The following is a 72,089-nucleotide window of genomic DNA, read 5'->3' as shown; positions in this document are numbered from 1 at the left end:
CGGCCGAGTTGGACGACTCGTCAATCTGCGGGGCACATTTCATCCTAGAGAACTTCTATATGTATAAACAATGGAAGGAGGGCTTCATCAAAATGTCTCTTTTCGAAGTGGATTCTGTTCCTACCAACAGCGTGGCTGATATCACAAACAGCCAGAAGCATCAGTAGAGACCACATTATCAGGGCGTCACCATTTAAGTGTAAGAGCTAGTTTGCTACCTCTATGCTAATGTTAGCTAGCTGTAGAGCTACTGCATTTAGCTCACATCTTCCATCTAAATAGCACTGATTAACCTAACGCTAAAGTAACCATATTAACATGTCTGCCAGCTGTTGGTAGCTAACTGCTGGTGCTGTCATACTATAGATAGTATAAGCCTATAGGAAAAGAGTAGTTTTCGTCGTGACGGAGGTCAATGTTTCTATATAGAGCCCTGTGGCTGGGGCCGAAACTGCGTGTGTGTGTCTATGTGTGTTGATGACTGGCAAAACAGACATGCTTCAGCCATGTATTTGATCGTGGATCTGGTGGCATTTCAGAGGGAGGAGACAGGTTTTCTTTAGAGGGGTGGATTGTGGATTGTGCTCAATTGGAAAGTTTTATTTCTGGGGCTTGCCTCATGAGTTGTGTTTTGGAAGCCGCTGGCTGTCTGCACTTGGGTTTTCTGTGTGTGTGTGGATGGCTCGTTGGATGGTGTCTGTGGCGCCGGGAGAGTTTTCTATAGAGCCTGCCTGCAGGCAAAATTCAAATGCGAAGCTTTGGTCATGGTTCTGATCGGGGATCTAGGGTCATTTTGGAGAAGTCCCGGAGACAGGCTTTCTTTGGAGGGGAGGTAGATTTTGTTTATGTACTGCCATATATCAATAACATAGTTTGTCACTGGTATGGGCTAGTAAATATCCGAAAGCTAGCCAGGTAGACAGTTATAGCTGCAAGCTAAAACCGGGGAGAGAGCGAGGAGAGAATTCACTTTGTTTAATCTGCATACGTTTTTCCGCATGTAATTGATTCAATTAGATTTTTATTCTATAAAGATTGTAAATGTGTCAATATGCTGTGAATGTTGCAGAAAAATCCTCACGAGCCACTTTCCATACTATAACGTGAAGTACAACTTGGTGCGCACCAGTTTATGTACAGTAGGTTACAGTAGGCTCACTGTCAGTCATCAAAATTATGATCTTGGGTTCGGGCCTTTCCGGCAGACTTCATGGTTTTTATATGCAGCATCAACTACATAAATATGTGATTATTATCTGCTACCTTGGCTTGGGATGAAAAGTCTACATTTTTGGCTTATAAGAGCTATAAGCTAGCCAGCTATAAGATTTCAATTCGGCACATCTGAGAGTCAAGACCACAAGATGTAAGTGATCAAACCCCAGAGCAGTAAAACCTAAAGTTATTTTTACGTGTACTGCATCATCATGCGCAACAAGTCAATTTGATGGAAGCACACCTCTGGTGGGAAAATGCGCATCTTGTTTTTAAGCAGATTTTATATTCGCATGAGAATCTGTTCATCAATTGGATTGAAACCTAGCTAATTGCTCCCCCATCTGTCCTTGTTAACTACAGTGAGCTTTACAGTATACACCCAGAGTTGTAAGTCACTAGTTAATTAATGACAGTTTTGGAAAGGTTGAATAAGGACAGAAATGTAGATGATACCTATAATATCGAAGGATAATTATGAATTAAAGAACAAAAATCGAAATAAAATACTGCACAGCATTGTGGAATCCAATGACAGTCAGCAAAAATGAAATGATTATGTGATGGGTTATAGAATAGATTATAGAGATGAACCATTGAGTGTTGAGGGGGGAAAGGAGAGAGAACCCTTCAAGGCCACATTGATAGGTTTTCTAAAGCTGCGCTGTGACACACTGTGATCCTGCTACACGAGGCAGCTTGTTAAGGAGGGCCACGGGGGCCACAAAGACTTAATGAAGCACAGCCGGCCAAACAAAAGAGTTAGGAATAAAGGATCATTGTTAACAGGAGCTGTTAAGGTGTCTGCGTCCTCACAGACACTGAAGTAGATGAGTCCTCACAAACACGTGTGTGTGTGTGTTCATGCGTGTTTGAGAGGCAGAGAGAGAGAGAGAGAGAGTAGCGGGGGAATATCTGTTTGTGTGATGAGGTGTAAACACTAACCCGTATAGGCAAGGTTTCCTGTGATGCTGTGATGCACTTGCACAGAGGGGGAATGGGAGTTGCACAGTCAAGAAGACACAGCCTACTCCCCCGCTATCCCTGGCCTACCCCCCTCCCACACACACACACACACACCCCATCTCCACATCCCTACGACTTGTCAGTGGTTCTCCCAGAGAGGGGCACCCCTGAGCTTTAAGCTGCTTTGCCTGCCTGTTATCCTGTTGTGACCATCCCATAATCTCCCAGGAGCTGTGCCCATAGCCGTTGATGCTGTGGCCAATCCTGTTTGCTCGAGGAAACCCATTAATGCCTGGGCGAACTCTCAGCTGCCTTGGTGACATACACTCCTTAGGGAGTTTCGGAATACATCTTGGCCCCTAAATCAGTAAGGCAAGGCAGAGAGCCAGGCCTCCTTTGTCCTAATTCTGCCACTGATAGTCAGTGATGACCCATCCTCCCCTTGAAAACACATATTATACGTTTAGTAGATGAATGAAGGGTTCGAATTCCTGCACAAAGCATGGGCGGTTTCTGGTTTCTCTTTGTGACCTGCTGTACGGATGAAAACACTAGTACTGTAGTGGGGATCTGGATGGAATATATGGATATAAAGGTCCAAGAAGTTGAGTTAATGGGAGGAACATTCTTCTGGGCAGGTCCAGATCGCCGTAGACACACTTTAGTGTTTGACACCTACACTGGAGGGACACCAACATGGCCACAGCTCATTGCAAAGCCCATTTAGCCTGTAGACTCATGCAACTCCAAAGATCTTGCAGGAAGAGTTAATGACGACCTTAATAGGATACCTCTGGAGACCCCAAACCCCTACAGTATTTCTAAACTGAACAAAAATATAAATGCAACATGCAACCATTTCAAAGATTTTACAGAGTTACAGTTCATATAAGGAAATCTGTCAATTGAAATAAATTCATTAGCCCTAATCTATGGATTTCCCATGACTGGGCAGGGGTGCAGCCATGGGTGGGCCTTGGAGGGTATAGGCGCACACACTTGGCAGCCAGGCCCACCTACTAGGTCCTGGGCTGGCGTGGTTACACGTGGTCTGCGGTTGTGAGGCTAGTTGGACGTACTGCCAAATTATCTAAAACAAGAAATGAACATTAAATTCTCTGGCAACAGCTCTGGTGTAGATTACTGCAGTCAGCATGCCAATTGCACGCTCCCTCAAAACTTGAGAAATCTGTAGCATTGTGTTGTGTGACAAAACTACACATTTTAAAGTGGCCTTTTAATGTCCCCAGGACAAGGTGCACCTGTGTAATGATCATGTTGTTTAATCTTCTTTTTGATATGACACACCTGTCAGGTGGATGTATTATCTTGGCAAAGGAGAAATGCTCACTAACAGGGATGTGAACAAACTTGTACACACAACTTGATAGAAAAATTAACATTTCTGGGATCTTTTATTTCAGTTCATAAAACATGGGACCAAGACTTTACATGTTGCGCTTCTAGTTTTGTTCTGTGTAGAAGGCAATGGCAGAAGTTATCTTCCTTACGATGGAGATGGCTGTGTACTGTATATTTTTGGGGTATTTGTTTTAGCCGAAGTACACACACGCAGACACGTAATCATTGTTGAATGAGTGCAGGAGTGCTCCGTTTGTTGGTTAGGGTTTATGGAGGGGACACCCAAGGGATGGACAGCTGTAGTGTAGATAATAATCAACCACCAGAGAGAAAAGTCCAGGACCAAACAGACTGAACAAATAACAGTAGCACCTCTCTGGGCCTCTAGGGAAATGTACCGGCATCTGGGAGGTAACCCACAGATGAGGGAAATGTTAATTAAAGCTTATGGAGTAAAATCCATGACATATGGTTGATTAGTGGGCCTGAGATTTAAATCAGTCTGTTCCACTGTTGCCTAGCAGTTAATGCTTTTCCATTCTCCCCCATGTTTCACAGTTTCTGCGACCTCAGGCAAAACCTGCAAAACATACATGTTTCACAGTCAGCTGTTTGTCAGTTTATACATTCACTGAATGCCTTGAGCTAGCCTGTGTTATGCATATATACTATTTAACTAGCAGTTTGGAAAGAAAACACTGATTTCTATTGATCAATTGCAATGTCAATAAAGTTGTAATGCTATATCAGGGTTGTTTTGTGCCAAACATTATCTCTGTCTTCGTGAATCAATAGCCCTGCCTTCACTTCTTAATAAACGTCAGGTACTGTTGTAAACAAAACAAAAAACACCATCCCCTCTCTTCTTTCATTTCCTTTCTGCCTTGTATCTCTCCATCTGAAGTGGTCCTGATATATCCTGCTGTTGTTTGTCAGGGCTTAAATCAGTGCTGTGGCTTTTTTTTTGGGGGGGGCAGCCCAAAAGTTGGATTTGTTTTGACTGGGGTCTTTGGTGAACGGTGATGGGTTTAAGGATGGGGGGAGGGGTGCACGCCCACACACATGCACACACATACCTTCCACACACACACACACGGTGTTATGTTACAGTTAATTGGGAGGCAGTGTTGATGAGTCTGTCTGCTCGCTGGGGCCCTTATCTCTCCACCAGGCCCTTCCGGTGGCGGTGGAAGATTGGAGTAGGGCAGAAGCAGAAGCAGAAATGGGCTCTGGTGGCTGGCCGGCAGGCTGGCTGGCTGAGTGGCAGGGTGATTGACTGGAGTGACTTGGGAGCTCAGTGTTACCGCAATGCCTCCCCATCCTGCCTAAGAGGCCCATCTGCTGCAGAAAAGGCAGATCCATAGATAGATGGATAGAGGGATGGATGGAAAGAGGGATGGAGGGATGAAATTGTGCTTCAGGCTGAGATTATCTGGAAACTATCAACAGTGTGGGGCAAGTGTTTGTGGCTTCTTCCTTTTGCATGTTTGTTTATTTATTTTATGTACTTTGAATGTACTACAGCATTGTACTACTACAATATATTATTGTACTAAATCACCCCGTTGGAAAAGTAAGAATCAATATATCAAAAATATGTGTAAAAAAAACTAAGCAGCTCTGTTGAATAGTTCAGCTTTGTCTCGGTTTCAGCACCAAGACAGCAGGGTAGATAGCTTCCTGTGTCCAGTGCAGAGGTTTGCGTCTATTTGACTGAAACTGAAGTGATACATAAGAGCATAGTATAACAACCTTGAACAAACCTATCTCTGCTGAACACTTGATTAGATATAGTATCGATCTAAGGACCCCAAGGGGTATCAAATGAATTATTTGCCATGAAACCTGTGGCATTTGACAGAACTGTCTTCTGACTGGTAATAAGGTCATTTTGTCCACTAGATCTTTGTAAGCTATCACAAGAAAGACCCAATCACAGGGGAATAGAATATTTGCTATTGGTGGCAGGATACCATGAACATGTTAGATATACTGTACTTCCTCATGCCTTTTATTATTATGGTCACAGGAGAATCTAACACTAACTTCATATGACTACAGTTTATACCAGCGCTTCTGTGGAAGTAAGTAAGTCACATGTACTGTAAGGTTATTGCTCTTGATAATATCATCCTTTTATTGCCGAGAAAGAAGAAAACACCTCTCTATTTAAAGGTCCAATGCAGATGTTTTTATCTCAATATCAAATCATTTCCGGGTAACAATTAAGTACCTAACTATGATTGTTTTCTATTAAAATTGTCAAAAAGAAAGAAAAAATAGCTTCAACTGGCAGCTTCGTTAAATAGTACCCACAAAACACCAGTCTCAACGTCAACAGTGACGAGGCGACTCCAGGATGCTGGCCTTCTAGGCAGAGTTGCAAAGAAAAAGCCATATCTCAGACTGGCCAATAAAAATAAAAATATTAAGATGGGCAAAAGAATACAGACTCCGGACAGAGGAACTCTGCCTGGAAGGCCAGCATCCCGGAGTCGCCTCTTCACTGTTGATGTTGAGACTGGTGTTTTGCAGGTACTATTTAATAAAGCTGCCAGTTGAGGACTTGTGAGATGTCTGTATCTCAGACTAGACAATCTAATGTACTTGTCCTCTTGCTCAGTTGTGCACCGGGGCCTTCCACTCCTCTTTCTATTCTGGTTAGTGCCAGTTTGAGCTGTTCTGTGAAGGGAGTAGTACACAGCGTTCCAGATCTTCAGTTTCTTGGCAATTCCTTGCATAGAATAGCCTTAATTCCTCAGAACAATAATAGATTGACGAGTTTCAGAAGAAAGTTATTTGTTTCTGGCCATTTTGAGCCTGTAATCGAATCCACAAATGCTGATGCTCCAGATACTCAACTAGTCTAAAGAAGGCCAGTTTTATTGCTTCTTTAATAAGCACAACAGTTTTCAGCTGTGCCAACATAATTGCAGAAGGGTTTTCTAATGATCTTTATGTTATTCCATAAAAAATCAGCCATTTCCAGCTACAATGGTCATTTACAACATTAGCAATGTCTACACTGTATTTCTGATCAATTTGATGTTATTTTAATGGACAAAAAAGTTGGTTTATTTCAACAACAAGGACATTTCTAAGTGACCCCAAACTTTTGAACGGTAGTGTATATATGTTTGGACTGCACTGGTCCTTTGAAGTGTGTTTTACAGAACAGCACAAGCTGCATAGTAATAAACATGATTTGTATTTGCGCACCAAGGGCCATAATTTCAACATCGATGTCGAATACCACAATGTCATCAAATTAAATGCTTATGTGGCCCTTGGTGCATGCACACACGCGCACACGCGCGCACACACACACACACACACACACACACACACACACACACACACACACACACACACACACACACACACACACACACACACACACACACACACACACACACACAATGACACTCCATGTGAATAACACCATAACCCTGCCCATAAAGCCAAAGCCAACCCCCTCTGCTCTGCTCCCTCTCATTATGGTTTTCCAACCTGTGCAGAGACAGAGAGAGAGGACATAGAGATCAGCCTGAGAAATGGGGTCACTGTCCTCCTTGACTTAGTGGACACTGTGGAGGAAAGTCATACTGGGCCTCACTGCTGTCACATACACACCGACACACGCGCCGTGAATTTATACATGCACGCACACATGCAAAGTCGAACACACACATACAGTATATGTACACATGCACATACACACATGCACACATGCAATCCTCTGCCTCACACACATCATCTCACCAGGCCTGGACTCTAACGAGTGTGTTCAGTGGCTGAGTCCTGCCAGGCAGGCTGACTGCTGCGGTCCTCTCACCCAGACCTCACACCTCACACCTCCAACAGCCCCTCAAGCCAGTCCATGTCACATCAGGTCCTGTGTCACTCACACAGACGATGCTGGATACACACACACACACACACACACACACACACACACACACACACACACACACACACACACACACACACACACAGGAGAGGATTCCTGAAAACACACACACATATTCACACGTGCACAAGAGCTGACTTTCACAGAATGTACTATATATGTACTATTCTGGTACACACATGTATGCATGCATGCACTCACGCACGCACGCGCACACACACACACACACACACTTAGCGAGTGCATTAGCTGTGTGAGTCATCGCGGCAGAGGAAGCAATCACTTCCAGTGAAATAGAAAGGTCACGATGATGAGGGGACTCCACCTTGCTGATGGAGAGAGGAGCAATACCCACAGCACACAATATCTCCCATTACTCCACATACTGTTCATGTATCCCATTCACACAGAGTTTATTAAAGGTCGGCACGCACTGACGATATATATTTAAATCATGGGCATATATGATTTAAAAGACATTCTTCAAAATCCTATTAAACAATACAGTTCAAATATGTGTGCCTAGCCTACAAGTGATTCATGCAAGGAAATACTATTCAGAAATTGAGGGAGCAAGAGTGATTCTTTCTTAGATGAAAAACAGAGATTTGTGGCCCAAAGAGTGTTTAGAGTTTGAGTGGAAATGGGTGCCACTTGGACTCATTTGAAATTGGTAGTTTTGTCTGCCAAAAGTTGTTCAACACGTTGGGTATTTATCCATCACATTCAAAAACAATCAGCTCGAGCATGGAGGTAGGAGTTTTGGTTGTGTGTGTGGGATTTGCTTCTGTATGTCCCTGTCACTACCGCATATGAGTGGGTTGATTTGCTACTACATTCATTCTAATAACTTGTCTATAGACCACACATAGTTTTCATCAGTGCTGATGGACAGAGACAGTGCATTCGGAAAGTATTCAGACCTCTTGACTTTTTCCAAATGCTGTTATGTTACAGCCTTATTCTAAAATGGATTAAATAAAAAACAATCCTCAGCCATCTACACACAATACCCCACAGTGGCAAAAGTTTGGACAGACATTTTTGCAAATGTATTGAATTTAAAAACAGAAATACCTTATTTACATAAATATAGACCCTTTGCTAGGAGACTTGAAATTGAGCTCAGGTGCAATTCCTTTTCCATTAACCAACTGAGCCACAAATAGTCAGCAGAACCCAGAAGATGAGGCAGACACAGCAGTACTTAAGACGGTGTATTTAATAAAGTAAAAAGGAGAAGTCCTTAAATACAAAAATGGCAAATCCAAAAGGTGGTAGGAATAGCACAAAAAGCCTCAAGAGATACTCAAAAACAAAAACAGAATTCCACAAGAGCATCCACCGGAATCGACAAGAAAACACAGAACACTAGGGCTGGGTGCTAACATACAAACACAGAGCACAGAACTGAGGGAAACTAAGGGTTTAAATACAATCAGGGGAAAACGAGGTACAGGTGCAAATAATAATGGGGAACAAGGGAAAAAACATAAGGTCAAAAGCACAATGGGGGCATCTAGTGACCAAAACCCGGAACAACCCTGGCCAAATCCTGACAGAATCTCCCCCCTAGGAACGGCTCCTGACGTTCCTACCAGCTCTCTCAGGGTGGAGGGCCCTGAACTGACGAATGAGGTCAGGGTCCAGGATGTCTTTGGCAGGAACCCAGGAGCGCTCCTCGGGACCGTAGCCTTCCCAGTCCACCAGATACTGCCAGGACCGCTGCACCCGGCGGGAATCCAGTATCCGATGGACGGTATAAGCCGGCTGGCCTCCAATGACACGAGGCGGAGGGGGGGGGGTCTGTCTGCCGGGACAAGGGGAGAAAAAACAACAGGTTTTAACAATGAAATGTGAAATGTGGGATTAATCTTAAGGGATCTGGGTAAGTGTAGGCGATAAGAAACTGGGTTAACTCTCCTGGCAACCTTGAAGGGACCGATGTATTTTGGGACAGCTTGCGAGACTCCACCTGTAGAGGTAAGTCTCTTGTGGAGAGCCAGACTCTCTGGCCGGGGCGCAGGGTAGGCCCGGGACGGCGACGTCTGTTGGCTTGTTGTTGGTACCTCTGTGAGGAACGCATAAGATTAAGACGGGTCTTCCTCCACATAAGCCGACAGCGTCTGACGAACTTCAAGGCTGAAGGCACTCTGACTTCTGCCTCCTGGTCCGGGGAACAATGGAGGAGCATAGCCAAACTGACACTCGTGCGGGGACATACCAGTGGAGGAGGAGCGCAAGGTGTTGTGCGCGTATTCGGCCCAAACAATAAAGGATGACCATGTGGACGGGTTGTCACGAGTCATACATCGGAGGGTGGTTTCCAGCTCTTGATTCATCCTCTCTGTTTGGCCGTTGGACTCCGGATGGTACCCTGAAGATAGACTGGCAGAAGCCCCATGAGTTGGCAGAAGGCCTTCCAAAACCTTGAGGCGAACTGGGGACCTCTGTCAGAAACCATATCTTGAGGAATGCCGAAGACTCGGAACACATGATTAATTACCAACTCAGCCGTTTCCTTGGCAGAAGGTAACTTAGTCAGAGGGACGAACCTGGCCGCCTTTGAAAACCTGTCGATTATGACTAGGATAGTAGTATTGCCATGGGATGGAGGAAGTCCAGTAATAAAGTCCAATGAGATATGGGACCAGGGTCTGTGGGGAACAGGTAAAGGGTGAAGGAGTCCTTGAGGGCGGAGGTGAGAAGATTTGCCCTGGCAGCACACGGGACAGGCATTGACGAAAGTGGCAACGTCTTCTCTTATGGTAGGCCACCAGAACTTACGCTGGATGAACTCCAAGGTGCGACCTACGCCCGGATGACAGGTGAGGCGAGAGGAGTGCCCCCACAGAAGGACCTGAGTCCTCACTGCCTTGGGGACAAACAACCGATTGGCAGGACCTCCTTTCGGGTCCGGTTCGCTAGCTTGAGCACGTCTCACGGTATCCTCAACTTGCCATGAGATCGGAGCCACAATCTTAGCAGCAGGAAGGACAGGCATGTCCGTGTCATCTCGAATGGCAGGAGCGTAGACTCGGGACAGGGCATCCGGTTTGAGATTCTTCGACCCGGGCCGATAGGTGAGGATAAACTGGAATCGATTGAAGAAAAGAGACCATCTAGCTTGTCTAGAGTTCAACCGCTTCGCCTGCTGGATATACTCCAGATTTTTGTGGTCCGTAAGCACTTGAAACGGGTGAGAAGCCCCCTCGAGCCAGTGTCTCCATTCCTTCAATGCCATCTTAACCGCTAGGAGTTCACGATCCCCCACATCGTAGTTCCTCTCAGTCGGGGTAAGCCGGTGTGAGAAGAAAGCGCACGGATGAAGCTTCTTGTCTTCACCCCTCTGAGACAGGACAGCTCCAACACCAACCTCTGATGCGTCTACCTCCACCACAAATGGTTCATCCGTAGTCGGTAGTATCAGGATGGGAGCAGAGAGAACGCGCTGCTTGAGTCCTTGGAAGGCCATCTCAGCTTCTCTTCCCCACAAAAACCTTGCATTGCCACCCTTGGTTAAAGCTGAGAGAGGGCTGCCACCAAGCTGAAGTTCTTGATGAACTTGCGGTAAAAGTTTGTGAAGCCCAGGAAACGCTGAACTTCCTTAACGGATTTGGGGGTGGGCCAATCCGCTGCCGCCCTACCTTCCTGGGGTCCATTTGGACTCGACCGGGTTCCACTACAAATCCCAGGAATTGTACTCGGGATGAATGGAATTCACATTTTCCGGCTTAACGTACAGATGGCTGTCCAGGAGGCGTTTGAGTACTTGTCTGACATGCTTAGTGTGTTCTTGAAGGGAGCTCGAAAAGATGAGGATGTCATCCAAGTAAACGAACACAAATATGTTAAGCATATCCCTAAGCACATCGTTTATGAGCGCTTGGAACACCGCTGGGCGTTGGTCAGGCCGAAGGGCATCACCAAGTATTCATAGTGACCAGTAGGCGTGTTGAAAGCGGTCTTCCACTCGTCACCAGGTCTGATCCGCACAAGATGGTATGCGTTCCGCAGGTCAAGCAAGTGAAAACAACTGCTTCCTGGAGCAGCTCGAAGGCTGTGGCCATAAGGGGTAGCGGGTAACGGTTACGGACGGTTATGGCATTGAGTCCCCGGTAGTCGATGCAAGGACGTAATCCACCGTCTTTCTTGGCCACAAAGAAAAACCCTGCTCCCGCCGGGAGGTGGATGGACGCATGAGGCCTGCTTCCAGAGCGTCCTTGATGTAGGTATCCATAGCAGCTCGTTCGGGTGGAGATAGGGAAAAGATCCGACCCCTGGGGGGCAAGTGCCCGGAAACAGGTCGATGGGGCAATCGTAAGGTCTATGGGGTGGTAGCATGGTGGCCCTCTGTTTGCTAAACACCAGTTTGAGGTCATGGTAACACTCGGGAACTCGGGTCAGGTCGATGGATTCTAAAGACTCGGGAGTAGAACTCGGGAATTCTGGAAAATACAAGTAGCTTGGCACGTAGGACCCCACTGCTTGATAGTGCCCACAGACCAGTCGATGTGAGGGTTATGGCTGTGAAGCCAGGGGTATCCAAGGACGAGAGGGAACTCGGAACAGGAGATCAAATGAAAGTTCATCAATTCCTGGTGTTGTGAAACTGAAAGTCGCAAGGAGGTAGTGACATGAGTAACAAGTCCAGATCCCAAAGGGCTTCCATCCAACGTATTGACCCTCATGGGTTCACTTAGAGGTTCAGAGGGAACGCCATTCTCCTTCGCCCAGATACCATCCATGAAGTTACCTGCGGCTCCAGAGTCTACCAAGGCTTGAAGGTGAAGCTTGTGGTTGTCCCAGGAGAGGGTGACTGGAATGAGCAGACGGGAGTTGGACGGATGGGAGGAGGTTATGTTTCCGTTACAGTTCCCCCGGTCTGTACGGGACAGAGCGTTTCCCTGGAGCCCGGGACACGTGGAACGGAAATGGCCCGGTTTGCCGCAATATAGACAGCGTCGCTCCTCATCCGGCGGTCTCTCTCAGCCTGGGAGATGCGTCCAATCTGCATGGGTTCCGATGGAGCCAGCGAGGATAAAGGTGGGGACTCGGAGCTGGGACTGATAGGGGCTAGAGGTCTACGGTTGAGTTCTCTCTCTCTCAGACGCTGGTCAATGCGTGAGGCCAACTTGATCAGGGACTCGAGATTGTCCGGTGGTTCCCGAGTGGCCAGTTCATCTTGGATAGTGTCGGAAAGGCCTTTCAGAAAGCACACCGTGAGCGCCTCGTTGTTCCAGCCACTCGCTGCTGCCACCGTGCGGAACTGGATGGCATAGTCCGTCACGCTGCGCCAACCTTGGTGGAGAGTCAGGAGCTGTTTGGCTGAGTCAGAACCACTGCTTGGGCCTTGAAACACTCGTTTGAATTCCTCAGCAAAGGCAGAGTAGCTGGCACAGCAGGAACTATGGGCATCCCACACAGCAGTAGCCCAGGCCAGGGCTTTTTCCGACAGCAGGGTGATGATATAAGCGATCTTAGACCGGTCGGTGGGAAACGACGAGGGTTGTAGCTCAAAGGAGAGAGAACATTGGGTGAGAAACCCTTTACAAGTACTTGGATCAACTGAGAACCGTTGGGGAGGTGGAAGACGAGGTTCAGCCAGGGGGTTAACTGCCATGGGTACGTGAATCTGAGGTACTGGGACGGGAACTGTTGCCGGGGTAAGACGATCAGATATTTGCTTAATGGAAGTCAGCATCTCCGACAGAAGATGAGAATGTCTAGCCATTAAGGCCTCTTGCTGAACCAGGGCGGCTTCGTGGCGTTGGACAGTCTCCTGGTGGTGGGACAGCATGGCAAAAAGGTCCTGGGAACTGGCTGCCTCTGGGTTCATTTTTGGCTCTGCGTTTCTGTCAGGACCCGGTTACGAACCTGGGTCTCCGGAGTGAGAAACAGTCACTTAACCAACTGAGCCACGAATAGTCAGCAGAACCCAGAAGATGAGGCAGACACAGCAGTACTTAAGACGGTGTATTTAATAAAGTAAAAAGGAGAAGTCCTTAAATACAAAAATGGCAAATCCAAAAGGTGGTAGGAATAGCACAAAAAAGCCTCAAGAGATACTCAAAAACAACACAAAAACTGGATGTATGCAGGAACAAATGGCTAAAAATGCAGACTGACTGAGCAGAGGTTATGATCTGGCAGCATGGAAATGGCAGGGCTGAATATTTGTAGAGGTCTTTGATTATGGAACAGGTTGCAGCTGGTGGGGATCTGCTCTGACTCCAGCACACCTGTCTCCGCCCACAAAATCACACACACCCACACACAGAGAGAAAGAGGGAAAGAGCACTGGGGGAGTGGCGGCAGGTTAGGGAGACACAGGATGAGCAGTAGAGGGCGTGGCAGGCGCAGATGTAACAGAGCAAAAACCAAGCCATGAGGATGAAGGAATTGTCCATAGAGTACCGAGACAGGATTGTGTTGAGGCACAGATCTGGGTGAAGGGTCCCAAATTTTGCAGCATTAATGTCCCTCAGGAATACAGTAGAACTCCATCATTCTTAGATGGTAGAAGTCTGGAATTACCAAGACTCTTCCTAGAGCTGGCGGCCCGGCCAAACTCAGCAATCGAGGGGGAAAGGCCTTGGTCAGGGAGGTGACAAAGAGCCCGATGGTCACTCTGACAGAGCTCCAGAGTTAATCTGTGGATATGGGAAAACCTTCCAGAAGGACAACCATCTCACCAATCAGGCCTTTATGGTAGAGTGGCCAGACAGAAGCCACTACTCAGTAAAAGACACATGACAGCCCGCTTGGAGTTTGCCAAAAGGCACCTAAAGGACTCTCAGACCATGAGAAACAAGATTCTCTGGTCTGAAGAAACCAAGATTGAACTCTTTGGCCTGCATGCCAAGCGTCACGTCTGGAGGAAACCTGGCACCATCCCTACGGTGAAGCATGGTGGTGGCAGCATCATGCTGTGGGGATGTTTTTCAGCAGCAGGGATTGGGAGACTAGTCAGGATCAAGGCAAAGATGAATGGAGCAAAGTACAGAGAGATCCTTCAGGAACAACTGCACCAGAGCACTCAGGACCTCAGACTGGGGTGAAGGTTCACCTTCCAACAGGACAAAAACCCTAAGCACACAGCCAAGACAATGCAGGAATGGCTTCAGGAAAAGTCTCTGAATGCCCTTGATCGAACATCTCTGCAGAGACCGGAAAATAGCTGTGCAGCGACGCTCCCCATCCAAACTGACAGAGCATGAGAGGATCTGCAGAGAAGAATGGGAGAAACTCCTTAAACACAGGTGTGCCAAGCTTGTAGCGTCATACCTAAGACGACTCGAGGTTGTAATCACTGCCAAAGGTGCTTCAAAAAAAATACTGAGTAAAGGGTCTGAATACTTATGTTAATGTGATATTTCAGTTATTTGTTTTGAATACATTTGCTAAAATTTCTCAACCTGTTTTAACTTTGTCATTATGGGTTATTGGGTGTATATTGATGAGGGACATTTTTGAATGAGGCTGTAATGTAACAAAATGTGGAAAAAGTGAAGGGGTCTGAATATTTTCCGAATACACTGTACATCATCCCAAATTGTAGGCGATGTTAGTTCACATTGATGAGTGGAAGAGAAGCCAACCAAAAATAAGGTGACATCTCTGGTTCTCTTCATTTTAACATGTTACACATGTTCCAGATTTTTGGGGGCTCTTCTGGGATAACTAATGTGGCAAAATGTTGTCTAAAGAGGGAGTTGTTTTTGTCAATACGAGCACTGACCATGAAGACAAAGTTACACCATCATATATTTATCTTGGTGGATAAAGGTGAAGCAGGTTGATGTTAACTCCTGCTAACAAATTACGTGCTTGATTAAAATATGCTGTCAACGAGGAAAAACATTCTATTTACCAACTACGGTGTTCAGGTAATTAGTCAGATGCACCTACGATCTGATGTTTCATGAATTCCTAATGTGCTTAACAGAACTTAACGCCATCGAAGGCACGGAGAACAATTGCGTAAATTTGTGGCATGTCAATCACAATGGTAAGATTTCAGTGGCTGTTATATGAGTATTCAATCTCTGGAGTACCTTGCAGGTTTACAGTGCAATCTCCATCACAGGCAATTATAAGGGAGTGAGAGCAATTGTATATTTTATATGTTCGTCTTTGCGTTTTTTCTCCCTCTTGTTCAATATGTTCTAATTGAAACTGTGAAAGAGACGGTAAGGCGAGAAGGGGAGGAAATGGGAGGGAGAGGCTTATGTGATTTTCCAATAGAGTTTTAATAGCACTAGAATTACAGTCCAGAGTTAAAGGAAAATCGATCCCTATGCCTAGAACAGTGACATTGCCCAATAGTAGTTGGCCTATCATTTTACAAACATCCTAACACAGGAATTCTAACTGAACATTCTTCAACCTAATGGATTATTTGAGTCTTAGTTCACTCAGTAGCATTGTGCATCAGCTACTAATGAATACAGATGGATTTGGACAAGCACTAAAGGACATAAAATGGTACCAATGCACTTTAACGTTCCCAAGGTATCACTTTTGGCATAATATTAACAGCAAACAAGGCTTAATTCATGTAACCAAGGCTGGAGCATAATGGTTGCCACAGGTGGGAATATGCTAATATACATTTAGCACAGGGAGGTCAAGGAGGCCCGGAGACCTCCACCCACGCTCTTGCTAATGGCTAACGTAGTGTGGCTGGCTCGTCAGGAGCGTGTCATTTGTAACACGGAGTGGGCGCAACGCTGGGCCAGGGCTCCCCTTGCTGCTGGGCCACAGAGAGATTAGTTCCTCCCAGGAAGGAGGCTTCAGGGGATCCATAATGCCTCAGCAGATTGTTCTGGGCTGACCTTTCAACCATTCTGTTTAATTTGGAGATTAGCAGCCGAGAGCTGTGGATTAACGAAATTAAAGAGAACAACACAGGGAGAGGGGGAGGGGAGAGAGCATGGAAATGTAAAAGAAACATAGTGAGAAAGAAATATGCTCCAAACAATGGGGGGAAATAGATTGAATTGTTAAATCCTGAGTGTGACTCATAATACAAATTGTACAAATAAAAAAGGAGATATATGTTGTCTCTATATTGTTACCTACTTATTACATAGTAGCTAAAGCCCCAACCCAGAAATGTGTGCTTCTGTTATGCATGCTTGTATATTTGTACAAGGGGTAGCACAACAGAATGTAATTTCGAGATTGTCTCATTTTCTCTACAGAACGACTGATGTCATCTGTATGGTTGCAGGCCACTGGGAGACAAACAATGTTGTCGCTCTTTAGCTGCCAGAGATAATTGTCAAACTCACACCGCTCACAGCTCCATTAGAAATATGTACCACCGGAGCAATTCAAACCAAAATAAATCTCCGGCACATTGTGTTCCAGGAAACTGCTTAAAATACGTCTCGGTCTCAAATGAGGCCTCCCTCTGATGGACATATTTGTCCTTGGAAAGGCTGCCTAAGCCTTTAAATATAACAGTTACTTAAGCACAGCAGCTAGTGGGCATGAGATAGCACCTGCAAGTGATGGAATAATGTGTCATTGTTGGTTTTCAAGGAAATGCACATTCTGGACATTAGATCCAACCTGAAGTATATGTGGGGTCCAGCAGGGATCCATTCTTGGCCCCTTGTTTTCTCTTTGTACAGCATTTATTTGGTCAGGCCAGGGTGTGACATGGGGTTTTTTGTGGTGTGTTTTGTCTTGGGGGTGTCTAGCATAGTCTATGGCTGCCTGAGGCGGTTCTCAATCAGAGGCAGGTGATTATCGTTGTCTCTGATTGGGAACCATATTTAGGCAGCCATATTCTTTGAGTGTTTTGTGGGTGATTGTTCCTGTCTCTGTGGTTATTGTCTCCAGATAGGCTGTATAGGTTTTCACACATTTATTGTTTTGTTATTTAATGTCTAGTTCCTTTTATTAAAGAACATGAATAACCACCACGCTGCATTTTGGTCCGCTTCTCCTTCGACAGACGAGAATCGTTACAGCAGTATAGCTTCCACCTCTGTCACAACTGGAACCTTCCAACGTTGACAAGATGGATGCTAATTTTAGCCATCCTTCTCAAGTCACGGAGAGCACAGTGACAAAAGCACGCAGAGAGAGTACAGCCATCTCTCTCTCCCCTCGTCCTCCCTTCCAGTCCACTCCTCTTCCATCAGCTAATTGCAGTAATTAATTTGCATTGCCTGCAGACAATGGGAGCTCCAGCAGCTAGGCACTGGCCAGGTTATCACTTAAGTGTGAAATCAATTTACAGCTGTATGATGGAGAGAGGAAAAGAGCAGGAAGGGAATCTCAAAGTAGGATGGATCGAGATTGTCGATCCTTTTAAACAGTGGACTCTGACTGAATCGATACTTGTGGTATGAAGAAGTTTTGGACTAATCATGTTTTCTAACAGACATGGCTGTAACTGCATGTGAGGACACTGAGGTCCGGTTTAATTTGAAAAAATGTATAATAATAAAAATATATATGTTGTACACAATTAAGAAAATCAATTCCAGCCCAACATCTAAATATTGTTCCCAACAATGATCAAAGCTCAGAATGCTTCTGATTGAGTTTCATCGTGCCTGCCTCTTTGAGAAATGAGTTGAATCATGAATAGGGGTTTATTCGTTATATTTGCATGCGTTCCTCAGATTTGCCTCCTAAGTATATATATACTTCCTCCTGCAATGCATGCAATGCATGTAGGAGGAAGTAGAGACAGAGAGAGAAAGGAAGCAAGCAGAGAGAGAGAATTTAATACAGTGGTTACCAAACTTGGGGTCGGGCCCCATGTGGGGTCCCCTGAGAAAATCTGTACTAATCTTATCAAACAAGTTAGGAACCTTAAAAAATAAAATATGTTGCAAAAGAAACATCTCCACATAGCCTATCTTCCCTATAGGCCTACTTTAAAATGCTATCAAAATGCAAACAATACATTTCTAAAAATTATATACGTTTTCGCTTCGTCACTGATGCTATGTGTCAGTGTGAATCTCATATTTCCCCCCTTTCAGGGGTATACCATTACAATGGTATAGCTAATAGGCTATGTGTTTGTAGATCGACTGAGGTGAATGAATCTACACTCTTACAAAAAAGGGTTCTTCATCTGTCCCCATAGGAGAACTATTTTTGGTTCTAGGTAGAACCCTGTGGGAAAGGGTTATACATGGAACCCAGAAGAGTTTTACCTGGAACCAAAATGGGTTCTTCAAAGGGTTCTCCTATGGTGACAGCAGAAGAATCCTTTTAGGTTCTAGATAGCACCTTTTTTCTAAGAGTGTACAGCAGCCGCGGTGATAATGTCTGGGGTCATTTTGGCTTGTTTTTGCTGTCCTTCAAATAGCATTTTAATGATTTTTTTTATTGTATAGAAATGCACTAAATCAACTCTACTCCCTTCCGGACCTCACGAAAACTCAAACCCTGGTTGTGGCCCTGGAGACAGATTATTGGGAAGTGAAAATGGTTGATGATTGAGTGAACCTGACAGACTTCCTGAAAACATGCGAAAATGTTGCATTGCATACAGATGTAGTGTCCTAATTTGATCACCTTTTGCAAGAGAACTTACCTGCAATGCAAGAAATATAAACCCTGTAGTGTGTTTGACGTTTAAAAAGGCTTCTGAAGTATGTCATTTCCACTTTGAAATTTCCGACTTGATTTTCTCTTATAAAAAAATGTAACAACCCCCACAAAAATGTCCACTATTTATAATCCGCATAATAATTCACATTATTTTCTTGCTCTACCAAACTTGCTCATTAATATCCTACATATGTAGATGTGCAAAAAAATGTTACTAGTTCTGATGAAAGCCTAACTACATGAAACTACATGCCAAACACTGGAAAAAGACAACGCAGAAAGAAAGACAAAAGTCCACTGGTTCTCTCACTTCTATACGCTTTATTGCTTCTCCCCTGCCAAACCAAGCCTGCTACATTTAGGTCTGTCACCACAACACAATGTAAACATATGAGACTGACGTTGACTGCGTCCCTGTTTCCCTCCTGGCAAAGCTCCACTTTAAAGGTCAGGGTTCTCTAGTCACTGAAAGACTGATGGGAGGTGAAGATTCAGGAGCTATACTGCAGGTGCTTGTCACATCCACACAGCAACACACACCTGATGCCCCCTCTACTAAAGTCTACCTTTGTGTCGTATTGTACTTCTTTAGTGTAGACTGCAACAACACTGCATGGTCCTGTGTGTTATTTCAGAAGTAACTTTCGGGGTATCCATGTACCACTTCAAACGAGTGAATGGGGAATGGCAAAAATAAGTGCTACTGTAGATTTCATGAGCGCCAACTAATCCGCTGTGTTAGCTCCATAACAGAGATACGCTTTGTGCATATTTTGTAGAACAACCCAGTCCAGTCGACCTATTGTCACCTGCTTCTCCACAGCCTCTCTTCAAAGATACACTTTCACATTCACCTCCCTGAACCTCTGTCCAATCAGGCGAGAGATCTCCTAGTGTACAAAAGCATTTGCCTCGTGAGACAGAGATCAACCAACCACCATCTACCATCGCAATGAGATCAGAGTCTCGTCTCCTCTCTTTTCCTCTATTTACCCTGTCTTTCACAGAGGGAGGCTCTGGCTGACTCACAGTCAACTCCAGCAGCGTCGTTCGGTTTGGTTCAGGTCATGTATCTCCCCATACAGCGAGAGAGGAGAGTGACAGGAACCCAGAATAGAAAGGCCACCCGGAGAAGCTGTTGTCAATTGGGCAGAAAATAGGAGATGACAGGCAGTCTGGCCTGCATGCTGAAATAGATCAACTTGCCTTCGTCCCTTTCTCCCCAATGGCTCTTAATGGCATTATTACCTCTCTGATGCTCTGTGGCAAAATGGCTCATTCAGTGCGGAAATGCTGTTCCATGTTACAGGCTACAGGGCTTAGGATTTTCTCGTATTCTTCACTGGGATTGGTTTGACAAGTAGAAAACCAGGCAAGGCAGGTGTTTTTGGAGAGATACTGGACTGATTCGTTTCCTCTTTTCTGCTCCCCCCCTAAAAAAAAATGTAATGTTGTATAGGCATTTGTTGATTCCGCCTTTTGTTAGATAGGAGAAAGCATGATAAAATGTTTGAAAATTGAGACACACAGCTCCACTGAAAGAGTATTGGACAAGCTGAACCGAACACCCATCAAACCTGCAGCGGAACACACAAGTAAGACAACACGTGCCAATATGTGAGTGTACAGTAAATTTGTGATCTTCACATCCTTTTTCCTACTACTCTAAATATTCTCTTTAAAGCAAACAAGGTTAAAGCAAAGCCTCAGGTCCAACCGCACATATTACCCATGCTGTTGTCCCTCTGTAAAATACTGATACGTTTTGGGGTTTGGAGGGGAGAGAGAGAGAGAGCTCACTCGGTGGACTTCAAAGTGAGGGGAACCTCAGAGGCCAGGAGCTACAGTGTTGCGGCCCTGGATTCGATGGTCTCAAACAGGTCCTCAGGACCCATTGAGAGAGGAAGTGGGGTCTTATGGAGCAGGAAACACACAGCGGTTAGTGTGGACAGATGTCTAACCTGCTGGGTAGGAAAGGAGAGTTAAAGCGTAACTCTCCGACGGGGGAATAATTCAGCAGAGATCAAAGACTATTGGGATGCCTGGAAACCCGGCATGGGAGTTGCCATATATTTAAATTGACATTACATTTACATTTTCGGGACGATTTGCCATGTTGCTGTGTGCTACACGGCTTCCACATATGAGGGGTCACACACCTGATACGGTAGGTGTTAGTGTGGGTGTGAGTTGAAGTAGTTGACTATCTAGCCATGGTTCTACCGCTTGAATTACGAAGTACATATCAATCTCAATGACTGAACGAATCAATCGCATTGTATTTGCATAGTACTTTTTACAAATACATTTGAGACAAAGTGCTTATCAGCAACCCAGGCCAATCCCCCCTGAATCTAGATAGAACGTACAGTTGTAACTATGTATATAGGAACTGTTACCTTACCAGTATATCTGAGTGAGCATAGCCCTACATTTAGCATAGTTGGCAGGATTAGATAGGTATATGTATTAGTCCCCTGGATATACAGTGCCTTCAGAAAGTATTCACACCCCTTGAATGTTTCCACATTTTGTTCTGTTACAGGCTGAATTTAAAATGGATAACATTTAGAGTTTTGTCACTGGCCTACACACAATTCCCCACAATGCCAAGGTGGAATTATGTTTTTCAACATTTGTACTAATTAAAAATGAAAAGTTGAAATGTCTTTAGTCAATAAGTATTCAACTCTGTTGTTATGGCAAGCCAAAATAAGTTCAAGAGTAAAAATGTGCTTAATAAGTTACATAATAAGTTGCATGGACTCACTCTGTGTTCAATAATAGTGTTTAACATGATGTTTGAATGAGTACCTCATCTCTGTACCCAACACATACAATTATCTTTAAGGTACCTCAGTCGAGCAGTGAATTTCAAACACAGATTCAACCACAAAGACCAGGGAGCTTTTCCAATGCCTTGCAAAAAAAGGCACATTTATGTAGATGGGTTCAAAAAAAATTAAAGTAGAGCATGGTGAATTTATTAATTATAAATTTGGATGGTGTATCAATAGACCCAGTCACTGCAACAAGGCTCTAAATTAATACTGCAAAAAAAATGTGTCAAAGAAATTAACTTTAATACAGTGTTATGTTTGGGGTAAATCGAATACAACACATTACTGAGTACCACTCTACATATGTTCAAGCATAGTGGTGGCTGCATCATGTTATGGGTATGATTGTAATCATTAAGGACTGGGGAGTTTTTCAGGATAAAGAAATGGAATGGAGCTAAGCACAGTCAAAATCTTAGGGGAAAACCCGGTTTAGTCTGCTTTCCACCAGACACTGGGAGATGAATTCATCTTTCAGCAGGACAGTAACCTAAAATACAAGGCCAAATCTTGTGTTTTAGGTTGCCTGAGTGGCCGAGTTACAGTTTTGTAACTCGTTGCCTGAGTGGCCGAGTTATAGTTTTGTAACTCGTTGCCTGAGTGGCCGAGTTATAGTTTTGTAACTCGTTGCCTGAGTGGCCGAGTTACAGTTTTGTAACCCGTTGCCTGAGTGGCCGAGTTATAGTTTTGTAACCCGTTGCCTGAGTGGCCGAGTTATAGTTTTGTAACTCGTTGCCTGAGTGGCCGAGTTACAGTTTTGTAACCCGTTGCCTGAGTAGCCGAGTTACAGTTTTGTAACCCGTTGCCTGAGTGGCCGAGTTATAGTTTTGTAACCCGTTGCCTGAGTGGCCGAGTTACAGTTTTGTAACCCGTTGCCTGAGTGGCCGAGTTACAGTTTTGTAACCCGTTGCCTGAGTAGCCGAGTTACAGTTTTGTAACCCGTTGCCTGAGTGGCCGAGTTATAGTTTTGTAACTCGTTGCCTGAGTGGCCGAGTTACAGTTTTGTAACTCGTTGCCTGAGTGGCCGAGTTATAGTTTTGTAACTCGTTGCCTGAGTGGCCGAGTTACAGTTTTGTAACCCGTTGCCTGAGTAGCCGAGTTACAGTTTTGACTTAAATGTACTTTGAAATCCATGGCAAGACCTGAAAGTGGTTGTCTAGCAATGGTCAACAACCAATATGACAGAGATTGAAGAATATTTAAAAGAATAAATGGGCAAATGTTGCACAATCCAGGTGTGGAAAGCTCTTAGAGACTTACCCAGAAAGACTCACAGCTGTAATTGCTGCCAAAGGTGCTCCTTCAAATTATTGACAAATTATTGTAAGCTAGCTCCTCATTATGTAAATTAGATATTTCTGTATTTAATTTTCAATCAATGTGCTACAATTTCTAAAACATGTTTTCACTCTGTCATTATGGGGGTATTGTGTGTAGATGGGTGAGGGGAAAAATATATTTCATTCATTGTGAATTTAAGCTGTAACACAACTAAATGTGAAATAAGTCATAGGGTATGAGTACTTTCTGAAGGCACTGTAGCATGTTGAGTGAATAGGCCTTATATTGTATTCAGGGAGAAAGGACATGGCTCACTCCCCTAAATCCATTGTGACAACCATAAAAACGTGATTTAGAGGCCGAGCCGAATCCCAAATTATTTAGCTCATTACGTCAAAAGTGTAACAGAGTCGGGATATGAAATGTTGGACAATTGATTTTCTCTTTTTGCTGCAGAAGATTCCCATGAATACCACAGCATTATGCAATGAGAACGCAATACATCTCCTCAATATCATAGTCCACTGGCATTAGAGAACAGTATAATGTTAGTCTGTAGTAAAGAAGAGTTATATAGGTTGTCCTCGAGAAAGAGAGAGAAAGACAGAGAGAGAGAGAGATGATACTGTAGCTAAAGATATGAATATAGTATACGTACGTATCTATGAGGCTCTGCTATGCTCCAGTCTGCCTGGTTTCTCCCATCATGCACCATGAGTTTTTCTTGCAAGCTGCCACTTCCTGTTATAGGTCTGTGATCAAGTGGGCAGGTCAGACTGGTGCTGTGTCTGCTTGAGTGGAGTCTCTCTCTTTCTCTCTCTCTCTCTCTCTCTCCCTCTTGCTGTCTCTCTCTTTCTTTTTTCTTTCTCCTCGCCCTGTTCCCTTCCTCTCTATATGTCTCCTCTCCCCCGATTCTCTCTGCCTTCCTTTCCCTCTCCCTCCCCTCCCCTCTCTCTAAAAGGCAGTCTTATCCAGTCATCTCTCTGCCCCCTCTGAACCTCCCACTGATCAATACATTTCCCTTGACTGACAGAAGGGAGCCATCGCTCTGTGGCACACTGCAAAGCAAAACAACACAATTCCCTCATCTCTCTCTCTCTCTCTCTCTCTCTCTCTCTCTCTCTCTCTCTCTCTCTCTCTCTCTCTCTCTCTCTCTCTCTCTCTCTCTCTCTCTCTCTCTCTCTCTCTCTCTCTCTCTCTCTCTCTCTCTCTCTCTCTCTCTCTCTCTCTCTCTCTCTCTCTCTCTCTCTCTCTCTCTCTCTCTCTCTCTCTCTCTCTCTCTCTCTCTCTCTCTCTCTCTCTCTCTCTCTCTCTCTCTCCTGTCTTCTATTGACACATTGGGTCTAGCAGCTAGCTGAACCCGACACTGCAATTGCAATGATAAGTTGTTGTCCAGTGCTGAAATGTTATCCTCAGGTTGTCTGGGGATCTGAAAATCGTGTTAGTCCTCTGAGCTAAAGCCCAGGCATTGTCTCGGGGATACCATCAAGACTGATAGAGACGATTAGAAATACAGCCACCCACTCAAAGAAAAATGTATGGAGTATTTTTCAATAAGGCTAGTGACAACTTTTCTGCAGACAGGTTGATTTACCCTTTGTGTGTTTTGCTCATGGCAGTTCCACAATATATGGTCGAGGTTGATGTATATCTCTATAATTACCTCAAGCTATAACGCTCGTCAAAGGCTTCGCTGCCTGGGCTGTAGCTCCAGCTGTTTATCGGCTCGATTTTCTCTATGCGGTTTTGTATTTTCCTCTTTCATTTTCCCGCTTCCTCCGTTTTCCTTGGGGGTCTCCCATGGCTTGTTAAATCACAACATGTCACACGGCTTGATTGCAACAGTCAAGCTTTAAAGTATGACACCGGTGGGTGTGCTTTAAAGTCGGTAAATTATATTAGCCCCATAAAACAAGATAAGCTATCACAGGTTCCACGATGAACTGAAATAATAAAGGTGCGGGTTTCGTTTGGCCCGTAAAGCTCCAATAAGCCCGTTTTGAAGACAGGGAGATAGAGACGGAGATAGAAGCAAAGGATGTAAAACCAGGGTTATTGAGTGCGGCTGGGTTGGGGTTGTACTCTCTTGTGGAGATATGTTTGTTTTTTTGGAGGTGGGGGGGTAAAAGAAACTGATGTTGTGCTGTTGTACATGGAACTGAATTGCATGCCACTCGAAATCAAGGTAAATCTGGGTTCAAGATTTCTTATGCCTCAGTACTTAGCAAGGAGTACAGTATATTGTAAGCTTGTATGTTAGTGAACAGTGGAGATAGTAAATAATGGATGTTCTGCATCACTGTTTCCATCGAGTTTAAGGCTCAACTGACTGAACAACGGAGACAAAATGCAATATGAACGCTTATTAAAATAGTTTGGGTAGTGGCCTCATCGCCAAGGAATGATCCTCAGAGCCAGATGCTGTCATCGCAGGTAGCCCTATGCGGAGCAGCTGGCATCAACCCCCATCGCTGGGTATTGAAGCTCATTGTTGAAAAATGTATAATCTTGGATATTAGAAGCAAGTCTTGGGCCTTATCAAACAAACAATTTCAATTATACTAAAATTGTTATTGGTCAATTGTTGTATCATGATGTTTAAATGTATCCTAAATATAAATAGAATCGCCATGGCAACAAAATAGTTATGGTTATCAGATCAACACTGTTGCTATTGTCAACCAAACATTCTAAATTCAATCATTCTACCAACTTTGCTTTGGTTTATTTTATGTTTTTATGATTTAGAATTCCCATGATAATGAAAAAGAGTGAAATGAATGAATGTCCTCTATGCATAATATAAAATCAGTTTTACAATGAACCCTGTGTCAAAATTCTATTAAATTTAACACAGAAATATACCAATCACCCAGATGTTGTGATCTCTGCGCTTCGTTTTAGAAGTATTAGTATCTAACATTTCACACACATACACACACCCTCACTTTATGGCATTTTCTAAGGACCTGGGTCAACTGACCATCTCCGAGACCCCGGCCTCAACCTGTCATGATCATCTTCCTGTTTGATCGTTCCTCTACAGAACACTTCAGGGTGCCATGGAAACAGTGGTAGGCAGCATTTAATGAACAATGGCCCAGGCAGGGGCCTGAGTGACGGAGGGCAAGGGGAGGGGAAGGGAGCTCTACAGGGAGAGTACAACTGTAACTACCAGGCCTGGGTTTGTTTGTCGCCCCGGGCGTGTCTCCTACAACAGCCCCCCCACCCCCACCCCCCCACTGCTTGTGCTGCTGGTATAAATTATTGAGGAAGCTGCCGGATGGTACACTGTGTGTCTCCTATGTTATAGCACTTCACCTCAAGACTCAGAGTCAAGACCTGTGACATGAGAGGGTGTGAAGGTAGGGGGAAGACCACTTTTTAAGTATGTTTCATTTAGGAGGTGTTTGAGGGTGAGCTACTGTGTCCACTTTGGTGCCCCGTCCACTCCATTACCACTAGGTGGTCAAATGATTGACATGCCATGGACACGTGAGGTGAACTAAGAGTGTCAGGGATCTCGTCCTCCTCTTCTGAGGAGGAGTAGCGAGAAGGATCGGAGGACCAAAACGCAGCGTGGTAAGTGTCCATAATTTAATAAAGAAAAAATGAACACTGAACAAAAACAATAAACAACAAACAAACAGTCCCGTAAGGTGAATGACAAAACACTAAACAGGAAATAAACACCCACGAAACCCAGGTGGATAAAGGCTACCTAAGTATGATTCTCAATCAGAGACAACTAACGACACCTGCCTCTGATTGAGGACCATACTAGGCCGAACACAAAAACCAACATAGAAAAACAAACAGACTGCCCACCCCAACTCACGCCCTCACCATACTAAAACAAAGACAAAACAAAGGAACTAAGGTCAGAACGTGACAAAGAGTAGCATGGGTAACAGTAACAATGAACTGGGGATTTTCTACTCATAACTAATAACCACAGTTTATGCAATGATAGGAGTGTTAAATACACGGATCAAAAATCCAAATGCAAAATGCAACAATTTCAAAGATTTTACTGAGTTTCAATTCATATAAAGAAATCAGTCAATTGAAATTGTTACGCCCTGACCTTAGAGTCCTTTTTATTCTCTATTTAGGTTAGGTCAGGGTGTGACTAGGGTGGGTAGTCTAGTTTTTTTTTTCATTTCTATGTTGGCCTGCTATGGTTCCCAATCAGAGGCAGCTGTCTACCGTTGTCTCTGACTGGGGATCATATTTAGGCAGCCTTTTCCCACTGGGTTTTTGTGGTATCTTGTTTTTGTGTAGTGCCTATGAACACTGCATTTACTTCACGTTTCGTTTGTTCGGTATTGTTTTTGGTGAGTTTGATTTATTAAAACATGTGGAACTCTATGCACGATGCGCCTGGTCCAGTTATTCTAACAACGATCGTGACTGAAATAAATAAATTAGGCCCTTTCAATGGATTTCACATGACTGGGAATATAGATATATATCTGTTGGTCAGAGATACCTTTAGAAAAAAGTAGGGGTGTGGATCAGAAAACCAGTCAGTGTCTGTTGAAACCACTATATGCCTCATGCAGCATGACACATCTCCTTCTCATAGAGTTGATCAGGCTGTTGATTGTGGCCTTTGGAATGTTGTCCCACTCCTCTTCAATGGCTGTGCGAAGTTGCTGGATATTGGTGGGAACTGGAACACGCTGTCGTACACGTCAATCCAGAGCATCACAAACATGCTCAATGGGTGACATGTCTGGTGAGTATGCAGGTCATGAAAGAACTGGGACATTTTCAGCATCCAGGAACTGTGTACAGGTCCTTACAACATGGGGCCGTGCATTATCATGCTGAAACATGAGGTGATGGTGGAGGATGAATGGCACGACGATGGTCCTCAGGATCTCGTCACGATATCTCTGTGAATTCGATTGCCATTGATAAAACGCAATTGGGTTTGTTTTCTTTAACGTATTCCTGACCATACCATAACCCTACCGGCACCATGGGGCACTCTGTTCACAACATTGACATCAGCTAACCACTCGCCCACATGATGCCATCTTCCCAGTACAGTTGAAACCTGGATTCATCCATGAAGAGCATTTGCCCACTGAAGAGCATTTGCCCAGTGAAGTTGGTAACGATGCCGAACTGCAGTCAGGTCAACGAGCACGCAGTTGAGCTTCCCTGAGCTACCCTGAGACGGTTTTTGACCGTTTGTGCAGAAATTATTCGGTTGTGCAAATGCACAGTTCCATCAGCTGTCCGGGTGGCTGGTCTCAGACGATCCCGCAGGTGAAGAAGCTGTTGTGAGGCTGGTTGGACTGCCAAATTCTCTCAAATTATTTTATGGTAGAGAAATTAACATTCAGGTCACTGGCAAAAGCTCTGGTGAACATTCCTCCAGTCAGCATGTCAAATGCATGCTCTCTCAAAACTTGAGACATCTGTGGCATTGTGTTGTGTGACAAAACTATACATTTTGAAGTGGCCTTTTATTGTCCCCAGCACAATTTGCACCTGTGTATTGATCATGCAGTTTAATCAGCTTCTTGATATGCCACCCCTGTCAGGTGGATGGATTATCTTGGCAAAGAAGAAATGCTCACTAACAGGGATGTTAAGACATTTGTGCACAAAATTTGAGAGAAATAAGCTTGTTGTGTATATGGAACATTTCTGGGATCTTTTATTTCAGCTCATGAAACATGGGACCGACACTTTGCATGTTGCATTTATATTTTTGTTCAGTATAGTTATTTAGAATGTTGCTTTATCTAGTGCTTGCAAATCATTAAAGTCATAAATTAGGAAATGTATTATTTAGGGAAGACTTTTCAGTCAGAAACCTGCTTTTTTGAGGATTTATTGTGTGGGACAATTTTTTCAGAGACATTCTAAATATTTAGTATGCGTGAATCACAAATAAGGAGGCAGATTTTAGTCGAAAAGAGAAAGATTAATATGCCTGCCAATCTGAATTAGCTGAAATGAAACGTTTCACACTCAACAACAAAATCTCGTTGTGGTGCAGCCGCCTTACAAATTAAGTTTATTAAGTTGTCTTTGCTTCTTATGTTTTATTCTATCTGATAGCTTTCATTATTAAAATTCGGAAGCTCAGATTCTTGGATTACTCAACTGTATAAAATGACTCTAAATCCATTTTAACAGGAATGTTTTTTGTTAGCTATAGTTATTGGTATGCTTCACATTTATTACCTATCCTTGTTCCTCGGGTTCAATGCTGCGTGTGCGTTGCGCTCCACGCATGAATGCATGCCAGTCATGTTTGAGCTTATATGCTAATTGTTAGGCCTATCAATTCATAATCCCTCACCAGAGGCCGGTATCCAGGTAGCCTGATATGATTTCATTAGTAACCTGCACGTTACCGCCCATCACCTGGACTAATAATCACTGACTGTTTGAACACATCGCCTAACATTATCTTTGCTCACTGAGTCACCAGTCAGGCGAGGCTTGGCAGAGGAGGAGAATAAACATGAATTATGCAAAAGGAAGGCTTATGGCTCATAAGCACCCCATCATTGGCTTTTATCCTTTTGGCCGTAGTAGTGTGCATGGCATACACTCTAAAAAGAAAAGGTTCCTGGGGTATCCTTTCGGGGTTCTTCAAATTGAAACTATGGGGGACCCCTTTATATGATCTTCAAAGAACCTTTTAATGGATCCTCTAAGAACCTTTTGAAGAACCCTATGGGGTTACATTTTTTAACTACCCCCCTCCTCTATTATGATTGTTAATAACAATATGCATAACAATTACACAATATTTTAGTTGTCAGTGTTTATTTAAGCCATAAGGCCCTGTACTACACTCTGAAACGGTTCCTGGAGTATCCTTTAGAGGCTCTTCAAATTGAAACTGTGGGGGAACCCCTAGAACAGGGGTGTCAAACTCAAATACCCAGTGGGCCAAAATGTAAAACCTGAACAAAGTCACGGGCCAACATTGAACAAATTAACCTTTTAATATGGACCCAAACAAGTTTTGCTTTAACATTGAATATGGAACAAGCATCGCTTATTACCATACAATATATAATTTAATAGTGGAGACATGCAAAATCGAATTTCAAATGAAAAAACACATCAATGGCATTAATTTATTAAATAAATAAAATTTAAATAAAAATTGTATGCCTCTTTTCTATTTGCAGCCTTCTGATTTAAATACCAAAATAAACTTTTTCCACTGGTTAATAATTTTACAAATAAAATGATAATAAATCAATCAACCATTCAAGCCCAGGCCTTGTAGCAAGAAAAAGTGCATAAAGAAAACGTTAATAATTGCACACTGGTCTAATCTGATGTGCCCAAGCCAGATACCTGGCATCTCCTCTTGGATGCTAGTTCATCAATGTCTGGGCTCAAGCTCTGAGCTGAAGAAATCCTCAGTATCGAGCGAAGATGTTCATCAGTCAGACGTCTCCTGTGAGTTGTTTTGGTCATCTTCATCGAGGAGAAAAGTTGCTCGCATAGATAAGTGCTGCCGAACATGGAGAGCATCTGAGCAGCTTGGGTGCGGAGCTGAGGCATTGTGTCAGGGATGAACCGTGGAAACTGTGCGGCGCTCACAGCATCATACTTTGACTTCAGCGTGTTGTTGCACTGGAGTTCAATCAGCTCCATTTGGATGTTGGTTGGTGCATTTTCCACATCAACTGCGAAGGGATTACTAAGCAGTTCAAACTTGCATTTCTGGGCATCGAAGTCGGCAAATCGCCGGCTAAACTCAGCGGCGAGAACACTGAGTTTTTCAGCAAACTGTGCGCATGGGAACACGGCGGTAGAGATCTGCGCTTTTATGGATTGGCAGCAGGGAAAATGGCAAGGGTTTCCTTGCAGCATCTGATTCTCCCACAGGCACAGTTTAGTTTTGAAGGCCCTCACTGCAGCGTACATGTCTGTGATGATGCGCCCCCACCCCTGAAGCTGCAGGTTCAGCGCATCGAGATGGCTCGAGATGTCACAGAGAAAGGCCAGCTCACACAGGAACTTTTGCTCCCGGAGCTCTGCTGTATCCTTCCCTTTGGTTTCCAGGAATTGACATATTTCCTCACGCAGCTCGAAACATCTGTTCAGTACTTTTCCTCTGCTTAGCCATCTCACCTCTGTGTGATACGGCACGTCTGCGTATTCCGAACCACACTCCTCCAGAAAAGATTTAAACTGGCGGTGATTTAGACCTTTGGCTCTTATAAAGTTAACTACCTGTCTTACTGTGGTCATAACATGTTCCATCTTTAGGGCTTTGGCACACAGTGCTTCCTGATGTATGATGCAGTGGTAAACAGTTAGCTCACCTGCACAGTTCTCTTCCCGCATCTTCTCCCGAACCATGCCCACCAGTCCACTCTTTTTACCGCACATCGCTGGCGCACCATCTGTCGTTAATCCAACGAGTTTATCCCACGGCAGCTTTATTTCAGTTACACATTTGGAAACCTCCTCAAAGATTTCCTTTCCTGTGGTTGTGCCATGCATTGATTTGAATCCTAATAGCTCCTCCGTAACACACAGATTTGAGTCCACTCCACGGATGAAGACTGACAGCTGAGCAGTATCAGATGCATCGCAGCTCTCATCCACAGCGAGGGAGAACGCAACAAAATCTTTTCCCTTTTCCATCAGCTGGTCATACAGATTGGTGGCAAGATCACATGTGCGATCAGCTACTGTGTTCCTGCTCAGGCTCACGTTTGAAAATGCTTGTTTTTTCTCTGGGCATACGAGGTCACAAACCTTCATCATGCACTTTTTCATGAACTCTCCCTCATTAAAGGGCCGGGCTGATTTTGCGATCTCTGCTGCCACTATATAACTAGCCTTTACAGCAGCCTCGCTTTGTGATGTGGCTTTTTTAAACATATTCTGTTGTGAAACCAAGCTTCTTTTCATCTCCTCTACTTTCTGGCTCCTTTGAGTCATGTCCAGGTCCTTGTATTTGTCATGGTGTTTCGTTTCATAGTGTCGTCTAATGTTGTACTCCTTACTTACAGCCACGTTGACTCCACAAACAAGACAAACAGGTTTGTCTTTTACATATGTAAACAGATATTCTGCCTCCCACTTGTCCAGAAGGCTCCTGTTTTCTGTCAGGATTTGGCCAGGGTTGTTCCGGGTTTTGGTCACTAGATGCCCCCATTGTGCTTTTTGACCTTATGTTTTTTCCCTTGTTCCCCATTATTATTTGCACCTGTACCTCGTTTCCCCTGATTGTATTTAAACCCTTAGTTTCCCTCAGTTCTGTGCTCTGTGTTTGTATGTTAGCACCCAGCCCTAGTGTTCTGTGTTTTCCTGTCGATTCCGGTGGATGCTCTTGTGGAATTCTGTTTTTGTTTTTGAGTGTCTCTTGAGGCTTTTTTGTGCTATTCCTACCACCTTTTGGATTTGCCATTTTTGTATTTAAGGACTTCTCCTTTTTACTTTATTAAATACACCGTCTTAAGTACTGCTGTGTCTGCCTCATCTTCTGGGTTCTGCTGACTATTCGTGGCTCAGTTGGTTAAGTGACTGTTTCTCACTCCGGAGACCCAGGTTCGTAACCGGGTCCTGACAGAAACACAGAGCCAAAAATGAACCCAGAGGCAGCCAGTTCCCAGGACCTTTTTGCCATGCTGTCCCACCACCAGGAGACTGTCCAACGCCACGAAGACGCCCTGGTTCAGCAAGAGGCCTTAATGGCTAGACATTCTCAACTTCTGTCAGAGATGCTGACTTCCATTAAGCAAATATCTGATCGTCTTACCCCGGCAACAGTTCCCGTCCCAGTACCTCAGATTCACGTACCCATGGCAGTTAACCCCCTGGCTGAACCTCGTCTTCCACCTCCCCAACGGTTCTCAGGTGATCCAAGTGCTTGTAAAGGGTTTCTCACCCAATGTTCTCTCTCCTTTGAGCTACAACCCTCGTCGTTTCCCACCGACCGGTCTAAGATCGCTTATATCATCACCCTGCTGTCGGGAAAAGCCCTGGCCTGGGCTACTGCTGTGTGGGATGCCCATAGTTCCTGCTGTGCCAGCTACTCTGCCTTTGCTGAGGAATTCAAATGAGTGTTTCAAGGCCCAAGCAGTGGTTCTGACTCAGCCAAACAGCTCCTGACTCTCCACCAAGGTTGGCGCAGCGTGACGGACTATGCCATCCAGTTCCGCACGGTGGCAGCAGCAAGTGGCTGGAACAACGAGGCGCTCACGGTGTGCTTTCTGAAAGGCCTTTCCGACACTATCCAAGATGAACTGGCCACTCGGGAACCACCGGACAATCTCGAGTCCCTGATCAAGTTGGCCTCACGCATTGACCAGCGTCTGAGAGAGAGAGAACTCAACCGTAGACCTCTAGCTCCTATCAGTCCCAGCTCCGAGTCCCCACCTTTATCCTCGCTGGCTCCATCGGAACCCATGCAGATTGGACGCATCTCCCAGGCTGAGAGAGACCGCCGGATGAGGGAGCGACGCTGTCTATATTGCGGCAAACCGGGCCATTTCCGTTCCACGTGTCCCGGGCTCCAGGGAAACGCTCTGTCCCGTACAGACCGGGGGAACTGTAACGGGAAACATAACCTCCTCCCATCCGTCCAACTCCCGTCTGCTCATTCCAGTCACCCTCTCCTGGGACAACCACAAGCTTCACCTTCAAGCCTTGGTAGACTCTGGAGCCGCAGGTAACTTCATGGATGGTGTCTGGGCGAAGGAGAATGGCGTTCCCTCTGAACCTCTAAGTGAACCCATGAGGGTCACTACATTGGATGGAAGCCCTTTGGGATCTGGACTTGTCACTCATGTCACTACCTCCTTGCGACTTTCAGTTTCACAACACCAGGAATTGATGAACTTTCATTTGATCTCCTGTTCCGAGTTCCCTCTCGTCCTTGGATACCCCTGGCTTCACAGCCATAACCCTCACATCGACTGGTCTGTGGGCACTATCAAGCAGTGGGGTCCTACGTGCCAAGCTACTTGTATTTTCCAGAATTCCCCGAGTTCTACTCCCGAGTCTTTAGAATCCATCGACCTGACCCGAGTTCCCGAGTGTTACCATGACCTCAAACTGGTGTTTAGCAAACAGAGGGCCACCATGCTACCACCCCATAGACCTTACGATTGCCCCATCGACCTGTTTCCGGGCACTTGCCCCCCCCAGGGGTCGGATCTTTTCCCTATCTCCACCCGAACGAGCTGCTATGGATACCTACATCAAGGACGCTCTGGAAGCAGGCCTCATGCGTCCATCCACCTCCCCGGCGGGAGCAGGGTTTTTCTTTGTGGCCAAGAAAGACGGTGGATTACGTCCTTGCATCGACTACCGGGGACTCAATGCCATAACCGTCCGTAACCGTACCCGCTACCCCTTATGGCCACAGCCTTCGAGCTGCTCCAGGAAGCAGTTGTTTTCACTAAACTTGACCTGCGGAACGCATACCATCTTGTGCGGATCAGACCTGGTGACGAGTGGAAGACCGCTTTCAACACGCCTACTGGTCACTATGAATACTTGGTGATGCCCTTCGGCCTGACCAACGCCCCAGCGGTGTTCCAAGCGCTCATAAACGATGTGCTTAGGGATATGCTTAACATATTTGTGTTCGTTTACTTGGATGACATCCTCATCTTTTCGAGCTCCCTTCAAGAACACACTAAGCATGTCAGACAAGTACTCAAACGCCTCCTGGACAGCCATCTGTACGTTAAGCCGGAAAAATGTGAATTCCATTCATCCCGAGTACAATTCCTGGGATTTGTAGTGGAACCCGGTCGAGTCCAAATGGACCCCAGGAAGGTAGGGGCGGTAGCGGATTGGCCCACCCCCAAATCCGTTAAGGAAGTTCAGCGTTTCCTGGGCTTCACAAACTTTTACCGCAAGTTCATCAAGAACTTCAGCTTGGTGGCAGCCCCTCTCTCAGCTTTAACCAAGGGTGGCAATGCAAGGTTTTTGTGGGGAAGAGAAGCTGAGACGGCCTTCCAAGGACTCAAGCAGCGCGTTCTCTCTGCTCCCATCCTGATACTACCGACTACGGATGAACCATTTGTGGTGGAGGTAGACGCATCAGAGGTTGGTGTTGGAGCTGTCCTGTCTCAGAGGGGTGAAGACAAGAAGCTTCATCCGTGCGCTTTCTTCTCACACCGGCTTACCCCGACTGAGAGGAACTACGATGTGGGGATCGTGAACTCCTAGCGGTTAAGATGGCATTGAAGGAATGGAGACACTGGCTCGAGGGGGCTTCTCACCCGTTTCAAGTGCTTACGGACCACAAAAATCTGGAGTATATCCAGCAGGCGAAGCGGTTGAACTCTAGACAAGCTAGATGGTCTCTTTTCTTCAATCGATTCCAGTTTATCCTCACCTATCGGCCCGGGTCGAAGAATCTCAAACCGGATGCCCTGTCCCGAGTCTACGCTCCTGCCATTCGAGATGACACGGACATGCCTGTCCTTCCTGCTGCTAAGATTGTGGCTCCGATCTCGTGGCAAGTTGAGGATACCGTGAGACGTGCTCAAGCTAGCGAACCGGACCCGAAAGGAGGTCCTGCCAATCGGTTGTTTGTCCCCAAGGCAGTGAGGACTCAGGTCCTTCTGTGGGGGCACTCCTCTCGCCTCACCTGTCATCCGGGCGTAGGTCGCACATTGGAGTTCATCCAGCGTAAGTTCTGGTGGCCTACCATAAGAGAAGACGTTGCCACTTTCGTCAATGCCTGTCCCGTGTGCTGCCAGGGCAAATCTTTTCACCTCCGCCCTCAAGGACTCCTTCACCCTTTACCTGTTCCCCACAGACCCTAGTCCCATATCTCATTGGACTTTATTACTGGACTTCCTCCATCCCATGGCAATACTACTATCCTAGTCATAATCGACAGGTTTTCAAAGGCGGCCAGGTTCGTCCCTCTGACTAAGTTACCTTCTGCCAAGGAAACGGCTGAGTTGGTAATTAATCATGTGTTCCGAGTCTTCGGCATTCCCCAAGATATGGTTTCTGACAGAGGTCCCCAGTTCGCCTCAAGGTTTTGGAAGGCCTTCTGCCAACTCATGGGGGCTTCTGCCAGTCTATCTTCAGGGTACCATCCGGAGTCCAACGGCCAAACAGAGAGGATGAATCAAGAGCTGGAAACCACCCTCCGATGTATGACTCGTGACAACCCGTGCACATGGTCATCCTTTATTGTTTGGGCCGAATACGCGCACAACACCTTGCGCTCCTCCTCCACTGGTATGTCCCCGCACGAGTGTCAGTTTGGCTATGCTCCTCCATTGTTCCCGGACCAGGAGGCAGAAGTCAGAGTGCCTTCAGCCTTGAAGTTCGTCAGACGCTGTCGGCTTATGTGGAGGAAGACCCGTCTTAATCTTATGCGTTCCTCACAGAGGTACCAACAACAAGCCAACAGACGTCGCCGTCCCGGGCCTACCCTGCGCCCCGGCCAGAGAGTCTGGCTCTCCACAAGAAACTTACCTCTACGGGTGGAGTCTCGCAAGCTGTCCCAAAAATACATCGGTCCCTTCAAGGTTGCCAGGAGAGTTAACCCAGTTTCTTATCGCCTACACTTACCCAGATCCCTTAAGATTAATCCCACATTTCACATTTCATTGTTAAAACCTGTTGTTTTTTCTCCCCTTGTCCCGGCAGACAGACCTCCCCTCCGCCTCGTGTCATTGGAGGCCAGCTGGCTTATACCGTCCATCGGATACTGGATTCCCGCCGGGTGCAGCGGTCCTGGCAGTATCTGGTGGACTGGGAAGGCTACGGTCCCGAGGAGCGCTCCTGGGTTCCTGCCAAAGACATCCTGGATCCTGACCTCATTCGTCAGTTCAGGGCCCTCCACCCTGAGAGAGCTGGTAGGAACGTCAGGAGCCGTTCCTAGGGGGATTCTGTCAGGATTTGGCCAGGGTTGTTCCGGGTTTTGGTCACTAGATGCCCCCATTGTGCTTTTTGACCTTATGTTTTTTCCCTTGTTCCCCATTATTATTTGCACCTGTACCTCGTTTTCCCCTGATTGTATTTAAACCCTTAATTTCCCTAAGTTCTGTGCTCTGTGTTTGTATGTTAGCACCCAGCCCTAGTGTTCTGTGTTTTCCTGTCGATTCCGGTGGATGCTCTTGTGGAATTCTGTTTTTGTTTTTGAGTGTCTCTTGAGGCTTTTTTGTGCTATTCCTACCACCTTTTGGATTTGCCATTTTTGTATTTAAGGACTTCTCCTTTTTACTTTATTAAATACACCGTCTTAAGTACTGCTGTGTCTGCCTCATCTTCTGGGTTCTGCTGACTATTCGTGGCTCAGTTGGTTAAGTGACTGTTTCTCACTCCGGAGACCCAGGTTCGTAACCGGGTCCTGACAGTTTTCTGCCTTTCTTTTCGCCATTTTTGGAAAGGGTTAGCTCGCTGACAGTTGTAGCGTCTATGTTGCTATGACTACTGTCACAGAGGAGAGAGCGTTTCTGGGTCCTGTCCTGATTGGCGCGCGAAAACAGCAGAGCATTATGGGATTCGTAGTATTAGTGGTGAATGCACTGTATAATACCGGCGGGCCAGCTCTAGTAGTAATTTGGTATTGTCTCGCGGGCCAAATATAATTACCCCGCGGGCCAAATTTGGCCCACGGGCCAGAGTTTGACACCCATGCCCTAGAAGTTCTATAAAAGTAACTAATTTTAATGGCTCCTCGAGGAACCCGTTGAATAACTTTTTGGGGTTTGTTTTTTAACTACCCCCCTCTTTTATTTATTATAATAATAATATGCATAACAACAATAACATAACATATTTTAGTTGTCAGTGTTTATTATGATTTTAGTGGCAAAGCAGAATAAAAAATCTAAATATGAGGTAAAATCCCAGTACAGCCCCAAGTCCAATGGGTATATCCTCTGGTGTGTTGATGTTAATGTGTTGATGTTCTCCGTATCCATAGCCAGAATGATTTTGCAGTGCATGGTGAGTGAATAGGTTCCCTGTTATATTCATCCGAGGTGTAGGGAGGGTGAAGTCTGTGAATCCCACCAAATAGTAATTATACAGATGATTAACAAAACACATGACAGAATTCATACATTGGTTTTTGTGGTAAATGAATAAAACTGTTTTGATAATGGTTTTCATACACATACCTTGTCCATAATGTAGAGGCCTAAGGGATATTCATTGAAGAGGAAAGGGAGGAGGATGGTAAATGTGATCTGCATTACATACCAATACCAATTGACATACATTTGTATGCCTCCTCATCTGTATACCTGCAGACACAGACACAGTTCAGTCATTTGCACACAAAACACATTTAGCCTTCAACATACTCTTATAGCCTACATATTCATACCTCTTTGTTGATTTGATATCCATTAAATTGTCCATTTTCAGTTTTAGAAGGATTTGCACAAATCTGAAAAGATAGATGGTTTCATCATAAAACAATTTGAATTTAGATACAAGGGACATAACTTACCTTAAATTGAGGAGATCTTTACATTTTTCAGATAAGTGCCTGCACCTGCTCTCCTTTCACATTCAAATCCAAATGTTTCAGTTGGGCAGTTAGGTCCCTGCAAGAAGCCCCACCAACTAAGGAGGTTCTTCGAAGAACTTTGAAGATCTTAGAAGAACCCTTGTTGAACCCCTCATTTTTTAGAGTGTAGAAATGACTACCGAGCCCATGGTGAGATGGGAGTACCCAAGCCAACTGTCATAGAAAGAGAGAGAGAGGAAGGTTTGTCTATTGTAATGTAAGACACGGATATGTAGGCTATGCATTCAGACGCACAGACAATAGTCTCTCACACGCACACACAAACACACTGAAACTGTGGACACATGTATTCTCTACAATGATAATTGATAGTCCTCAACAACCAATGCAGATTAAAAGTATACAGCAATATGGCGTCAGAAATAACACTGGCGTTGGAGCTGTAATCTTAACATGTTTGCTGAGTAACAGAGTAAATCACTTGCACTGCGTTTTACAGAGAATATTTGTAATGAAGCGCTGTCGTTGGTTTACGATAATTACAATTTTGCTATGCATCGAAGAGCCTGTCAAACATCAGCTTTCCGCTTCAAGCCTCACACAGTCACACTCAGAGCTATCTTTTCACTCAGTGAACCACAGCTTCCCTCTCCACACACACACACACACACACACACACACACACACACACACACACACACACACACACACACACACACACACACACACACACACACACACACACGCACGCACGCACACACACACACACACACACACACAGACACACACACACACACACACACACACACACACATTCCCTGTCTGCCACAGTACAGGGGATGGTGTGTTAGTGTATAGCTATTGCATTTGGCATGGTTAACCTACTTTGAGCTGGTCTCACATGTAATACCTCATGCCATCTCATCTTCCAGTTCATGTGTATCATGAGTGACGCACAACGCTGATGTGGAACAACTGAAGAGTCCACTGAAATGTAATGAGCCTGTGGCACAACTGAATGTGATTGCTGAGATGATCGTCACAGTGCTTTATGCATAGATTTGACTCTCCATCCTTCATAAAATGCTGAACAACGAATCTCTCTGTAAACGTTCTGTTTTTGGAATTTGCGACTGCACTTGCCTGGTCTCAGATCTGAATGTGTTTTAGCCAATTCCTCTGACTACTGTTGTCATACCGTACAATCTGGTCTCAATGTAGTTTAAATGCTCATATGCAAGGCATTTACTGTAACGAGTCCTTAAATGTAAACTGAAAAGCTACGCTTAAACTGCAGTGTAGGGTAGATAACAGCAGGGGTGAAAGTAATGGTCCGCTATGGTCCAGTACTGCGTCCCACACCTGATTAAATAATAATTAAAATAAAATACCAATAAAACTATCGGCACCATTATTGAACATTGTCAGCTGCACGACAGTGAGCGAATTTACTTGAAAATGGGCGGTATACCTCTCCAAATTGTGTTGTTGTTTGATGAGTAACATTCTGCCAAGGCGGAGATAAGTGGCCGAGATCGACCGAGACGCGCCCGTCCAACAGCGGACGCATCAATTCAGGCTACAAGTGAAGTGGGCCTAATGACAATCCGCGAATGCCATTACACTTACTTGTAGGCTAACAGATATCTATCTCCATTCATCAAATTGCAGGTGCAAAGTGTTCTGTTTTGGATGCTGAAATTATTTTGACAAAACGTGCGTGGGTAGCCAACAGGAACACTATGTCATAACTGGTTGTGTTTATGCCACATTAAAAAGTTATATGACAAATCTTTACTAGGCCCACAGAGACCATACAATATTTATAAGGAATTCTATGATGAGACCCATAAAAAATTTTTGTGCGTGCACCCATACCAGAAAGAAATTAAATATACTTTCACGGACAGATAAAAGTACAGTACAGAATAGAGATGTATCTCTTAGCGAGAGGTGAGTGTGCCGTGCACTGAGACTTGGCCCATTGCCAGCTCCCCAACTGAGGCAAATTACATCTCACACACACACATTTGTCTGCATGCCATAAGGGTGGTTCTGTGGCTTCGAAGGAGCTCTCGCATAGAGGTCAAGACAGGCCAGCTCAAACCACAGATGATTAATATATACAGGTCTCACTATCAGTGTAATCAGAATGTTTATAGCAGCCCTACTGTGTGTGGCTATTTCTATACCACGATATTACTGAAAAAATCTCAAACCTCTTAACTACTCACATCTGACCTCTTATTAAGAATTGCTGCTCATGAGAAGAAGTTGGTTGTGTATAATTATTGCACTTTGGCCCGAAAACAACCAAGTCAAGTGGCTGTTGATATTCAGGTAATATTAGCTAATGTACTATTTCTCATGTGGCTCATATCCGCCACGAAGGACCACAGATTTTTCATCACTATAAAATTCTGGCAGTCAAATATGTTGAATAAGTTGTGTATTTCTGAACAGGTATGGTGGTGAGAAAGTAGCAAATATCTCATGGAGTTCAGTAGAAGAGTTATTGACGCAAGCTCCAAATGAACCGACCTAACATATAACAGTCATATTATTGATCATTCATGAGGAAATGTGCCTTTTAATACTTTTAGATATCGAGTGGAGTCAATGTGGAGAGACGGGCCTCGTGCCAATACCAAAGAGATCCAATTCACTTCCCTATAAAATCTTTGAACCCGAGAACCTATTATACCTATTTTTCAAAATGGCAAATATTAACTTTAATCATGTCTTGGCGTGTGTCCTCTTTCTCTCTCAACCTTTTGCCTTTCCTAATTTGTCACACACCAATTACTTAAAGTAAGATGTCTCATTGGTTCTGAATAAGTAAAACCTCTGCATGCTCGCTGTCCCTTATCTTACTTTAAAGAAATGCAACTACACTCTCAATTAGATTACATGAACTGTGAACAACACTTTAAAATGGCTTTCTTGCTGTTAGGAACAACAATTAAAATGGTAAAACCACACACATACACGTATGTTGAAAGTAAAAGCAGAGAATACCCGCTGTTACCAGCCTGTTCTATTGCCAGATTGGTAATACAGCATTTGTTTGGTGGTTCCGACAGTAAGTACCCCTGGCATTATAAGAGAGTGCTTGGTAATGGTGGGCGAAATTGTAATACATCTCCTGATTGGTGCAACTGGGCTGGCTGTTCCGCTGTGTCTATACCGTGGTCAACATGATGGCTTGAAAAGTATGACACGAGATTTTTTGTTTTTTTCAAAACCATTTTTTTCCTTTGTGCAAAACACCATCAAGTGACAAATAGACGGTTCAATTCCCACCAACAGGTCAACCACCAGTGCCGTATGAAGAAGTGGTTATCTGGTATTTGCTGCTTCTGTATTTAAAAGGGCAGTGTCTGAGGAAGCCCCGTGGGGAGTAGCAGGCTGGAGGGTTTGACAATGATCCACAGTGATGTATCTGTTTAGTTAGATTCTCAGATGAGGTAGAGTGAACACACCGCATTCACTATCACTTTGCAGCAACCTGCCATTTTATAAGCTGACAAATTGCATTTGTGAGGCACTCCAACAGCTCATTTAAGAAGTGTAAGTGTGTGTGTCTGTGTATGCGTGTCTACGTGTGTCTACAGTATGTGTGTCTATGTGTATCTTCTTTCTACATGTATGTCTCTATGTGTGTCTCTGTGTGTCTGTGTATATCTATGTCTGTCTGTGTCTACGTGTGTCTGTGTTTCTATGTGTGTGTCTATGTCTGTCTACGCGTGTCTACAGTATGTGTGTGTATATATGTGTATCTGTGTGTCTCTGCATGTCTATGCGCGTCTGTGTGTGTGCGTGAAGTGTGAAAAAAAAATATACACTTCATGCACACACACAACAAATGTACCAGTCAAAAGTTTGGACACACCTACTCATTCAAGGGTATTGTCTTTATTTGTACTTTTTTCTACATTGTAGAGTAATAGTGAAGACATCAAAATATTTAAGCCTTGATGACAGTTTTGCACACTCTTGGCATTCTCTCAACTAGCTTCACCTGGAATGCTTTCCAACAGTCTTGAATGAGTTCCACATATGCTGAGCACTTGTTGGCTGCTTTTCCTTCACTCTGCGGTCCAACTCATCCCAAACAATTTCAATTGGGTTGAGGTCGGGGGAATGTGGAGGCCAGGTCATCTGATATAGCAATCTATTACTTTCCTTCTTGGTAAAATAGCCTTTACACAGCCTGGAGGTGTGTTGGGTCATTGTCCTGTTGAAAAACAAATTATAGCCCCACTAAGCGCAAACCAGATGGGATGGCGTATCGCTGCAGAATGCTGTGGTAGCCATGCTGCTTAAGTGTGCCTTGAATTCTAAATATTCACTGACAGTGTCACCAGCACCATCACACCTCCTCCTCCATGTTTCACGGTGGGAACCACACATGCGGCGATCATCCGTTCACCTACTCTGCGTCTCACAAAGATACGGTGGTTGGAACCAAAACTCTCAAATTTGGACTCATCAGACCAAAGGACAGATTTCCACCGGTCTAATGTCCATTGCTTGTGTTTCTTGGCCCAATTCTCTTCTTCTTATTGGTGTCCTTTAGTAGTGGTTTCTTTTCAGAAATTAAACCATGAAGGCCTGATTCAAGCAGTCTCCTCTGAACAGTTAATTTTGAGATGTGTCTGTTACTTTATTTATTTGGGCTGCAATTTCTGAGGCTGGTAACTCTAATAAACTTATCCTCTACAGCAGAGGTAACTCTGGGTCTTTCCTGTGGTGGTCCTCATAAGAGCCATTTTTTTCATAGCGCTTGATGGTTTTTATCTTCTGTTTACCACCCCTATCTTGTCACAACACAACTGATTGGCTCGAATGCATTAAGAAGGAAAGAAATTCTACAATTTAACGTTTAACAAGGCACACCTGTTAATTGAAATGCATTCCAGGTGACTACCTCATGAAGCTGGTTGAGAGAATGCCAAGAGTGTGCAAAGCTGTCATCAAGGCAAAGGGTGGCTACTTTGAAGAATCTCTAATATAAAATATATTTGGATTTGTTTAAGACTTTTTTGGTTACTACATGATTCCATATGTGATATTTCATAGTTTTCAAGGCTTCACTCTATTAGTCTACAATGTAGAAAATAGTAAATCAATAAAAACCCTTGAATGAGTGTGTCCAAACTTTGGACTGGTACTGTATATATTTTATTGTCACATACACCAGATCGGTGGAGTGAAATGGGTTGTTTTAAGTGTGTATATGCGTGCATGCGTCTGTGTGTGTGGGTGCACGTGAGTGTGTGCGGGCATGTGTTTTCGTTCATTTTATTCTTGAGGCATACAACCCACTGCAATGACAGTAGTCTTCATTTTGTTTTCTTCCGTTCTTTCTTTTCCCAGGTATCCACAATTAAGCTGACTGGTGGGTGGCAGTGACACATCAAAGACATCGAGGCGTGATGATCCAGTCAGCATCTAATCTCGGTAAACTAAGGCTTTAAGATGTCGTGACCAAGGAAGTAGTTACAAACACTGAGACATGTCTCCATATTGCTGCATTTATTGAGAGCAGGAAGCAACCTTTATGTCAGAAGCTAGACTTGCACAACAGCAGTCCTTTTGCATAACCTGAGATTTGAAACGGCCCACTGCAACCTGTATCTTGGCCAATTCAAATTGCTCAAAAACTAATTATGTTTGTCAAAGTAAAGGATTAACATTAGAACAGATTTCTATACAGTAGAGTCTAGCCATGAAAAGGAGCTCATCCACTATGAGTGAACATAAGCATCATGATCATAGCCTTTATTTTGGACCAGGGCATTAGAAACAGATTAGATTTTTTTTTTTTTTAGACAAAGCCCACAGTACCTCCCTCCTACTCCTCCGCATCCCTCCATCCCATTTTCATGACTGATTTGTGTGTATTTGTGCGTCTCTGTGAGGCAAGGTGAAACATGGGAAAATGTTTCATTAAGCCGGCAGGTGGCTCAATTATCCTCTTCCCAGCAATTAGGCACAACACATCGTCATCTTCAAGGGCAAATCTGTTATCCTGCTTGTTTTTCAGCAGCGCTGAGCCTGTTAGACCATGGCTTCTACCATTTGTTCACAGCTCTGTATGCATATAGTGTAATTTTTGGGCAAGGGGAACAAAATGCTATTTGTTTTGGCTACAAGTAGGCCTGGCATATAGGATAAAGACTTTTTAGTTCCAATTTGTTCCCACTTTTGGCCGCACAAAACATGTCCCTCCTACCTATGTATTCACACGGCAGTTACACAGGTAGTTACAGTGTAATGACAGCATAAATTGTGTCTGCCTTTGTAACTATCATGTAACTACAGGGGCATTTAAGACCCTTCTTGTTAAGACTTTTATCTAATAGATATTAAACTCATTTGCCACCACAGACAGAAAAGTAGCACCTTCCCTGCACCGCCCACTTTTGTCCTGCACCTTCTCCGTGGCAGACAACATTGGAGAGGGAGACGTGTTTCTCAGTCTGCACAATTAATGATGTGTTTTTCTCCGATTAGATTTGTCTAGTCAGAACGGGGCCAGGGAAACAAGGTTGTCCCATCTTTACAGGAACAAGCCGAGGTCTTTTTGCGAACTGATCAATTAAAAATATATAGCAATAGCCAAGGAGAGCAGGCAGATTTTTGGAAGGGTCAGTAGCACCCAATGCGCCTCAAACAAACTTCTCTAGTTGCTTTTGAATGCCAATTCAAGCCAAGTACACCTACACAATATTTAATTATCATTATTTTATTTAACTAGGCAATTCAGTTAAGAACAAAATCTTATTTACAATGACGGCCTTACCCGGGCGTAACCCGGACGACGCTGGACCAATTGTGCGTCGCCCTATGGGACTGCCAATCACAGCCGGATGCGATCCAGCCTGGATTCGAACCAGGGACTGTAGTGACGCCTCTAGCACTGAGATGCAGTGCCTTAGACCGCTACGCCACTCGAGAGCCCAATATCACGTCATCCTTAATAAAATGACTTGTTGTATATGGCATGCCCGCTTGAGTATGAAAAGCAAGAAAACACTTGATGCCAAGTTGTTTCGCAGTATACCGCAAATTTCAGGTATTAGTTTTATCACACTCTCTATCTGCCAAAGGGGCAAGGAAATGGGATTGTCTTGGCATGGAAGCTGGTGAAATGAGACAGACCTCATTTTATTGCCATTGATTGTTTCAGCAGTCGTTTGACTGACTGTGACCTCATGGGTAATGATCATTTGTCCAAAGTAATGAAGAGATATGATGCCTCTGAAATTACAGCCTATTACCTATATAGTGCACTACTTGGTAAAAACAAGTGGACTATATAGTATAAGCCAGGAAATAGGGTGACTGGTGAAAAGTGAGGCACTATATGCTGTCATTTGAGAAGCAAACTTAGGGATGTGCCTTTACCATCTGTAATCACCTGCTGAGTATAAATGATGAGCATGGTACATTAGTCCTACTATCGCAGTCATGTCATACATGGCACATCCAGATCTGATCTGGCACCAGTCTAGAAATGGCCCTCCTTCTTCACTGTAAACCCGGAGGCTACAAGCAAAGCCTCAAAGAGGGGCAGGTATGACGGACTGCTGTTCTCAAGCATAAGGCGGAAACACTTCTAGTGTTTACACTTACACACTTACCAGACCCGGCACCAGGATGAAGTAACTTAGGGGGAAGTTGAAAATCAGCACAATTTTGGGGTTCTTACAGTGGAATTATATTGAACTGCTTATGCCACGCTATACCACAATGAACAAAGTTCAAATGCCGAGACTCCGAGATCATTGAGTGCTTTTGAAATCGGTACCCTATTTCTGATGGGCTGTATCAGCACAATGGACAGAGCCCTACAAGCAAGGCCATTTTGGTAAGGAATGTGAGCTACAAGATAGATATTGAATTTAACCTATTACAAACAGACTAACTGAATGCAGCCATACACACAGCTGTCTTACCAAATAATGCAAACTAAATGCTGAAAGTAGTAGCCTTGTTATTCACACGTGCAACAAAAAAATAGTGAATAGTGGTTTGGTTTAGAATACTGACAGATCTGCTATGCTAATAGAACAAAACAGAGCTAACAAGTAGTAAGCCTTCTAAACAAAATATCAGATCGATAAAGGCATGACACAATCTACAGCTGAAGTCGGAAGTTAACATACACTTAGGTTAGAGTCATTAAAACTCGTTTTTCAACCACTCCACAAATTTCTTGTTAACAAACTATTGTTTTGGCAAGTTGGTAAGGACATCTACTTTGTGCATGTCATTTTTCCAACAATTGTTCAGACAGATTATTTCACTTATAATTCACTGTATCACAATTCCAGTGGGTCAGAAGTTTACATACAGCTTGTAAAATTCCAGCTTGTAAAATTCCAGAAAATAAGGATTTAGAATGAGGTTTGAGAAGCTTCTGATAGGCTAATTAACATAATTTAAGTCAAATGGAGGTGTACCTGTGGAAGTATTTCAAGGCCTACCTTCAAACTCATTGCCTCTTTGCTTGACATCATGGGAAAATCAAAAGAAATCAGCCAAGACCTCAGAAAAATAATTGTAGACCTCCACAAGTCTGGTTCATCCTTGGGAGCAATTTCCAAACACCTGAATGTACCACGTTCATCTGTACAAACAATAGTACGCAAGTATAAACACCATGGGACCACGCAGCCGTCATACCTCTTAGGAAGGAGACGCGTTCTGTCTCCTAGAGATGAACATGCTTTGGTGCGAAAAGTGCAAATCAATCCCAGAACAACAGCAAAGGACCTTGTGAAGATGCTGGAGGACACAGGTACAAAAGTATCTATATCCACAGTCAAACGAGTCCTATATCGACATAACCTGAAAGACTGCTCAGCAAGGATGAAGCCACTGCTCCAAAACCGCCATAAAAAAGCCAGACTATGGTTTGCAACTGCACATTGGGACAAAGATCATACTTTTTGGAAAAATGTCCTCTGGTCTGATGAAACAAAAAAGGAACTGTTTGGCCATAATGACCATCATTATGTCTGGAGGAAAATGAGGGAGGCTTGCAAGCCGAAGAACACCATCCCAACCGTGAAGCACGTGGGTCATGGTGTGGGGGTGCTTTGCTGCAGGAGGGACTGGGGCACTTCACAAAATAGATGGCATCATGAGGCAGGAATATGATGTGGATATATTGAAGCAACATCTCAAGACATCAGTCAATAAGTTAAAGCTTGGTTGCAAATGGGTCTTCCAAATGGACAACGACCCCAAGCATACTTCCAAAGTTGTTGCAAAAAGGACAACAAAGTCAAGGTATTGGAGTGGCCATCACAAAGCCCTGACCTCAATCCTATAGACAATTTGTGGGCAGAACTGAAAAAGTGTGTGCGAGCAAGGTCAACAAACCTGACTCAGTTACACCCGCTCTGTCAGGAGGAATGGGCCAAAATTCACCCAACTTATTGTGGGAAGCTTGTGGAAGGCTACCCAAAACATTTGACCCAAGTTAAACGATTTAAAGGCAATGCTATCAAATACTAATTGAGTGTATGTAAACTTCTGACCCACTGGGAATGTGATGAAATAAATAAAGCTGAAATAAATCATTCTCTCTACTATTATTCGGACATTTCACAGTCTTAAAATCAAGTGGTGATCCTAACTGACCTAAGACAGGGATTTGTTACTAGGATTAAATGTCAGGAATTGTGAAAAACTGAGGCTAAATGTATTTGGCTAAGGGTTATGTAAAATTCCGACTTCAACTGTATATCTAGGCTGGCTACATTAACAGTAAACGAACGCAGTAAACAAAAGGCAAATGAAGATCCAAAATGATCACAATATTGCCTACAGTCTACTACAGTGAGATGCAGCCATGCACAGCCGTCTTGTCAAATAAATAGGCCTGATGGAGTAGTGAGGAGGAAGAGGAGCTCCGCGAACCCTTTGTGTCCGGAAGTCATTTAACCAATCAATGTAGCTATTGGCACTCTGTAGAGTTTGTTTGAATGTTAAATGACGAGCATGAGGCACACCCATAACAGAGTTGCTATTTTCTCAGGTTTTCTCGTATCAATTCATTTGTGACATTCCAGTATTACTCATTATACCAAAAAAGTCTGATTTAATCAACAAATACGATAGTCAGTTAAAAGGGTAAAAGGCTGTGTACTGTACATATCTGGCTGTGTTGGCAAAATCACTACATATCCCATCGAAACCAAGCGGGGAGAGGCCGCCTGTTGTCACAGTTCCAAGACCAGTCAGAAACGTCCAGTTAACCTTACACAAATGATTCCAATGTATCTCAAAGCTGAACTTGGATCTGCCTTACGTAGCAATGTTGTCTTACGACACGGAAGACAGCTCCAACGTGTTAACTATTCAACAAAATAATAAATACATTTTCAAGCTTATTTCCAGTAAATTTCTTAGTTACATGTTTGTATAACTAGCAAAGGAGTTTTGATGTTGAGGTTGCAGTATTCATGAAGTTTGGCAATGAGGACCAAAACGTGCATAGTTTAGCCAGGGAAAACCGGGGGAAACAAACTCAGAGCATAGCTGGGCACACATGCACACTAGACTAATTCAGGACACCGGTTGAAGTTTTTATGCCCTGATATCAGTTTGATTAAAATATTCTGAGACTGAAACTAATACATCAGATTACAAATATTTAAGGAGAGCTAATATATAAACAATCCCGAAATCAGCTGTAATGGTCAATAGTAAAACAAAGCTTAAAACCATGTTTGAGTGGACCTGAATCCAGAAAATGAAGGCTGAAGTTGCTTCCGGACACGGTAGACTCCTCCTCCTCACCACTCTATAAAACCCTGCTTCAAACATGGTAAATCATGCTGCTCGTGCAGGAGTTCAGCAACACGTTGTGACATGGCACAATACACTTCTGTGAGTGATTTTCTACCCACTTTATCCATTTAGCAATGACAGTTTACCATAAACACGTTTCCAATATGTACAGTTCCATTTACAGCAATGATAACCAATGATACCAAGAAAAACCATTATGTAATGTATCTATTTCTATGATGAAACGAGCTATGTAGCTATGCCAACAGGCGTCAATCTTACATTGGAATTATATTTAAATTCTGCTTATATCACGCTATACCACAAGAAAACACAAAAGTTCAAATGCTTTTGACCAAGAAGTAACAGGTTTAATGGCATGAAATCTCTGCTGCCTTCTATCAGCACCATGGACAGTGCCCTACACACTAAGCAAGATTTTTTTAAATAAAAACCAACCAGCTATATTGTTTCAATCTTAACTTTTCAAAGAGTTGCAACCTCCTTGATGCTCTGTGAAACTTCCTTAGTAATCGATCATTTCATTCTCCCCAAAATCTTCTTGTAAGATCCTCTTAGTTGAGCTTTCCTCAGGTGTAGCATGCTTCTTCCGTGCTGACTGAAGACGTTTTTCAAAGTGGAAAATGAGTTCTTGCATGTAGTTGTGAACACTCCAAAATTCCGTTCATGTTTCAGTACAGTAAGCACGGTCAGCATAGTGGAGAGAGGCCCAGAGAATTGTTGCAGGATATCAAATAGGGTCCATTTGTCCACATTGGAATCAGAGCGGGCGACTTCAGTCTGCAAAAACTGGTGAGCGACAATAAACTCAGATTTCACCAAATCTGTTTGGCTTAAATCCATCAGTGGTTTCACCTTTTTCACATCTAGAAAGTCATGGCTCTCTGGGTCAAGGGCACACATGGCCTCCACCAGTTGGCTGTTGTGTTCGTTGAGTCCTTCTGCCATTTCACCAATGACAGCATCCAACGTGCTGAAGAACAGCATTTTAAACTCAGTCTCTTCTCTGTCCTGCTGGCACACTTTACTGTCCACCATGTATTGTTGGAGATTTGTACTTACTGTACATAATGTCATCCTTTGTTTGGATCTGGTGGTGGTGAATCCTTTGGTACTATCAAATAGCATGCTTCCAGCTAGAATACCCGCCTTTGGTGAAGGCCTTGTCTGCGTTAGCATTGGACCCAGCACAGAACTTTCGACATAGGAAACAAAATGCCGCATCTGCAGTAACCGAGTATTCCAGCCATTCTCTTCCTATTAAGCGGTTGCTATTAAAGGAACGTTTTTGGACAGAAAACCTGCCGCTAGGGTAGGATTCAAGGCTAACCTGGGCTGGCTCCTCTGTTCCAAGATCATCAGGAACCGTCAGAGGTGGAGGGGACTGTGGAGCCATTATCCTGGTGGCGCTTATGGAAAGGTGGGTAGGCTCTGCACACGGAGCTAGCAGGAGCTCGGCAGAATCATCGCTGCTTGACGCTGCTGCTGCTCATCGCTCTCCCTCGCCTTTGTTTTGGGTACTTTGGCAAAGCCAATTTCTGATAGCCGTTGTGACAGATTAGCTGGTTTGAGATAGCTAAATCGGCTAATGTTAATAACACTGACACTTTGTACGGCTAGCTAAGAAGCTCACTGAACTCTGTAATGGTGGGGCATGAGGCACAGTTGAGTGAAGCAGCTTCGACGGTAAACTAGACCCCGCCCTTATAAATCAAAATCAAATATTACAGGCGGAGGCATATCACATGATTCACTAAGCCTACCCCATAGATGAGAGATGAGAAGCATTCTCTTCCCGCCCAGTGGCTTTCCATAGCCCACCTACACACCTTTGCGCGCCCTGTCCATTGAGCTGGCACAGCACAGCGAAGATCATTTGAACTTTTTAGCCATTTTTATATAGGGACATACTGAGGGGATAAGCCCTCTTTAACACCCTTACAAACAAACACAGACCTCTTCAATGGTTGGTAGAACACCTGATCACCCCGGATGTGAAATATAACGTTGATGTAACTCATTACATTAACTGTAATGTCTGATGTAATTTTAGTTTTGAAGGAAACCAAATTAAACATTATGATCATAATTATCCATAGTCTCAATTTACATCAGAATTCAAATATGTGTGACCGTGGCTGTGGGGGGAATAGTCACTTGGTATAGCACGACAGTGTCCTCTGGTGGTTGTCATTTAAAGATCATATACCGTTCCGGTCTGAGAGTTTAAACATGCAAGTTCTATCTTTCTAACACTCTCAATGTGTATCTCTCTCACACACACACACACACACACACACACACACACACACACACACACACACACACACACACACACACACACACACACACACACACACACACACACACACACACACACACACACACACACACACACACACACACACACACACACACACCACATATCAATAGATGTGTTTTTCAAGGCCTAAGCTGTCAATCACCCCTACCCAGCATCACCACATCGCCTTCAAGTTTAAAGCTGGTATTAATTCGGAGCTAAGGGGGCAAGGGATACAGGCTCTATTAAAATATTTATCGACTCACTGTGTCTATGTACAGAATACTTGTGTTATTTTTTTCATTCCAGCTCTTTCATGTGAATATCAAAGACTTCATCAAAATGGAGTCCCATAGAGAAGTCATTGAGGTCTGCGCAGAAAATTACTCACCCGCATATTTATGTGTCATTTACAATGAGACGCGGGACACGGCACACGGGACACGCAAACACACTGAGTGCACTAAACATTAAGAACACCTTCCTAATATTGAGTTGGCCCCCCTCCGGCTTTGCTCTCAGAACAGCCTCATTTCATCGGGGCATGGACAGGTGTCAAAAGCGTTCCACAGGGATGCTGGCCCATGTTGACTCCAATGCTTCCCACAGTTGTGTCAAGTTGGCTGGATGTCCTCTGGATGGTGGACCATTCTTGATACACACGGGAAACTGTTGAGCAGTAAAGACCCAGCAGCGTTGCAGTTCTTTACACAAACCGGTGCGCCTGGCACTTACTACCATACCCCGTTCAAAGGCACATAAATCTGTCTTACCCATTCACCCTCTGAATGTCACAAATACACAATCCATGTCTCAATTGTCTCAAGGCTTAAAAATCCTTCTTTAACCTGTCTCCTACCCTTCATCTACACTGATTGAAGTGCATTTAACAAGTGACATCAATAAGGGATCATAGCGTTCACCTGGATTCACCTGGTCAGTCTGTCAAGGAAAGCGTTCTTAATGTTTTGTACACTCAGTCACAGGAGGTTGGTGGCACCTTAATTGGGGAGGACGGGTTTGTGGTAATGGCTCGAGCGTAATAAGGGGAACGGTAGCAAATACATCAAACACATATTTTCCATGTGTTTGATGCCATTCCATTTGCTCTGTTCCACCCATTATTATGAGCCGTCCTCCCCTCAGCAGCCTCTACTGCACTCAGTGTAGACCAGTGCATTCCCCTCATGTGGTGGTTTGGGTATAATGCGCTCTCCTAATTGACTCTCTAATCTTTGCCTACCCCTCTCATGCATAGCAGCTGTCTTATCTTCTCCTGGAAAATAAGATTGCTTTTGCATTTGATTGAGTAACAGTGTTGGAAAATAGATTTTGGTGGCAGAAAGCTTACAATAGGGCAAAATGCCAACCTTGGTTTGACAACGAAATCATGACTTGTTTGTTTGGATGAATGGAATAAGACTTCCTTAATCCGTGAAGTACAAACATTGAAAATAACCATTTCTCTCACAGTTGAAGTCACAATAGTCACCAACTAACAAAAACTAAACCTTGAATCATAATGTAAAGCCACATAGCCAGACAATACTGTATGACAGACATCCAAAAACATTTCTCTCATCCATCCCTGTCCACCAATCAGAAGCATTATGTCCCCTTTCCACCAATCAGAAGCATTATGTCTCCTTTCCAACAATCAGAAGCATTATGTCCCCTTTCCACCAATCAGAAGCATTATGTCTCCTTTCCACCAATCAGAAGCATTATGTCCCCTTTCCACCAATCAGAAGCATTATGTCTCCTTTCCACCAATCAGAAGCATTATGTCTCCTTTCCACCAATCAGAAGCATTATGTCCCCTTTCCACCAATCAGAAGCATTATGTCTCCTTTCCACCAATCAGAAGCATTATGTCCCCTTTCCACCAATCAGAAGCATTATGTCCCCTTTCCACCAATCAGAAGCATTATGTCCCCTTTCCACCAATCAGAAGCATTATGTCCCGTCCTGTACTACTTTTTTAAAATTCCTTTTGCGTAATTGCCAATAACACGTTTATCTCTCACGTAAAAAACAACTACTCCACTTTAATTAAAAAGGCCAGCGTCCTCTCGCTGCGTTCCTCAGGAGCGTGCGGCTGCATGCTAACGAGTTAGGGATAATTAAGAAGCCAGCTCAATAATGGGGAGAGCAGCAGTAATGCCTGGGTAATTGAGGCAGGTGTGTGTGTGTGTGTGTGTGTGTGTGTGTGTGTGTGTGTGTGTGTGTGTGTGTGTGTGTGTGTGTGTGTGTGTGTGTGTGTGTGTGTGTGTGTGTGTGTGTGTGTGTGTGTGTGTGTGTGTGCCCACGCTATCAGAACCACCGTGAGGGGCAGGTCATGAGAACGATTAGAGCGTCAACACAGTCAGTGCAGGGTGAAATGCCACTTCCGATGACACTGTCATTCACTAAGTCATTAGGCTGATAAAGATTGAATAACTCTGTATGTGTGTGCGGTTTGGTTTATGGGCAACACAATTAATCCTTGGAAAATGTTGAGGAATTGAATGAATGGTAATCTCGGTTAACCCAGAACTAAAAACTTGCGTAATTGGTCAGCTGCTCGATTAAATTCTGGGTCTATACATGTTAAGAGAAGGGATTAAGAGGTAGAATGTGGAGCTGAACCGGAACGAGGATCTCCACCTCTCTTTGTAAGTTACAGGCCGAATGCCCTGCTGCTCATTATTCCACGCATCCTATTCTTTCCCCACAGATTCTATGGTAACAGTTACGTTTACGTCGATCTCTTCACGAGAGACTAAATGAATGCAGACACATACAGTCAAGTACACGAATGAATATTTCTTTATTTCTAAAGTAAAGGTTAAATGGGAAGAGAGGGTGAAACAGAGGGAGGAGAGTGGAGGGCTGTTGATGGGTTGCAAGACTTTCACCTTATCTAAATGGGATTTGGGGGCATTTTAAATTTTTTACCTACCATCTTGAAAATCTATGGGTTGTTGAATGGGACAAATTTAAGCTTTGTTGGGGGGCAGGCGATAGAGATCCACTGTGTACTTGTCAAGTGTGAAGGTGTTGAGTTGACCAGGGCTGACTTCAAGTTCTTGATAAGATTTAGCAACATCTGTAATGAACCTCTGCCACAATGCATGGTGATGGTGACGTCCGCATGTGAAATGTTGGATCTGTAAGGCGTCATTCAGTCAATTTACACCTGTTTGTTTGGGACTACTGCGCCATATGGTATTCATCGGTACACACTGAATATACAGTAAATAGACCAAGAAATGTGATGAAGTTACTCCATGGTCGGCCAACTCCTGAGCGATTGAGGTAGGATTTGTTTAATCCCTGGCTTACTTCATATAGGGAGTAGAAATCTCTCCTGTTCTGTTTCAGGGGAAGCAAGAGGGACAGTAATTCATAACAAAGTCGGTATTAAGGCTCTATTCAATCTGTATCACTGAAGCTTTACAGATTGAGCGAGATTAATGTATTGTATGAATGCCGTCTCCGCGGAAACACTGCCTTTAATTGTCAATCGCGCTATAAAGCGGCACTTCAGCACTAGGGATTGAATAGAGCCTTGAGTGTACAGTATGTTGTTACCCTTCAAATTTAATTATACATTTTTTAAAAACCTTTATTTAACTAAGCAAGTCAGTTAAGAACAAATTCTTATTTACAATGACGGCCTACCCCAGCCAAACCCTAACCCGAATGACGCTGGGCCAATTGTACGCCGCCCAATGGGACTCCCATTCACGGCCGGTTGTGATACAGCCTGAGATCGAACCAGGGTCTGTAGTGACGCCGCTAGCACTGAGATGCAGTGCCGTAGAATGCTGCACCACTCGGGAGCCCAGTACAGGTCGGGTATTGAGACCACTATAGGTATTGAGACCACTACAGGTCAGAGGTTATATCTACCTTGTTGCCAGCAATGGCCTATCCACCCAGTTACATTGCTCCAGTCATGGAGGAAGATAATGAACTCCTTGTTGCTCAGAAGGGTATATGGGACAGAGAAGGAAATGAGATGGCATGTTGGAACTATTATGATACCTATAGTAGCAGTATACCAGTAACGACTAGAAACATTCATGTTACTGGTATACTGCTACTATAGGTATCGTAATAGTTCCAATATTGAAGTATTCACCTTGAAGGCCTCTCTCATGGCAGACAGCTTCAGGGGAAAGTTATGTATTACCCTCTTGATCAAAGGCCCACAGTACAGGGGATTGAACCTGCATGGTAGCAACTGTCCACAGTACAGTGGACTGCACCTGCATCGTAGCAACTGTCTACAGTACAGAGGACTGCACCTGCATGGTAGCAACTGTCCACAGTACAGGGGACTGCACCTGCATGGTAGCAACTGTCCACAGTACAGGGGACTGCACCTGCATGGTAGCAACTGTCCACAGTACAGGGGACTGCGCCTGCATCGTAGCAACTGTCCACAGTACAGGGGCTGTACCGCCATGGCAACAACTGTCCACCTGACAAATATCTCCTGGAACACAACGAGGACATATAAAATATGATGGATGGATGAGTCTCGACCAACATCAATATTTTTAGACTAGAAGGTGCCATACATCTCTGGTGTGAAGTCTTACCTTAGGATGACAGCAGAGGGAGGCTCCATCCCATCTACTTGGCCATGGTCTGTGTTCACCCACAGACGGGCCTCTGCAAGTTTAGGAAACCCTGCATTAAGATAGTTAATCTGAAGAGTGAGTAGTAATCTAGGCTTTATACAACAACACAGCTTATACTCTATAAAAAAGGTACTATCTGGAACCTAAAAGGGTTATTCGGCTGTCCCCATAGGAGAACCCTTTGAAAAAAACTTTTTGGTTCCAAGTAGAACCCTTTACATGGGCCCAAGTGGCGCAGTGGTCCAAGGCATCACAGTTACTAGCTGTGCCACTAGAGATCCTGGTTTGAGTCCAGGATCTGTCGCAGCCGGCCGCGACCGGGAGACCCATGGGGCGGCGCACAATTGGCCCAGCGTCGTCCGGGTTAGTGGAGGCAGGGTGAGGCAGGAATGTCCTTGTCCCATCTCACTATAGTGACTCCTGTGTTGGGCCGGACGCATGCACGCTAACACGGTCGCCAAGTGTACGGCGTTTCCTCCGACACATTGGTGTGGCTGGCTTCCCGGGTTAAGCGGGCATTGTGCCAAGAAGCAGTGCGGCTTGGAAGGGTCGTGTTTCGGAGAACGCATGGCTCTCGACCTTCGCCTCTACCGAGTCCGTAAGTACGGGGTTGCAGCGATGAGGCAAGACTGTAACTACCAATTGGAAACCACTTTTTAATAATAATAATAACTTTTTACACAGATGATTCTACATGGAACCCAAAAGAGTTCTACCTAGAACCAAAAAGGGTTCTCCTATGGGGACAAAGAACCCTTTTGGAATACTTTTTTCTAAGAATGTATAAATCAATCATTATTTTGGCCCAGCGTCGTCCGGGTTAGGGGAGTGTTTTTGTCATCATCTCTATTTCATAACCGACTGGCCCTGCGGTCTCTGCTCTAAGCCCTGTTTTATCCAATTCAATGCCAGTAGTTGAGTGACATTTAAGCAGTGTTATTTTGAGAGTGTGTGTCAGGGAAAAGGGCAGGCCAGGTGGATTGATTATCCAGGGCAGGAGGTGGTATAAAGGTGCTGGAGTGAGTGGGTTTCATTAAGGCCTGTTTAATCACTGAGAAAAACAAAAGACATTGTATCCCTACGCCATTCACTAGCACAATCTCTCCTACAGCATTCTATACCTGTATGGCATTCATTGAGACACACATTCTGTACCTATACCATTCACAAGGAGACTTGTATACCATTCTACAGACCGTCCCATTCTGTACCCATCTACCATTCATACAGACACTCTCCGGTACAATTCTATACCTGTATAATATACCCTTCATAAAGACTTTTATACCATTCTGTACCTATACATTGTTTAATGACACGTATGTATCCTGTAACATTCTATACCTGTTCCATTGATAGTGACACTATGAATCGCTCAACGTCGGTTTCCTAACAACAACCGGAGGTATTCAGTGCAGATACCCATGACAGCTGGTTAATAGGTACAACAGCCAACATGACTACTTCTCTGCTTCTGATTTCTAATTATAATAACTCGATGGCTGGGCAGGACAGGTATAAACTGATATTATTGGTTGTGCCTTCCGAAATGTAAAAGACATCCATCTTCCAATACGCAGCTGTTTTAAGATGAGATCAATAAAACTATAAAACACTGCCTAACATTTAAATGGCCTCATTTGCAGGCCTTCTGTAAGGGAGAAAAACAATTGATATTGACATACGCGGAACTCTGAGTAATGGTTGTGTTGTGGGCTCTGTTTTATTTATGGCTGATGGAGGCAGGAATATATGATGAGTGGTACTTCCCACAGTTTGAGATAAACTTTGCAACAACCTTTCAGTTCAGTACTTTAAAGTTGCGCTAAAAGGCAGTTACATGAATAGCGTAATGGTATATGTTGTTACTTCTATCTTACGTCATGGTTTTGCCCACCACTTAATATTTTTCTCTACAACCTTAACATTATTGTATTTACCATCAAACTGCATCATCAACACGCTGAAGAGGTACATGGGGGAGGGCCAAATCTGTCAGGATTAGAAAGGCACAACTTTTTAACTAAGGAATAGATAAACAACTTTACAAATCTCTGATTGATATGGTAGACTTTGCCGCCATCTTGTGGATGGTATACTGTATAAAAGTCAAAGATGACAAAATAATCAAATCAACAAAGAAAATGAATGAATTACTACCTTCAATGCACAATTGTAACCCATCACTTAATGTGAATCAGATGTTTAGGGTAGTCCCCTTTGATGTCCGTCATATGGAAAATATATGAAAAGTTCACACAATCTGCACCAGTCTGGAAAAGCACGGCATGTCAAAGCCATGATTGCTACAGCAATGTCGGCAATTAGTCTAGGTACAGTTCTAACACTCCGACCTGCTCAAACTCTCTTCAGCTCCTTGAGGGACAAAACCTACTTGACTTTAAAAGATGAGATCCTATGAACGAGAGAGAGAAAAAAACACAATGAAGGATGGCGGAGTGATGAGGAACAGTATAAAATGAACCAAGGACACACCATAGAGACTGTTCTTAGAAGAGCATGTGTCAGCTGGCTATTGTCTCAGATACCTTGACCACATTTACTGCTAAGACCTTTACAATTCCCAATTGCACAATGCCAAGTTAAGACACACATTCATACAGAACAGCTGAGAACATAATTCAACTGTTTGAGGTCTAAGACTTGGGTCTCGCAAAGAACTCTCTCATCATCTTCTCTTTGCATCTCTTACCTGATGAATCCACGTCTACTTTCACACTTCTCTGGAGATGTATTCCTACAGAGGGAAAACAAATGGCAAACAGGGCGAAATTTAAAACGGATGTTGTTTTGAGGTCTCTTGAGGCATGGGGTTGGCTCAAGATTTCTATTTCCCAACTTTGATATTCAGTACAAGTCGATTTACATGCAGTTAATCAATGAAAAGAAAAGTAGAAAACAACACAGACATGATGTTGTGGACTGATAGTCATTCATTTAGGTTTTGATCAAATATTAAGCAGCCAGGTCACCTCTGATACAAGTCGGTATTAGACTATCCATGTCTGAGGACGTCAGGAGATGACGTGGAAACCCTTGCTGTCTCTGCCTGGCCAGTTCCCCTCTCTCCACTGAGATTCTCTGCCTCTAACCCTATTACAAGGGCAGAGTCACTGGCTTGCTGGTGCTCTTCCATGCCGTCCCTAGGAGGGGTGCGTCACTTGAGTCACTGACGTGGTCTTTCTGTCCGGGTTGCCCCTGTCTTGGCTATAGTTCTTGTTTTGACCTTTCTGCCTGCCCGGACCCTGAGCCCGCCTGTCGTCCTGTACCTTTGCCTGCCCGTGTTCGATTTGATACACTTTTGATCGCTCCTCACTACCCATCCGCGCCTCCTTTACCTGGGACTGTGCATATGAGGTGAGTTCACTGAAGTTCTGTTGGAGCCACAGCCAGGGCTGGCCCTAGAGTTTTGAGGGCCCTAACTAAGATTTGGTTGAGAGTCCCCCCACTTCACGGACAAAACATTTTAGTGGCTTCCATCTTGACAGCAGAGATAAATATTTATGTTTTAAAGTTAATTTCCTGCAATTCGTGTGAGCTAAGCTTGGCAGGGAAAGTACATTTCGCAACGTATTCTCACGTGGGGTGATGAAACATAAGTTTCAGCTCCACACAAATAATGGACAGTTCCCTGATCCACTGCTTGCATGGCTGGCAGCCTGTGTGCCTCACTTCTCACAGAATGGAATATATTCTCTGGATTTAAAATGTTTCCGACCCGCAATATCATTTTTCTGAATCGCACGCAGACCCGCGGTTTGAAATAATGTTTTCATTCCACCCACCAGCGGATATCTGGCCCGATGCAAGACTCTAGAGCCTTGTTTATACCAGGTGCTAACATTCGTCCTGATCTTGCCCACATTCTTATTGTGCCCACATTTCCATAAATGCATCTACATATGGTATTAAAATTTGTCTTTAAGGCTGCATTTAGGCCATGACAATATACTAGACAATATACATTGACACCCCCCCCCCCATTTTTGTACACTACTGATACTCGCTGTTTGTTTGTTGCCTATGCATAGTCACTTCGGCCCCACCTACATGTACAGATTACCTCATCTAGCCTGTCCCCCGCACACTGACTCGGTACCGGTGCCCCCTGTATATAGCCTCGTTATTGTCATTCTTATTGTGTTACTTTTTATTGTGACTTTTTATTTTAGTCTACTTGGTAAATATGTCCTTCTTCTTGAACTGCACTGTTGGTTAAGGGCTTGTAAGTAAGCATTACATGGCAGGGTAGCCTGGGGTGGCAGGGTAGCCTAGTGGTTAGAGCGTTGGACTAATAACTGAAAGGTTGCAAGTTCAAACCCCCAAGCTGACAAGGTACAAATCTGTCGTTCTGCCCCTGAACAGGCAGTTAACCCACTGTTCCTAGGCCATCATTGAAAATAAGAATTTGTTCTTAGCTAACTTGCCTAGTAAAATAAAGGTAAAATTTAAAAAAGTCTACAGTTGTTGTATTCGGCGACTGCGACAAATACAATTTGATTGCTGTGTTCATTGTCTGTGTGTCAAGTGTACATGATCATTTCAAGTATCATCAAAGTTTCATGGGACGGCAGGTAGGAGCTTTGGGCCAGTGATTATGGCAGCCACCCACACCTCTCTGATTCAGAGGGGTTGGGTTAAATGCGGAAGATGCATTTCAGTTGAATGCAGTCAATTGTACAATTTACTAGGTATCCCTATTTTCTTATATTCAACAGAATAATTTAGATCTCTAAGCCTCGTATAATAATAAAAGAATCCTACTTTCAAAATGGCTTGCCACAGCAGCTTTCTAGCACATTCACTAATTTGTTTGTAAACAATTACAAAGCTAGCTAGATACCACCGTTTCATGTGAAACTGTCAAGAGTAGCTAGCAAGCAACAAGATATGCCAAATAACAGTATAAAAACCATTGAGGGCAAATCAATCCGATTTGACCATTCAGACAAGTCTATGGAGCGATATCAGTGCCAACAGAAATTGTATTTGAATTCCATAATTTTGAATTTAAATGACCTGGCCTCCACAATCACCCGACCTCAACCCAATTGAGATGAGTTGGACCGCAGAGTGAAGGAAAAGCAGCCAACAAGTGCTCAGAATGTGGGAACTCCATCAAGACTGTTGGAAAAGCATTCCAGGTGAAGCTGGTTGAGAGAATGCCAAGAGTGTGCAATACTGTCATCAAGGCAAAGGGTGGCTACTTTGAAGAATCTCATTTTTTGGGGGGTCACTACATGATTCCATGTGTGTTATTTTACAGTTTTGATGACTTCACTATTATTCCACAATGTAGAAAATAGTACAAATAAATAAAACCCCTTGAATGAGTAGGTGTGTCAACTTTTGACTGGTACTGTATATATTATACAGTGCATTCGGATATAATTCAGACCCCTTGACTTCTTTCAAATTTTGTTACGTTACATTCTTATTCTAAAATGGTTTAAATAAAATAAACTTAGCACAGTAGCACTAATTGACCAAGCAAAAACTGTTTTTCGAAATTTTCTTTTGAAAGAAAAGCACCTTTTTTGTCCATTAAAATGATCAGAAATACAGTGTAGACATTGTTAATGTTGTAAATGACTATTCTAGCTGGAAACGACAAATTGTTATGGAATATTCACATAGGTGAACAGAGGCCCATTATCAGCAACCATCCCTCCATCACTCCTGTGTTCTAATGGCACGTTGTTAGCTAATCCAAGTTTGTCCTTTTAAAAGGCTAATTGATCATTAGAAAACCCTTTTGCAATTATGTTAGCAAAGCTGAAAACTATTGTCCTGATTTGAAGAAGCAATAAAATTGGCCTTTTGTTTAGACTAGTTGAGTATCTGGAGCATCAGCATTTGTGGGTTCGATTACAGGCTCAAAATGGCCAGAAACAAAGACCTTTCTTCTGAAACTCGTCAGACTATTCTTGTTCTGAGAAATGAAGGCTATTCCATGCGAGAAATTGCCAAGAAACTGAAGATCTGGTACAACGCTGTGTACTATTCCCTTCACAGAACAGCGCAAACCAGAATAGAAAGAGGAGTGGGAGGCAGACACCTCACAAATCCTCAACTGGCAGCTTTATTAAATAGTACCCGCAAAACACCAGTCTCAACGTCAACAGTGAAGAGGCGACCCCGGGATGCTGGCCTTCTAGGCAGAGTTGCAAAGAAAAATCTCAGACTGTCCAATAAAAACAAAAGATTAAGATGGCCAAAATAACACAGACACTGGACAGAGATGGCTTTTTCTTTGCAAGTCTGCCTAGAAGGCCAGCAGTTTGAACTATTTGGCCTGAATGCCAGGCGTCACGTCTGGAGGAAACCTTGCACCATCCCTACGGTGAAGCATGGTGGTGGCAGCTTCATGCTGTAAGGATGTTTTTCAGTGGCAGGGACTGGGAGACTGGTCAGGATTGAGGGAAAGATGAACAGAAGAAAGTACAGAGAGCACCTTGATGAAAATCTGCTCCAGAGCATTCAGGACCTCAGACTGAAGCGACGGTTCACGACACTAAGCACACAGCCAAAACAACGCAGAAGTGGTTTCCGGACTAGTCTCTGAATGTCCTTGAGTGGCCCAGCCAGAGCCCAGACTTGAACCTGATCGAACATCTCTGGCGAGACCGGAAAATAGCTGTGCAGCAACACTCGACTTCCAACCTGACGAGTTTGAGAGGATCTGCAGAGTAGAAAGGGGGAAACTGCCCAAATACAAGTGCATTTGACAGAGTCAAGTCAGAGGGCCATATGTACAGTATCAAGCAACTCAGAGTAGAAGTGCTGATTAAAGATACGTTTTGCCTTTTAGATCAAAAACAAATAAGATTACATGATCAGTGGCACCCCTAATTCCGACGTGACAATACTATCTACCCCTTGCATGAACAGCAGCGCCACGCATTTTTACATACACAAAAACCTAAACGTCCCTTGTCTATTACAAATGTTGATTAAGTAAGTACATTTGAACATCCTTGGTAGAGGATGTTCAAATGTAATTGTAATCATCTTTGTTCACAAGGAACACAAGGCCTGTAAAGGTTTCAGTAACAAGCTCTTTTTTAAGTGGTGGGGGTGTGATTGACCTGTTTTGTCTGCCTCGTACCCTTCGACCAGTACGGCATGGTTGCATCTGCCGGGGGTATGTTTGGTATATACAACCCTCTCCACCACTGCAAGGTGAATGTTCAGAAGAGTTTGACCTTATACCTTAGGGAATGTTAGACAAAATATCTAAAGGACGCATTATTAAACAGACAAACGAGGGTCTGTTGTAGATCCACTTACACTTACATGTCAAAATAAAAGCCCCCACAACTTATCGCTTGTTTGTGCACATATGGCGGCACACATACAGGACTTCTATTTTGACACGAGGAAACAGAGAGGATGTGGGTCTACCAGGCAAGGGATAGCACCGTCACATCGGGACAAGCGGACCTCATGGACTAGGGGCCCTCATGGACCAGGAGACCTCATGGACAGGGGGGCCTGATCCTAGATCAGCACTCCTACTCTGAGAAGCTTGATACATATGGTACATATGGCCCCTGATCTCTGACTTACTCAATTCGAGACCATTTAAGTTATCTGTAACGGGTACAAATGTGTCTGAGACGAGACCAAGACACTCAAAATGCGGACTCGAATGTAGAGCGAGACCTATTTCAATTCTCCAACATTAGTATGTTTCATGACAGTTCTACCTGCTGCAAAACTGTACATTCAAGAACATTTTTAGATGGCTCTGCAGTTTTTGAGATGGGTTGCTTGAATATGTTCTTATTGAATTACTGATCATTTGATGTTACCAGAATGTGCTGTGATAAAACAGAGCATACAGCATCTAATACAGATAAATTAGCACACCAGGGCTATATGAAATTAATTAATTTAATTTAACAAAAGGGCAGATGGACAGCATTGAATGAACTGTCATCATTGGATGGGTGGATGCTTGTATAGGCCTACAGTTGGAACATACGATTCTAGAGCCCATTCATACAAACACTGGCTTACTTTTCTATTCTCTGTGAAGATCAGAGGTGTAGTGTGTTAATGTTTGTGTTTCAGGTGCAGGAGTTGCATGAACTTGCTTATAAACCCATCCTGCTAATGGGGAAGGAGACCAGGAATGGTAATGAGCAGTGGGTGGCTGACATTGTCACAGCCTTGGGTCCAGTTCAAGTGGTACCACACAAAGATTTAAAGAAGATGGTCCACCTTTATGAGTAATTTCTAAAAAAGTAAATCAGATTCTGTATGTTGAAATGAAAGAAACTAGACAATTTGACACCTTGCTTGTATAGAAAAAGTACAATTATTGGTGAAGGACTTAATTAAGGTTTATGAATAACCACACATCCCTTTTATTAATTTTATGTAACCTTTATTTAACTAGGCAAGTCAGTTTAAGAACAAATTCTTATTCACAATGACGGCCTAAGGTGGTTAGCTTGTTCACTCAGTCAAGTACTGTAAATAATTTCTCTACGATTCTGTGATGAAATTGAGTAACACTTTTTCATCATTGAACATCACTGTCACAGCTTCTTCTAGGCTTGAGACCCGACAGGAGACATCCCCTTCCCAGGACAGTCCACCTGCGGAGTGCTCAACACCCCAGGACAAGAGCATGTGTGGAATTTTATTGTCATAAAATCTGTGTCTAAATCTACACTTCTGGAGTTGGTACCTTGTAGTGGTATGGTAACTTGCATGTCTCCATGACCCTCTGGGTTCTAGAGACGAGAGCCAAATTTGGGCTACTGGCAGCTTTAAAATGGTCTAAAATCAATCAAATTACATCAAATGCGTCTTAAAGATCAAATCAGCATTTGAGGAAACAGTGCCACTGTTCACCCAGCGCCTTTGTTTTTGTTTTGTTGTTGAAACAGAGGAGTGTCCTGCAGTGTGGTCAAAAAAATAATAATCTGTACATATTCTGCTGTTCTATTGCGTGTACAATGATGTCTTAGGAAAAACTGTGTTCATTGTTTGCAGTAACTTCTTTGTTGTTATAATATCCCAAACGGATTTGGCAGTTCCACCAATTAAGGATTCTAGCTTTACATTGTAGTAATTTAGCACACTCTTATCCAGAGCGATTTACAGGAGCAATTGGTCAAGGGCACATTGACAGATTCCTCATCTAGTTGGTTCAGCCAGCAACCGTACACATTTTACAGCTAGCTGTAATACCTGATTTTGATTTATAAGGAGGGGGTCAAGTTTACAGTTGCTTCACTCAACTCTGCCTTACGCCCCACCACTACAGAGTTTAGTTATCTTCTTAGCGATGGCTCTCTCTCTCTCTCTCTCTCTCTCTCTCTCTCTCTCTCTCTCTCTCTCTCTCTCTCTCTCTTATTCACATAGCCTACCACCGCTTTTCTGGAAACCCAAAGGAGGCATACCTAATCGGCCAGAACCTTTCCATAGCCCCCCTACACACAAACACACTCCGTGGTGCGCTCTATCCACGGTTCTAAAATAGCTCAGATTTTGTGTCAACCTGTAACTTTTTTCTATTTTTCTATTGGGACCTAAAACTGAGGGGGCGAAGCCACACTTTCCCCTCTCGTGGCGCCGGGTCCGTTTCTACTGTGTATACTGCCCTCTTCTATCCATTCCCTGTTTGGCTTTTCTCCCCGCCTCTTCCAATCTTTCCCATTTTTACCCCTGTTGGTCTCCAGAGTAGACTTTAATGTTTTCAATACCTTTTCAGCCTCCTGACTAGTCATTTCTAACGTTTATATTGCGTTCTATTTTATTTAACTTAAACAAAATTAGGGTTGAATTGTCATGTGAATTTAGGATTAATTCCAATGTAAAATCGTCACTCTAATCTATGTTAACGTTACTACCACCCCTAATCATTTATGATATGACATCAAGAAATACCCACAGGTCATTCAAACTTGGTAGTAGCGCTCCGACTTAATACCCAATGTACTACAATCAGTCAGTAAACCATTCTCAGTATAACACAGGTCTCTTGCCTGTACCTTATCTGCAGACAATGCAAACCGATATTAGTACGCTGACTGATATCTAATGTACTTCATTCACACGTTCTGACAAGTCGCATACATTTGTTAACCCCATTCGAACATACATACACACTTTCGTTCAAACTTGAGTATCCCCAGAACTTCACTCACTCTTGTTAATAGTCCCTGACTTATTAACTACAAACAAACTTGATACCCAGTATCTAGTACATTACATTCGTTGCTATACCTACGTTTACACATACATACCAGTAGGTTCGCCGACCCACCACATACACACTTGGCACCCAGTACCTCGTACATTACATTCGTTGTTATACCTACGTTTACCCACACTCACACTTGTTAATAGTCCCTGACTTATTAACTTCAAACAAACTTGATACCTAGTATGTAACAGTGCCTTGCGAAAGTATTCGGCCCCCTTGAACTTTGCGACCTTTTGCCACATTTCGGGCTTCAAACATAAAGATATAAAAATGTATTTTTTTGTGAAGAATCAACAACAAGTGGGACACAATCATGAAGTGGAACAACATTTATTGGATATTTCAAACTTTTTTAACAAATCAAAAACTGAAAGGTCAAAGTTCAAGGGGGCCAAATACTTTCGCAAGGCACTGTAGTACATTACATTTACTGTCATATCACAAATGATCTGATCAGTTTCAAAATTGCATTCATCATCGTATACTTCACACGTGTTGTCTGTATTCCAAACTTTAAATCAACATAATTTGGTAGCTTACATCAAACGGGTGTCTCACAAAACTACATTTGGATAATGCCAATATGCAGAACTTTAGTTATTCACAATAGGTGTCTGCTTACATTTTTTAGTTGACTGGTCAGGATTTGTGAGGCACACCGTCTGACGACAGCAATGGCCAATCGGCCGGACAATTTCCAGCGAAGTCCGGTTACCAGATCACGTTCGGGGTCACCAATTGTTAGGGTTGCGTCAATCGATTCTGGTATCAGGACAGAAGGTGACACGGAGTCACCGAGAATCTTCTATGTTTTTTATTATTAGTCAAGCAATAAATGGTAAATGCAATTTTCGTATATACGGGTTCACTGTAACACCACGCAGGGCAGAACAGAGAACTGACTAGTTCTTGACAAAGTTCTTCTAATATACTCTGACAGAAGTAATTCCCGCTTCTGAGCTGGCCTGTCAGAGTAGAGGCTGAGCGTGGTTTAGACTCACTCAGCCTATCGTTGGCGCACAGGCTGGTCCCAGCCCCAGGCACTCCAGTTCATAGGTGTAGCTGTTGCTGGGCAGAATATCTTATGAGCCCACACCTGTTTCCCTTTATTGCCAAGTTTGAGTTCTAACAAAAGACAGTCTGTTGTTTGCTACATTACGTTCTGTATGTGTCCCCCACAACTCATGATAACTGCCTACACCCAAGGTTAGCCATAGCCTTCCCGCTAGTTACACCATATGTTGCAAAATGTTACTTCCAGCACACACAGACACCCTCATGATAGGCCAAGCATATTTTCAACCCTCACAGTCTGGATGGGGAATACAAGTTCTTGTCAGCTGTGAAAATAACAAGGTATTGCACAGGTGTTCAAGTAACTCATAAACCACACATCACATGTGAAATACTAATAGCTACCTAGCTAGCATCTAGGCTAGCCATTAACGTTCCTCAATCCTCAAGTAGGTCAAATTCATCTTTTTCATAGTATATTGCTGATAAAATTGACATTTCATCCAATGCCAGCTCAGACATGTCAAATTACAACTGTCGTTCAAAATGTTGAAAAGAAATCAGTGTTCTTCGACTCGTGGTCAGCGCAATCTCAAGTCCTTGGGAAGTCCCTGCACTAAACCCTTACTCGAACCCTTATCATTTAAATGATCAACTTCAATGGGGTATGGACGTTCCAAGGACCCCAGATAGCACCCAGTTAAATGTGTGCTTGGTGTTAATATGCCAAGTTCCTATTTTTAGTTCTGCACACCTGCAAACCAAAACCTATGTCAAAAGAGTTGACTTTAGTACTTGAGCTTGTAATCCTCATTTATGTATATTTTCCCTGTGGCTGCTAGACTGGCTATAAACTTTTGTCCATGGCAAATTATTAGACAACTTGGTACATACATTATTCTACACAAATCAAGTTTGTTGTGCACAAAATAAACTACTTCTGCATATTATATTAAATATCCATCAAAAAGTACAACAGATCACCTAAAATTAAGAGTACAGAAAATAAATACATTTTACTGGCTTTAACATCCTCCCTGAAACTGGGAATGATGAACAATAACCTTCATTTTCAGAGCAGAATGAAACAGAAATGTACAACCGACTTCTACAAACCAAGGCTGTGAAGTGTTTTATCAAAATAAAACATATTTTTTAATTCTCTGCCTCTAACCCTATTACAGGGCCTGAGTCACTGGCTTACTGGTGCTCTTCCATGCCGTCCCTAGGAGGGGTGCATCAGTTGAGTGGGTTGAGTCACTAACGTGATCTTCCTGTCTGGGTTGGCGCCCCGTGCTTCTACACCTCTATTGCTTGCTGTTTTAGGCTGGGTTTCTGTACAGCACTTTGAGATATCAGCTGATGTAAGAAGGGCTATATAAATAAATTAGATTTTGAAATGTTTCATGAAAGCTGTTACCACTTTCCTTGCCAGTGACAGCTATCAGCACTTCACAACCCCCAGCTGCACAATCCACTCCCCTTCCCCCACGACCAGAGCCTAGGGGGTACCATAATCATGCCTCTCAAACTCTCCCTGACCTGTGTGACCTGTGCCCTGATAGGTTACTAGGGGTCCAGACATCTGCCCATTGTCTTTACTCTGCAGGTCATACAATACTTGCAGTCTCCCTCAAGTATCAGAGAGCAACACATCTCTGGCTCTGCCCATCAACAATTGGACTCACTCATATCTCTGGACTTGGTGTGCGTGCCCAAAGTGAGTTGTGTGACATTTGTATATTGTTCTTCATAGTTAGCCACTACTATTCCACTACCACTTTTCATCCCTATGTCCATTCCCATGTACATCCCTATGTTCATCTTCCTCAGTGTATTTAAGTAAAACCCCCCTGCGTTAACTCTTGGGCTGCTTTATTCCCGTCTAACTGGGGGCGGTGTCAGAGTCCCAAACCAGTTAAAAATGTAGAGCTGGGTCACTCACGTTCAAAAGCATTACATCTGCCCTGAACTTAACTAAACTATGACAAAGCATAGTTTAGTGTTGCACTGTACAACTTCAAGCCAAATGATACCATGAACCTGTTTTCTATGGAACAAATTATTTCTCATTGTCTTCATGCGTTTAGTCATTGAGCTGACACTTTCAATACATGTTAGAAGCCCACAATTACAGGATCTGTACTGTTATCTTGACCCTCCCTGCCTTTAACTTAAAACAACTCCATACTAACATCTATTTTACGCAAAATTTAGTGGCGATTTCTTATGAAAAGCCACTGGCACAGGAGAGAGCTGTCCATAACACGTCCACAAAGATCAGCTTCCCAAATGGTACTCTTTTTGGGTGAAGTTCCCATTCATTGCGCATATAAAATATAATTAGCTCCAAAACACATTCCTAAAGAAAAGGTGCAGAGATGCATTCTATAAGCTGCATCCGTGATACGTAACAACTGTATGTGTTCTCCTCTCACATGATCAAACCCTGAGAGAGAGAAAAATAAATAACCCCAACATATAAACAGGCCAAAACGGCTCCTACACATAATACTAGATACAAATAGCACACAGTACTACCGGCTCTTATGACCAAAAAGAGCTTCTGGACATCAGAACTGGGATTACTCACCTCAAATTGGATGAGGAGTTCTTCTTCAATGAGTTGGACGTGAGGGATATACTATGGACACCCGACGAGGCCCAGATCCCCGTGATTCGCTGGAAAAGGAAACGTAGGTTTTGCGGAAAGAGATCAGGATGCTTTATGAGGATCAGGCAACGAGTGGCTAACCTGCCCTTGCCTTCCGTTCTGCTAGCTAACGTTCAATCGCTGGAAAATAAATGGGATGAGCACGTATAATGAGGGAAAAAAGTATGATCCCCTGCTGATTTTGTACGTTTGCCCACTGACAAAGAAATGTATCTGTCTATAATTTTAATGGTAGGTTTATTTGAACAGTGAGAGACAGAATAACAACAACAAAAATCCAGAAAAACGCATGTCAAAATTGTTAGAAATTGATTTCCATTTTAATGAGGGAAATAAGTATTTGACCCCTCTGCAAAACATTACTTATTACATGGTGACAAAACCCTTGTTGGCAATCACAGAGGTCAGATGTTTCTTGTTGTTGGCCACCAGGTTTGCACACATCTCAAGAGGGATTTTGTCCCACTCCTCTTTGCAGATCTTCTCCAAGTCATTAAGGTTTCGAGGCTGACGTTTGGCAACTCGAACCTTCAGCTCCCTCCACAGATTTTCTATGGGATTAAGGTCTGGAGACTGGCTAGGCCACTCCAGGACCTTATTGTGCTTCTTCTTGAGCCACTCCTTTGTTGCCTTGGCCGTGTGTTTTGGGTCATTGTCATGCTGGAATACCCATCCACGAACCATTTTCAATGCTCTGGCTGAGGGAAGGAGGTTCTCACCCAAGATTTGACAGTACATGGAGCCCCAGGCCGAGGGAGATTGACAGTTCTTTTGTGTTCCTTCCATTCGCGAATAATCGCACCAACTGTTTTCACCTTCTCACCAAGCTGCTTGGCGATGGTCTTGTAGCCCATTCCAGCCTTGTGTAGGTCTATAATCTTGTCCCTGACACCCTTGGAGAGCTCTTTGGTCTTGGCCATGGTGGAGTGTTTGGAATCTGATTGATTGATTGCTTCCGTGGACGGGTGTCTTTTATACAGGTAACAAACTGAGATTAGGAGCACTCCCTTTAAGAGTGTGCTCCTAATCTCAGCTCGTCACCTGTATAATAGACACATGGGAGCCAGAAATCTTTCTGATTGAGAGGGGGTCAAATACTTATTTCCCTCATTAAAATACAAATCAATTTCTAACATTTTTTTTACATGCGTTTTTCTGGATTTTTTTGTTGTTATTCTGTCTCTCAGTGTTCCAATAAACCTACCATTAAAATTATAGACTGATCATTTCTTTGTCAATGGGCAAACATACAAAATCAGCAAGGGATCAAATACTTTTTTTCCCTCACTGTATATCCTACCAACGGGACATTAAAAACTGTAATATTTTAGGTATCACCAAGTCGTGGCTAAACGATGACATTAAGAACATAGAGCTGGCAGGTTATACACTGTATTGGCAGGACAGAACAACAGCCTCTGGTAAGACACGGGGCAGGGGCCTATGCAATTATTTGTAAACAATAGCTGGCGCACGATATCTAAGGAAGTCTCAGGTTTTTGCCGCTTGATGTAGAGAATCTCATGATAAGCTGTAGACCACACGATCTACCTAGAGATTTTACATCTGCATTTTTCATAGCTTTCAACATACCACCACAGACTGAAGCTGCACTAAAACCTCACTCAATGAGCTGTATTCCGTCATAAGCAAACAAGAAACCGCTCATCCAGAATTGGTGCTCCTAGTGGCAGGGGACTTAAATGCAGGGAAACTTAAATCAGTTTTACCTAATTTCTATCAGCATGTTAAATGTGCAACCGGGGGGGGGG

At 43.7% G+C, this 72,089-nt stretch overlaps 1 protein-coding gene across 1 annotated transcript; it reads right to left on the bottom strand.

Moving 5' to 3' along the window:
• Window positions 1-30,427: 30,427 nt before the first annotated feature.
• Window positions 30,428-37,522, bottom strand: LOC135507187 (general transcription factor II-I repeat domain-containing protein 2-like). The gene is made up of 2 exons (XM_064926778.1): window positions 37,465-37,522; window positions 30,428-32,267 (listed from the first exon to the last, which is right to left on the bottom strand). Exons 1-2 carry the CDS (start codon window positions 37,520-37,522, stop codon window positions 30,475-30,477), a joined length of 1,851 nt encoding a protein of 616 aa, XP_064782850.1. The 3' UTR covers window positions 30,428-30,474.
• Between the last annotated feature and the right edge of the window lie 34,567 nt (window positions 37,523-72,089).

The sequence above is a fragment of the Oncorhynchus masou genome, chromosome 3, assembly GCF_036934945.1.
Source record: "Oncorhynchus masou masou isolate Uvic2021 chromosome 3, UVic_Omas_1.1, whole genome shotgun sequence".
Lineage (NCBI taxonomy): Eukaryota > Metazoa > Chordata > Actinopteri > Salmoniformes > Salmonidae > Oncorhynchus > Oncorhynchus masou.
This window is presented reverse-complemented; position numbering and strand designations above follow the sequence as displayed.

Excerpts from the sequence above, each read along its gene's own strand:
- LOC135507187 (XM_064926778.1), bottom strand. The coding sequence starts at position 37,522 with ATGGCGAAAAGAAAGGCAGAAAACTGTCAGGACCCGGTTACGAACCTG. Across the intron at positions 32,268-37,464 it reads TACGAACCTGGGTCTCCGGA|AAAACAGGAGCCTTCTGGAC; the intron begins GTGAGAAACAGT and ends AAATCCTGACAG.